The sequence below is a fragment of the Antechinus flavipes genome, chromosome 1 (genome assembly GCF_016432865.1).
Source record: "Antechinus flavipes isolate AdamAnt ecotype Samford, QLD, Australia chromosome 1, AdamAnt_v2, whole genome shotgun sequence".
NCBI classification, from domain to species: domain Eukaryota; kingdom Metazoa; phylum Chordata; class Mammalia; order Dasyuromorphia; family Dasyuridae; genus Antechinus; species Antechinus flavipes.
In genome coordinates, this window is record NC_067398.1 from 467,269,188 (window position 1) to 467,341,276 (window position 72,089).

Here is a 72,089-nt window from a genome sequence, read left to right on the forward strand (position 1 = left end):
TTGAATATGTACCCCAAAACCCCACAAAAATGTTTTGCTGGTTTTTCTGAGATCTCTTTGCCTCAGTCCTTATGTCTTCTCTTATCTCCTTGTATTCTTTATATTCATCATTTCTTGTGGAACAAAAATATTTCATTGCATCTATATGCTACAATTTGCATAACCATTCCCCAATAAAAAGGTTTCTACTTTGTTTTCAGTTTATTATTACAAAAATGATATACATATGTTGGTATATGTGCCCTCCTCCCCTTTTTTGCTACTTTTAATCTCCTCTGAGTATATATACCTAGCACTGAAGTCTCTGGGTCTTTCTCTAGCATAATTCTAAATTGCCTTTATTATCAACTTTGTTGGGGAGAGTATAAGCAGAAATTCCAGAATTACCTTGTGGGCAGAGAATCTAGTTTACCATTATTGGAAAGGCTTCTGAGGAAAGGACAGGGATAGAACCTGGCTGTATGCTTTATTGACCTGATAGCTAAGTTTAAAACAAAGACCTGGATTTGAGGATTCACAGGAAATTGGTAGTTGGGAAATTACTACAAAAATGAACTTTATTATGATGTGGCATAGTAAGCAAGGATGACAAAACAATATAAAGTATTTACACACACACACAAATAAATATAGCAGAGAGAGGCTGGATCCCATGGATGTGATGAAAAGAAACCCATCTGTCATCCCATCTCAATGAATGACAGATAGTACAAAGATCTGGTTATGTGGGAAGAACTCTCAAAGTAGAGGTCTGAGCAGAGAAACTCAGGGACATTTTAAACACTAAAAAATGGGCTTGGTAATTGATGTCAGATGTGGGAAGGGGGATTCCTAATCAAATCCAGATGCAGTAGAAAAATTCTCAATTACTTATCTGTACCATGTTCAGGTGGAGGAAGTTTCCTGATAGGAACCAGAAATTAGGTGAGGGTTTAAGTTGGCTTTCTGAGGAAGAAGGAAAGGAGTAGGCTTACAAGTCACTATAGTGGTCTTGAAGTCTTATCCAATGAGAAACTGTGATCATTAACTGTAGACATAGGATCAGAATTGGTCAGGAAAGTGAAAAAGTATAAACTGTATGTTATTGCTTTATACATGGGCATTAGAATCACTTGGTTTAAATAATTCCATTTTGGAATTCTGTTATATTATGATAACTACAACATCAAATAAGATAATTTTAAATTCACAATGATCATAGTAGGAAAAGCTCATCAGGGGTTCAGAAAGGTCTAAATATCCCATGCTAGGCAAGACTATGAACTCCCTGTGAAATGAATAGTATGGTTCCTCAAACTTGGTAGGGCATTGTAGGAAATAATCTGCTATTTTAGGTGTGTGATCCAACTACTCTGACCTCTAAAGGATGATGGAGGCAGGGTGTGATATGTATGGGTAGGTAAATGACCCACAAAAAGGGGTATTATTGGTTAAATAAGGGAAGTAAAAACTGGAAGGGTTAGTTGAGTACTAAAAAAATATTCTAGCTTGGAATGGACCACAAAAGGCAAAAGACGGTAGCCTAGAAAAATGCCACGATAAGGAAACATACCACCTCTATGTTGATATGCAGGGACAAAGTTCCAGTTACTTCATTCTAGTTACTGCTATGCCTCTGGGACCCAGAAATCTGTTCAATCTAACCACTTCAGCCTCTAGTAGTTTTCATTCTTGCTTATTCCCACAGGGATTACAAATAACAATGACTTTTGCCTGATTGTCCGGGAATGGTTCCATTAATTTTGCTCAGGCATGCTTCTAAACTAATTTCTGTTATTTATTTCATGAGTTGATGGCAATTCTTTTATTCTTTATATTTGAATGGACTGCATCCACGAAAAAAAGAAACACAAAAATACCCCTAAAGAAACAAAGGAAGTAAGTTCAAATGAATCCAAGAAAAAAAATGTTGACACTTTTGTTTGAAGGAAAATAAGTTTTGAATATTAATAGATGACTTTAAAAAATCAGGTTTGAATGACTGAAAAAGCATTTATTAAATGCCATTAATGTGTTAACTACTATGTTAAGCACTAAGGATAACAAACAGATAAACAGAAATATCCCTACTCTCAAAAAATTGTCATTCTAATTGGTTGACAAAATACACATACACACACGCATAATAGGTGTTCCAAAATCTTAAAGCTTAAACTGCACTAAGACTTTTGGAACAAACTTGCATATCAGATAAAAGGTTGATGACAAAGGCCCATGACAGATGCCATTTTCCATAGATTTATTTGCAGGGCATAGCTGAAAAGGAGTCAGAGGACCTCAGGACATGGAAGTAGCAGGACAGATAGTAAGGTCAAGTTGGCTTCCTTCTTATTGGAAAGATTGCAGTAACTCCCAACTGCTCCAAGTATTTTAAGCAGCAAAATCTACTTAGACAGAAATAACAAAGAGCTTGAATTCTGTGTTCTCCTTTGAATCTGTGACAGAAGAGGAGGGAAATGGATTTTGCAATGGTAGGAAGAAGAGATCCTGTCACCTATTCAAGATGTGGGATCACAATGGGAAAGCAAAAAGACTTACTCCTTATCTTTTCTCACCTGGCTTCCCCATGGTTATCCAAATGTCTGATCCTGACACTATGAGAGGTAGAAAAGTATAAAATAAGGTCTTTGCCTTTTTTCTTGGTTATCTAGTTGAAAAAGTCATTCTTTATCGATCAATTTTCTTCAAAATTACAAATCTAATTGGACACAGTGAGAGGTAGACAAGTATAAAATAAGGTCTTTGGCCTTTCTTGGTTATGTGGTGGAAAACTATTCTTTATTAATCAGTTTACTTCAGATTCATAAATCTAATCATTTTTGATGATTGCTTAAGACAAGTAGTTTTTAAGATTTTAACTATTAATTGGTTTACTGTATAACAAATTCTTTAGTAATTACATTTATATGTATAGGTCATATGAAAATTCCAAATTGTGGCAGATGGTATTAGGTCAGTGATGTTTCCTTGTATACATTATCTAAGGCAACAGCAAAGCAATATACATTTATTAAATGCTTACTATATGCCAGGACATAGTAAAGCAAAATTTTCAAATTAAAGTCTGCACTTTGTGAATATTTGTTGGATCGGATTCAAACATATTTTGATCTTTCATTCTTTCAATTCTCCTTTAATAGATGCAAACCTTCTCTGGGGTTTTTAAAATCTTTGTCATCTTCACTCTGTTATTTCTCTTAATTCTTTAATGTTTTTGTTTTAGTAAAATGTGTTTTTACAGTTTTATCTGTGCTGCCTTTCTAGTCTTTCTTACAGTGCTGGAGCTAGTGTGACTCTATCTTCTTTTTCATTATTGATGGGGTACAGTATTCAGTTTACCTTTTATAAACCCCAGGCAGACTTTACACTAATGGTTCAATATTTTTCTTTATGATTACTATTCAACAAGGCTTTTTGTTGATCTCATGCTACATATAATTTAGGATGGTTCAGTAGCATAGAATGTTTCATATTTCAAACTGTCTTCATTGCTTTATAGCTCCCTGAATTGTGTAACCATCCTTACTACATAACCTTTTCATTTAGAACTCCTTAAAAATCAGTCATGCTTGGTTGCAAAGCTTCCTCCCTACAAGTTGACATGAAAGACAGTGGCAATTTCCAAAGACCTGATGTTGTCAACACTATGGGGACTGCTCCCTCATATCTAATTTCTGTTAGTATTTCACCATCAGCACTATTTATTTTGTGGCTAGTTACAAGAGACACTAGGTATCAAGAAAATCAGCAAATTCTTGAATATCATTAGTTCCATAATAGTATGCAGATTTTGGAGATGTCTACAATTCAAGTAGAGAGGAGTTGGCTAGTCCAAGCCCACCTTTCATTGCCCTGCCTTTTTGACTGCTTATTGTTTAGGTTTCACTTTTATTTCCTGTTTTCTAAATAATTTCGAAAGTTTTTATGTCCAATCTGTCTGATATTTCTAATGATATCTGACTCCACTCATTAAGAATTGTCCAACACTTTATGAGATTTGGGGAGTCTTTCTTCTCTATCATCAGCTCAAGCCCCCCTCCAATTGTTTTGTCTTAATTTTATGAGGTTCAGTGCCTCACATCTTTTTTCTACTTAAGCATCAGCTTAGCCTTCATGACTAGATGTTTGCTTCAAAAATATGGCAACAACAAACATATAAATTTTCCTCCCAACACTTGGGAATATGATTCTCTTTCCCTCTGCCCCAGCACACACACACACACACACACACACACACACACACACACACACACACACACACATATTAGAAAGAGACAAACAGTTCTTATCTCTGGGAAGATATTAGATTCTTGGAAGAACAATGACAAAGATTTAAAAAATGGCTTCAGAGAAGGTTTGCTTCTGTTAAAGGAGAATTGGATGAAAGGCCAAAATGCGTTTGAATCCAATCCAATAAGTATTCATAAAGTGTAGACTATGTGAAAGACAATATATTGAAGAAATATAATATTTTTAATTTAAAATGTTTTTCTTTTACTATGACTCGGCATATAACTCACTTAATAAATGTATGTTGCTTTGTTGTTGCCTTAGATAATGCAGTGAACTGATAACATCTGGCACAATTTGGAATTTTCACATGACCTATACATGTAAATGTAATTACTGAAGAATTTGTTATTAAAATTTTGAAAATGACTTGTCTTAAGCAGTAGTCAACAACAATTAGGTTTATGAATATGAAGTAAATTGACCAGTAAAGAATAACTTTTCAACAAGATAACCAAGAAAGGCAAAGATTTCTCTTTTACCATTGTTCTAAGTCTGATTCTGGAAGTCATTTAACCCAAAGAGTGAGGAGGGAAATGAGATCCTCCTTTGGCCCTCACCCCTTACCACATGGTGTATGTGAAGTTTACTCTCAGTCAAGAATTCAGGAAAAGGCACTTTGAATTGCTGAGTCATGCCATTTAAAGATACTAACTTTTTCTAGTTCTTCATACAATAGAAAAGTTTGCTCCCAACCAAATGGGCTGTTACAGAACTTGTCCATGCATGCACTAGTCCTCCAGTCTTCCAGAAGTAGAACCTCAGATTCTTCTATGTGAATGACACCATTTTTATGTAATCTGTGCATGTGCCAAACCTTTTTCTTGACTGAGCTCTAATGCTTGCTATCTATGTGACATTAGGCAAATCTTTTAATGTCCCTGAATCTAAATGGGCATAGCATACATGGACAAAACATGAATTTCTCAGGATGAGCAGGCAGGAATCACTTTTTAAATTACATTACTGGGGATGACTCCCAAATCAATGAAACCACAGAGTCATTTGAGCTTTGAACTATGAGGAAAGCACTGATTTACCTATTAAGGAATACAAAGAAAGGAGCCAGTTTGGCCTGCTCTCAAAGTACTTAAAATCAAGTGTTTAAAATCCAACACTATTTATAATCTGATAATGAAAGAGTTGAGGAAGGTTACCATCCAATAGAGAACAAAGTGAAGTCTACCTATAAACAGTACCTTTCATCCATTAAGAATGAATTAAGATAAATTTTGCAGGCTCTGCTATAGGAATAGTCAGAATTTTAAAAATGTCACTACATTCTATGTCTAATCGTGACTAGAGCATGGGTCCTAAGTTTAATAGGACTAGTCTAATGCAGCTAGAGATTTATTCTCTACCTTTGAAAGGTTTCTACTGGATTCGAAATAATTGATTGCATTTCCTATTAGTCTAACCCATCCCAGAAGCTAATATATGAGCTTCACAAAGTGAGTCAGATTTCAATGGGGTTGGATGACAAAACTAATTTCTCCTGACCCTTTTATCACTGGAGCTCAGAGGTAGCAATTGAAAAGACTTTTTTTTTTTTTTTTTTTTTTTTCACCTCGACCTTCAGGCTTCCCAGGAGCTCCAGCCAAGGAAACTGGGCGACCCTTATTTAAAATGACACATTCTAATTCACCTTTTCTCAAAGCCTTAATGTGTTCTAGTTATTTGCCAACAGGAACATCGCGATTTAGGTCACGAATCATTTTGCGGAGGGGTGGGGGGAAGAATATTTTTAAGCAAAGCTCCAGCATATCCCTGCAAGAAATACTATGACTCATTCTCAACTCCAATACCCCCAATTCCCAGCTACTGAAAGTGCAGATCATTATCGCAGGGCTACAGAGCAATTAACACACTGGGGCAGGCATGCCACACCCCCATCTCCAAACAGGAGGCCGGCACGTTTCCAAACCGGAGCGCCAGCTCCGCCCGCTGCGCCCACCTCCCGCGCGTAACCCGGATACACACCCACTCCTCCCCTTTCACCTCTCTCTGCTGTTGGCTAGCGTGAAAGGGAAAGACCCTGCCGGGCGGTGGGAACTGGACCCGGCTGCAGCCCCTTCCTCCTCCCCCGACGTGTCGCTGAGACCTGGGATGGGAACCGGAGGCCGAAGAGGCCGCAGTGGCTGCAGACGCGGTTAGCAAGCTGTTCAGCTGGGAGTTAGGGGAAGGAAGGAACTGCCTTTATTGTGCCTGAGAGAAGAGAGAGCTCGGGGTAGGGTGGGGGGGAGGGGAGGAGAAAAGGGACCCCAGGAATTCCATGTGGGCCCCGGCTCCCGGGGGTTTCTAACTGCACGGGTCGGGAGCATTGCGGGCGCGATGGGACGCTGCTGATTGTCCCCGCGTTCCAAACCTCCCGGGCGGGAATCTCTTCGTTCCGGCTGCTTTAGGGAGGCAGTGGGGACTGGCCTCCTTCCCCGGGTCCAGCCATGGCTCCCATGGGCATTCGCCTCTCTCCGCTTGGCGTGGCCGTCTTCTGCCTGCTAGGGCTGGGCGTGCTCTACCATCTCTATTCCGGTTTCTTAGCCGGCCGCTTTGCCCTCTTCGTCTTGGGGGGAGACCGAGGAGGCGGTCCCGACGCGCCGGGCTCTCAGGCCGATGGGGGCACGGTGGACCTCCGCGAATTACTGGCCGTATCGGTTCTGGCCGCCGTCAGGGGAGGGGAGGAGGTGAAGAGGGTCCGCGAGAGCAATGCCCTCAACGAGAAGGCCAAAGGGAAAACCCGGGAAGGAGCCGAGGAGAAGATGACCAGCGGGGATGTGTTGTCCAACCGCAAAATGTTCTATCTTCTGAAAACCGCCTTCCCCAACGTGCAGGTGAGTGACCTAGCTGTAGCAAGTGTGGGGGCAGCATCTGGCTGGGCTGGATTCCTTCCTTCCTTCCTTCTTTTTTAAACAGCTAAGCCTAGAATACCAGATGGCTTGCTTGTGGTTTGACTTGAGTAAAGCAGAATAACCTTAGGATAAACATTAGCTGAATGTCTAAAGTAAAAGCTCTGAAATTGGAGTTAATTTCCCAACCCTTATGCCCGAGAGGTATCATAAGGGCATTGCTTATCTATCTTCTCCCGCAGAAGTTAGTACCATCTGCTGAATAGTTCTAGACTCCTCTGAAACCTTATTGATAGATAGTTGGAACAGTTGAGTTATGTTAACCCAATCATCTCATCTCTCTTTTACTTTTTCACCGCGGTTGAAAATATTATAAAGTTTCTGGAATGAAGTAAATGACCTTGGGAGTGTATCTCATCATGATCTAATTAATGAAATCTTACTATTCCTTCATCTCTTCCTCTCCTTACACTTATAGCACTTGATAATATTCCATATTTACCCTCTCCCCTCATATTTATTCATAGAATGAGAATCAGAGAGGAGGTGTATTATTTATCCAAAATATAGAACCCTTTCTCCTCGACAGATAGTTCCAAGCATTGGGCACCCAGGCAGGTTGATGGATCAACGGTTTAATTTTATCATTAACTACTTTAATGAATACTTTAGAATTACAAAGTCCTTTACTTGGATATCAGTTGAGGACGCTGTAATATAGTGCAAGTTTTATTAACCCCATTTTCTGTATGAGGATACTGAACCTCATAGAGAGACTAAATGACTGGTTCAGAGTGCTGGAGGAGATAGTCTTCCTCCAAGTCTAGGGCTGTTTTCAATAGTTTCCTTAGATCTCCTAGTGATATAGTTGGATGGTTTTTAGCAAATGTTGCCACTTTGAACAAACATTGTATTAATTAAATTAATTTAAAAAATTTATTCATTTTATTTAATTTCAATTTTATTAATTTACACAGCAAGAACTTAGGGTAGTTACTATGGCATTTCCTTTTGGAGGTTTATAACTCGAGATTTATTAACAATACATGTCATCTTTATAGTGTTTTCTGATTTACTAAAAGTATTTTCTATACCACAGCCCAGAGTTTAAAGTTGTGCAGAAATTTTGTTCATGTTACAGATGAGTTTGGGCCTCTCAGAAGTGGTAGGACTTTTTTATGTCACCCAGTTTTAAGTGCAGGGGACAAGATTTACATTCAGGTATTGACTGTTGACTGTTTAGCATCAATGGAAAATTATTTCCTGAGGAATTTAATAATTGAATGGAAAATGGATTGCAAATGAACTTAAAATGATAGTCATGATATCCTAGAAAGAACACTGGATTTGAAGAAAGAAGACCTGGATTAAAATTCAGTGCCTGTGTGATTGTGAGACAAAATTCTTTCACTTCTCTGCAACTTAGTTTCCTCATTTGTAAAGTAAAGGCTTCAATCAGAATGGTTTTTAAAGTGCTTTCTAGCCCTAGATCCTATGACCTCGAATCAAAAGACCTAGCTTCTGTGCCATATTCTTAGATGCTTAAGTAGAAGCAAAGAGTTTAAACTCCCAGACTTCAGTTTTCTTACCTATAAAATTGGATTAATTTTTAAATAGGAATCATACTTTTACTATTTTGTGGGAACTATTGTGAACTACTTTTGTAATGCATGTTCTTCCTTTCTTCTGGATAGAGGGGCGGAATATATATATATAAAAACAAGTTATTACGATATGGATTGCCAGTGTCTCAGAATAGTAAGAGATGACAAATAGCTCAAAGGATAACTAATAGCACTATATTTAATAATAACCTATGCAATAGGAAAAGATATATTATCATAAATTTGCAGAAGATTAGAGTGGCTATAAGATTTATTCATGGCTACACAAGTGATTAGTGGCTAAGCAAGGACATGTGTAAAAGTTCCTGAACCCTTGTGACTCAGATTTACTTTGTTACTCTCATTAGTAGCTATTGCCTTATTTTTTAAAACATAGGATTTTTTTTTCCTATGACTTACCACTATGACACTTATCACACAATACATTGATGACACTTAGAAATGATGAGGCAGAGAGGTAGTCCAGTGGACAGAACATTGGGCTTGGAATCAGGAAGACCTGACCCTATAACTTCTGTGTGAGCCTGAGCAAGTCACTTAAGGTCTTTGCTTTAGTCTCCTCAACTGTAAAGTGGGAATAAAAAAGCACTTATGTTGCCACCTTGTTGAGAAGTTTAAATGAGAAAATAATTGTAAAGTGCTTAGCACAGTGTCTAGTGCTAAGTGGGCTCTATAGAAATATTTCTCAGCTAGGCACTTTGTATAATTTAAAATAAACTGTGTGAGTGGCTACTGTTGTGGTTATCTGTGACTCAAGTACTGCCAACATTATAAATGTCTATCTAAAAGAAACTTCCTTTAAAAGTTAAAAAAAAAAAAAAAAAAGAAAAAAAAAAGTCCTCTTCTTTCCAGGTTAGTCAATTTCATGGTTATCATAGGCACTAATCTTGTATTTAGAAATAAAGTGTTTTAAGTAAGACCAAAGTGTTTTCACTATGTTTTTCCCTTTTACATCAAAATGCTCTTATAAAACTGCTGTCCTGGAAGTTTGTTTTTGTGATGCATTTGGAATTCTAGTAAAATTTACTAAAATCAATCTAATGTGTCATTTTCCTTCAGCATTTCCTAGTCCATATTTTTATATCTTTGGCAGTCTAAGAGCTCTAGCCTTGGAATCAGGTAAACCTGAATTTGGTCTGTGACCTTGAACAATAATAATTAATACTAATAAGAGCTAAACAGATTGAGATAATCTTTAACTGCCTCAGTGTCCTCAATTCTAAAATGGGGATAATATGTAATAGCCACCTTAAAGGATTAGCTTGAAGATCAAATTAGATACTATTTGTAAGGGTCTTAATCACAGTCCCTGGAACATAGTAGGTTCTTGCCGCTCCTCTCATAGGTACAATTTTAAAATTGAGAAAAAAAATATAAAATTTTGGAAACTTAAAAGTGACAGTTTCAAGAGGGATAATAAAATAATATTTAAGATAGTGGGAAAGATTGTTACTAAAATCTTTCAAAAAATAATAAGTTTTTTTCCCCCTTATGTTATTTCCATAACCATTTTGTTCTTTGGGTGATTTCCTAAGCTGCTACATTTGTTTTCTCACTTACTAGGGAATGCTAAGGCATTATTAGTTGCCAAGGATAATGATCTGCATTTATTCAAGCACAAACACTGAGCTTTTAAAATTGCAGAAATTGGACTCTCCCAGTTTGAGCACAAAATAACTTTTTTGTTCTCTTATGAATATGTGAATGTGTGCAACTAAAATGTTTACATTGGATGGGGGTTGAAACACTAGAGAAGGTAATGTTCGTTTTCACAGTCATAATAGGGTTTGTGTCTTGTTGAGCTATCTCCCTTCTTTTCTGCTTTTTTAGAATACAGGTCAAAAGTTTCAGCCCTCAACGAAAAAAAAAGAAATGGGGCCCTTCCCTCATTCTTCTGTCCTGGAGGACATGAGGACTGGGAAGCTTCAAATTCTATTCTGTTATCCAAATGCTTTTCCACTAGATGGACACAAATACTTCCTATGAACATTTGCAGTGGATTCTCTAACTTTGTGCATCTCATATTTCTTCTGAGCTAATTCAATTCTGCTTTGCCCACAGAGCATAATGCCTTCTCCAATGGGGTCACACTACTGGGTGATCCTGTGCCATTGTCTCCTGTGTTATACATTCTTAAAAGAGACCTTGAGAGGTCTTCCTTCTTCTCCTGCCTCTTGAGCAGTGGTATCATACTCAGATATAAACAGGGACTATGAAACTATACATGAGGATTTTTGTGGGTTGAGTATTTGTTTAGAAAATCATACATTTTCTATGCTTAATTGCATTTTTATTTATTTTGTTCGATGCTTAATTTTAATTTTAATCTGGTCTGGGCTGTCCATGTCTTGGATGCCTCTGCCCTAAATCAAAGATTCTTAACCTTGAGTTCATGAACGTTTTTCCTAAGTTGCAGACAGCTACATTCCAATATAATTATTTTTTCTTTGTAATCCTATATATTTTGTGTATTTAAAAACTTCTGAGATGGAATACCTTAGCTTTACCTGACTGCTAGAGGTCCATGACATAAAAACAGCTAAAAGCTCTGTTTCTAGACTACTGTCATGGGAGATACAGAGCTCCATACCCCTCTGCTAATAGTAGTCATGTAGTTTGGGGTCTTCCAGCAAAGGTTTGAAGCTTATGGCACTATACTTAAAAACTAAGGGAAGGCTAATGTAAGGCATTTCCTCACAGTTCTTTGTGGATATGATGCTGAGGTTCCCTGGATGGGCCATAATAACTTATTTTGAGGCTCATCTAGTTTTACCATTCTCTATCCACTTTCCATAGTACTTAAAGCTTTGCAAAGTGCTTTAATAACCTTTTAAATTAGGTTATCTGAGTATTTTAAGTATAGTTTTGCAGAGAGGAAACTGAGTTTCTCATGAACACATTAGTGAGTATCTAAGTTGTCGTTAATTATCAGGTCTCCTGATTCCCAAGTCCAGACTTAGAGTTACTATAAATTTCTAGTAGATTAGGAGATTAGCAGACTAGTAGATTTCTGTTCTGCCTGCTTTATCCTTTTATCTTCTTGTCTCTGAACTTAGAAATGATTTTTTTTAACATGGGAAAGAAATAGCATTGTGAATCCTTTCTATGCCAGTCTTCAATGATTCTTTCATAGGTAAGATGGTAAATTGTGAACTGAATGATAATATTGTTCAATAACACTGTTAGAGCCTAGAGTATCGATAATGATTTTTTGGCCTGGAGGAAAGTTTCTTTTGGAGTGCTGCAGGAATCTGTCTGTGAACCTGTCCTTTTCAATTGTTTATTTTTTAATCAATGACCTTGTAAATATTTAGGACATGGTCCAAAACTTATTACAGATAAGATAGCATTTAGAGGGATAACAACTCTTGATAACTGACAAGATTCAAAATGGTCTCAGACAAAAATGGGATAAATATCATATTTTGCTCTTAGGTTGGAAAAAAAAATTGAATACCAGAATTTACAGTTGATATAGAAATTTAAATTTGCTTCAAATATGCTGTTTCACTAACAGTATGATGAAGCTGATAATAATAAAAACAATAATAATAATTCAAATCAAGATTAAGCTGAATTAATAGAAATTTAATATTTCCTATGAGATGAAGTAATGCTTTCACACAAGGTGCTCTGTAATGGTCAAACAGCATTTCATTCATAGGGTTTCAAGGATAAAACAATACTCATGGTCCTCTAATCTAGCCTATCATTTTATAGATGACAAAATCAGGAACCTAGAGAGGTTATCTTTTTAGTGCCAGGCCTCTGTTGGTTTTTTGGGTACAGTTCAAGTAAGATGGAACACACAAAGCAAGTCACTGAACACCCTCTCTCCTCCTTTCTGCTCAAACATCCCAGTCCACATAAGTTCCTTTGAAGTAGTATACCAAGGATGAGTAAGCTCAGAGAAAATCGTGAAACCTCAATGACTGGGTTTACCACAAATTAATGTTAGGTAATTTCAATTAGGTAATCCTTTTATATTGTTATGGATCTTTATCTCACATGTCTTCCTTCACTATTCTCTCTTTCACTTCTACTCATTTTGGATTCCAGCCTCATCATTTCAAGTGAAACTACACTTTCCAAAGAGATTCCAAATGAGTTCTTAATTGAGAAATCCAATGTTTTTTTTTTTTTTTTCAGGCATTGTCATTAACTTGTCTGTAGCCTCTGACACTACAGATCATTCTCTTCTAGTTTATTCTTTCTAAGTTTTTAGGAGATTATTTTCTTGTGATTTTGTTTGTTTGTTTTGTTTTGTTTTCCTACCTGACAGTTTGTTTAGCTCCTTCCATGAATGGTTGTCCTCCAAGAGAGTTAGAAATCAAACAAGTTTAATTTCAACATAAGGAAAAAGGCTTGCAAATGAAGTCCTCCAGAAAAGGAAGGTTTTTAATCACCCAAACCTCAACATAGTCATTCTTTTTTTTTTTTTTTTCCTATTTTTTCCCGAATACATGCAAAGGTAGTTTTCATCATTCACCTTTGCAAAAATTGTGTTTCAAATTTTTCTCCTTCCGCATTCCGTCCCATAGAAAGCTAGCAATGCAATATGGGTTAATCTTGTGCAATTCTTCTAAACATTTCCATATTCTTCATGCTGCAGAAGAAAAATCAGATCAAAAGGTGAAAGAATAATAACAACAAAGATAAAAATACTATACTTTGATCCACATTCAGTCTCTGTAGTCCTCTCTCTGAATGCAGGTGGCACTTTCCATCACCTCACTCCAAAATACAATCATTCTTAACTCTTAAGTAAACAGTTCTTGTGTGCAGGCATTTTAGGAATAATAATATGGGAACAGTCTGTAAGTTGGAATTGTTGATCCCTGTGATTGTCTCAAATCTTTAGGGATTTGAACTTTGGGATTGTTCAGTGGGATACATAACCAGAGTTAGTATGATGGGCACAGGAGTGCTGTACCTGGTTTGGTTCACTTAGCATGTTAAGAGATGTGACTGATCACTTTTGTCAGCTGTGGTACCAGCTCCCCTCAGATCCCCTGGAAAATAGGGATCAAAGCAATACAAAAATTATGTTGTCAGAATGTGAATTCAAGGGTTTGTTGTTATGCCAAGCTCAGGGCACAGCTTGGTTGCTGGGCTTCAGATTTGGAAAACAAGGTGTCTCTTAATATTTTAACATTTCCCTCTTTTGGTGAAAGAGAAAGGATCTGAAAGAACTCCTATTCTTATGGCCAATAAAAGAGAGGCAGTTATAAGCCAAGATGCCAGGAGAGAAAGTTCCTTGAGGGGATCTATTGGGGGAAGTTTTGTCCCAAGTAACATTTTTAACTGCTGTTTGCTTGCAAGCAGAAAAGGATGAGGGGGTCGGAGGGCGAAGAATGTAGAGGGAGAAAAAGAAATTAGGACAGTATACTCAGCCCTTGTCCAGAATGTTGGGGATAGTGATCTCATTTGGATGTTAGCTGCTTTTGGGTCCATACTAGAAGAACCTTGAGGTCTCTATTGGGCTTTGCAATCTCTTCAGGAGCAGGATTTTCTTCAGATGATCCAGGAGTGCACACATATAAGGTTGGCAACTGTGGGAATAGCCAGACCCCTTAGAGAAAACTCTTTGAAAAATCTTTGAATATGAGTTTCTGGTCAGCAACCTTAGTTATAAGTCTCTAAACAACATATAGAGATGATTCACTTTCCCAGGCACCCAGAGATAGGCTCAAACAATGTAATAACATTTTTCCCATAATTCTTATAATTCATTAAGTCACATCGAGATCATATTACTTAGCAGTCTCATAATGGACTAGTTCTGAGAAGGGAAATTTGATTGTCACCAAGGTAACCAAGAAAACAAATATAAATAATCTGGAAACAAAAGATCAAAGTAACACATTGGTTTTCGCCAATATTGATTAATGTCAAATCTTTCTATCCCAGTAACCCATTCTCAATATCCATTTAGCTGGTACATTTTGAGTTCCAGAAATCTCATATAGTTATTTGTTCCCTGGATGCCTTTTCTGGGACAATATTCTTATTTTCAGCACAGCTTTAAATGGGGGCCTGCTCCTCCAGTTCCAAATCTAGAATTTTCTTAGATAATTCTGCTAGGAATGCCATATACATTTGGTTCTTCAATTTTGAAACTTCAGAGAATTTCAGTTTATTATGTAACATTTGCTGTTTCTGATATAAGAATCTTCTTAAAAATTATGAGCTATTTTTCTCTTTTCCAGCCACCACCACATAGTTTTGATAATTACTGCTTTATTATGTAGTTTAAGATCTAATATTGATAAATTTCCTTTCTTTATTTTTTTAACAAATAATTCCTTTGCTATGCCTTATTTGTTCTTCATTTTTATTACATTGGTTTTATCTATTCATCAATATTTTATATTTCTCTAATTATTTAAATCTGATACAATTTCTGGATTTGTTTTGGCAAATGTACTTCCAGATTTTTATATTATATAGATTTATTTTAAATGAGATATATCTTAACAATTTCTTCTTAGTGAGTTTTATTTTAGGATATATAGGAATGCTTGTGTATCATCTGCAAAAAGATAGTTTTATTACCTTATTACCTATTTTGATTCCTTCTATTTATTTTTCTTATGGCTATGATTTCCAATACAACATTGAATGATATTGGTGATATCTTTGTTTCATACCTGATCTTACTAGGAAGACTTCTAGTTAACCCTGCTACAATAATGCTTAGGGATGGTTTTAGATAAACATGCTTTTTATCAATACAAAGGGAAAAAAAATTTATACATCTACACAATCCTTTTATATTTTTCAAATAGAAATGAGTGTTGTACTTTATCAAAAGCTTTTTTCTGCATCTATTGTTATAGCATTTTCTTCATGTATAATTGATTTGATCAATTGTTAATAGTTTTCCTTATGTTAAACCATTCCTTCATTCCTGATGTAGATCCCACTTGCATAGATTACAAATAATCTTGTAATATGTTGTTGCAGTCTTTTAGCTAGTACTTTAGAATTTTTCTATCCATAGTCATTAGTGAAAAGTGGTCTATAATATTCTTTTTGGTTTTTACTCTTCCTAATTTATATTTGTTTCATAAAAGGAGTTTGTCAGGATCTTTCCTTTGCCTATTATTCCAGATAATTTATTTAATATAGGAATTAGTTGGTCTTTAAATGTTTGATAGAATTCACTTGTAAAGCTATCTGGTTCTAATGCTTTTTTGGGGGTGGGGAGCTCATTTATGACTTGTTCTGCTTTTTAAAATTATCAGATAGATACTTTAAAAATAATTTTACTTTCTTAAATATTATCAGTGCAATTTATGTGCAACTTCCTTAATCAATAAATCTGTAATCCAATTTTGAGAACTTATTACTAAAATATATTCAAAGTCTGCATTTCCATGAAAGATAAATTTTAGAAGCTAAACATATACATCTGTATATAATTTTTTAGAGAAAACAGTCTCATCTTGTTGCTTTCTCAAATTTAGTATTTCATTTAATCAGATAACTTTTACATTACTCTTTGTCTTATTACTCACTTCAATCATTTACCCCATAGAAAGATATCCTTATATTATAATATGTCCCCCATTATAGGTTAAAATGGTAAGATGTTCATACTTGCATCTTATTACAGTAACTCACAGATGTTCCAGTATTTTACTTTGATTCTAAGCATAAGTCATATCTGACACTCAATCATGTAGTCACAGTGTAATCAAAAGCAAGGCCCAGGATCAATCAGTTGGAAATTTTTCTATCAGAAAGGAAAGGGTGCAAAGGAGAAATAGAATCAGAAAGCTTTGCCCAACTTGTTTCCAGACTTTTGCCAGGCATAGATAGACATCCAACTTTAGGGGTTTCTAGACTGTTTGTAGCATATGCCATTTTCTACTATTGGCTTAATGATAATTCAGATAACTATCCCTATAATCATAGTTCAGAATAGTAATACAATAGTAAATTATAGTCCCAAGAAATTTTTATCTTAAATAGTGCAATTTCACTCACCACAACTTGAAGAGTTTGAATATCATTCCTGATGTTTACCTAACAGCTAACTTTTCATTATCCTTTTTTAAAATAAACTAAAACTACCTGTATTCCAGTGTTTCAGACATTACAGCAAATAACTGATTCATTATTAACATCTTGAAGTGAGACCTTTAAGCTATCCTATACAGTTTCATAATATCCAAAAATTTCAAATGAAAATTTGGTATTATAGTAAAAATTATTATCATCATCTGTTTTATAATAAAATATACCTCATTACATATTTAAGTTTTCAAATATCTATTTATCACATCTTTTTAAAAGTCCAATTTATGAATAACAGCATCCAGATTTAAAAGTTGTTCTAACAGCATTTCTCTTACATTGATTTTTCAAATTCCATTATAAGAGAATTTTGAAATACAGTAATAACACAAACAACATCATGTATTTAAAATAGGAAACAGAACTTCAGATGACATCAATTGTATTTCCAAATTATCACACACAAAAATTATTAATATTATTACCTTTTGTATTTTAAAGCCACTGTAGAATTATTAAGTATATAAAAATTGCATTCATTTAAAGAAATAATAAGAGTGCTTAGTATATACCAGTGAGTGTATTAAGCACTTTACAATCATTATATTATTTTGAATCTTATAACAACCCTGGGGAATGGGTATCATTGTTATTTTTTCTCTTTACAGATTAGGAAACTGGAGCAAACAGAGATAAATAAGATAATGTGCCTAAGATTATATAGCTAATAAGTTCTTGTAGTGGAACAGAGAAGGGTGGGCTTATCAGGAGCAGAAGCTGATTGGCTCTCTTCCATCTTGTATTGCCACATTAGGCACTGCCAGGTGCAGTGGGACCTTCATAAGCAGCAGGTGGACTGGAATTGTAGAGGGCTGGGCTTGCCTTGGAGACACAGAAAGGGCTTTGAGGGGGCAGTACATCAGGGAGCGTTAGCTATAGAATGAGAATGCCAGGACCTTCCATAGTTTCTGGTAGCAGGGTAAAGCAGATTCTTTTCATGGGGCCTGGCCTTCCCTGACAAATGCAGTGGGGCTGGGATTGGGGCCATTTGTGGCTACTGGGGAAAGGTTGGCAGGATGTACTGCACCTGGGTAATGCCTGCAGCCTTGCCTATAGGGGCAGACCACAGGATGTTCAGAGATACAGGACCAGTGGAGCTCCTGCTGCAGCTTCTCTCCCCTTTCCCCATCAGGTGAGGCAGAATGTAATTCAGATTTCCTTATATTTTCACAACACTTTTTTTTTTTTTTTTTTTTTAACCTTTGTTTGGGAATCTTCTCTGAGATAAGAGCAGTTAACTGGGAGAGGGTCTGACTTGGGGGAGTCTCCGTAATCTCTTTGGTTTAAATAACCTTTTCTCTTTTCATGGTCATAAATGTGAAAAAGAGTTAAGAAGTTGCTATAAGACACAATGCATTTACTTTTTCTTTCTTCATTCTAGGATTATTTCTAAACTAGCTGCCGCCTTTCATTGTCCCCAACAATGAGCCTATTTATTAAACTTGCCATTTATTTTTCAAAACTTTTATAAAACTTAATTCTTATTTTTTACTTAAAACAAATTCTACAGAGTGACACCCCAAAACATATTAAAATATTTTAGAAAGGATTGAGTTTCTGGAATTATCACAAAATCCTAGTAGTTCTTTTCTGCAATCTTAAAAATGATAAATTTTCAGATTCCTTAATGATTAATCTCTGAATCTCCAATATCTGCTAAGATGTTTTTAGTAGTTCTACAGACTCCCCCCCCCCCCCCCCCCCCCCCGTAATTCCAACATAGTAAAAGCTGAAGATACAGGAAGAAAAGTGTCTTGCAAGGTTTTTTCTTTCTTTCTCTTTTTCTTAAAACCAGGTCTCCCAAAGAAATTCTAAAGTGGAAGTTAATCCTGCCTCCTGGGACAGTTGCTTCAACTATGAAAGTTCATTAAGCTTTCCCAGTATTCTGAATTCTGTAGCTACAATCTTTAGAAGTTTTCCCGAGAGAGGCTGTATTTTTGATATTTCAGTGTAACAGAATCTAACTCACAACACAAACTTAACACAAACATTTTACAAAGACAGAAATAGACAAAATGCAGAGACACATCTACACAGAACTGATTCATCTGAAGCATATAGTTTACTGAGGTGTGTGATTAGGCACACAGTTGCAGTTGTAGAAAAACATGCAGAGAGACCACAGTTTTAAAAAACAGAGGTGCACAGATAGACCAGTTAACAGAAGTGTGCAGTTTGAGAAAGGATATCAAATTGATCCAGAGTGAACTGAGTCAAGGGAGGATCATGGAGTTTTTCTTACAAAGAATTTCAAGTTTAATCAAGATGGAACTCAGAGAAATGGAGCAGAACAAAGGCCGAGGACTCACCTTATAAGAGGGGATTGCACTCTGGAGAAATAAATCTCCAGCGGTACCTAGTCTCTTCCCAACTATACCAGAGTTCATTGTCCTGGTTCTGTGTCCAATCCCACTTCTGACACCAATTTAAATATCAACCAGACCAGAAATGGTCTCTAACCTGAGGGTGGCTGGAGTCCAACAAAGCAGGGGATGCCTTGCTTTAGAGATCCCTTGTATTCTGGTGACAATTCTAACCTCCCTGATGACTTCTAGCTCCACATCTGCAATTGCTTATTGTATATTTTGAAATACGTATCAGAAACTATTTACAAGAAATCTTAAAACTCAACATATCCAAAATGAAAAATATTATTTCTACTCCCCTTCCATCTTCTCTTCTCTAAATTATTTACTGCTATTGAGGGTACCACATATCCAGGCTTGTAACCTAGGTATCATCCTTTACAGCTTGGTTTCTTTTATCCATCTTCCCCCCAAATCTAATCTGTTACCTCTGTTCCCAAGTCCTGTTAGTTTTCACCTTTGTAAACATGCCTTGAATGCATCCCCTTCTCTCCTCTATTACTGCTACTATTCATGTTGCAGGCCCCTTATTACATCACACCTAGACTATTTCTTCTATTTGATCTCCCTGCCCTAAATCTCTCCCCATCCCAATCTGTCTTCCACTGGACTCTGAAATTGATTTGATCTTGAATTCCCTCTTCCTTGCCAATTCAGTAAGTTTCTAGAGCTTTCTATTACTTCTAAGATCAAGTATAACATCTCATTTGCATTTTAAAATCATTTACTGTAATATGGAAGTGAGGAAGACAAAGTTTGTTTTTGTTAAAAAAGTGGACACCAACTTTAATTTGTTACCCTAAGAAAGTCTTTTTACTCTTGATCTGTCAGCTTTTGCAAGGGACTTTTCCAGAAATTTTGGAATGGACTTTTAGAGCAGAGAGATAATCTTATTGTTTCTAGTGAAACTGAGAAATTTTTTAATGTGCTTCCTCATTCCATAAATCTGGATATTTTCCAAGGTGGTTCCTTTACTGCATTCTTTCCTTTTGTCAGTTCATCTCTTCCTAATTACCTTGGTGCAGATTCTTTCTCAAATAAATATTTCCCAGCCTAACTTCTATCCTGAGTTCTCATTCTATGTTTTCAACTGTCTGCTTGATGCCACTTTAAAACATCAAAATAACAAGTCCAAACTGAACTCATCATCTTCCCATTACAAGATGCTTCTTTAACTTTCTCATTTTTTCCTGTGGCACCACATTATTCTCCTTGCTTGGCATCTTGGATCCATTCTTAACTCTTCATTCTCTCTGACTAATAAATGGTCAGGTCTTTTTGATTCGACTCTCAAGTGTTTCTCACTTTATCTCACATTATCTCCCTTCTTTCCACTTATACTGTCACTACTCTGACTCAGACCGTTATTTTCTCTTGACTAGATTATTCTAATAATCTCCTAATTGGTCTCCCAGCTTTAATTTGTTCCACTTTCTAATTCTTCCTTCCCATTGTACCAGAATTATATCCCTAAAGCAAAGGTCTAATCATATTCCTCTGCTTAAGAAAACAAATAAGCAACTCTTTAGTGATTCTCATTGCTTAAAATGTCAGTTATTCTGACATTCAAGGTACCCTATATTCTTTTATTATTTATTTATTTATTTGCTGAGGCTTTTGGGGTTAAATGAACTGCCCAGGGTCACATAGCTAGGAAGTATTAAATGTTTGAGGTCAGATTTGAACTCTGGTCCTCCTGACTTCAGGGCTGGTACTCTGTTTGCCATCTTGCTACCCCAAGATACCCTACTTAAAAGCCATCTTCCAGCTTTGTAGAATACTTAAATGCTCAGTGTATTCTTTTTATTAGATTTAAATCTAACCTGGTTCTTCGTTCTGAGCTGCTGTTTTCCGTCTCTATCTTTGCTATCACTCATATTTCCTCATGATTTCCCCACATCACTTCCTATTGAAATTTGTACCTTCTTTCAAGACCCAACTCAGCTGCTCTGTCCTTCACAGATTTCCTCCTGCCTCTTGTGTTTGACTGCTAGGTGGATAATTCCAAGCTTCCTGGAGTCAGGAACACTCATCTTCTTGAGTTCAAATCCAACCTCAGACACATTGTAGCTGTGTGACTCAAATCAAGTTACATAACCCCATTTGCCTCATCTGTAAAAAGAGCTGGAGAAGGAAATGGCAAACTATTCCAGTATTATTTCCAAGAAAACCCCAGATAAATAATTGGTTTAACAACAACCTTTTAAAGTTTTTTTCTATAATGAATGATCTTTTCCTTTTTGAATTTCTCATCTCCTAGTTTCTCCATTTTTTTTGGTTGAATGTTATAGTGAATAGGGTACATCATTGCAGCAGCATGCTGTAATAAATAGGATGCTACACTTGGAATCAGGAAGGGTCTAGGTTTGAGGTTTGTATCATACACAAGCTGTGTTATCTTGAGCATTTTTTTATGACTATATAACACATTTTAGGAATACTTTTGGCCCCAATAGGAAGAAGATTATGGTTAGATATTTAGATCTGGGAATAATAAGTGTAGCAATTGATGGTGTCACTGACAGTGTAGAAAGAGAAAATTCTGTTCCTTCTTCTGGAAGCACTAATTCATGAACTGGGAAGGAAGAGGACATGCAGTTAATGGGTAAGGGCAGCGTTCTTCTGAAGGGCTTGGTTAGATGATAAGTAGCTTAAGAAGTACATAGCATCTTTGGTTGTATTATATGCATCCTGGAGCCTGAAGTAAGAAGAAAAGCTTACAGAACAAATCCTGGGAAGCAGATTGAGGTTATTATCCTTTTTCAGAAGAAGCAGCCAAAATCATACAAAGCAATAATCCCAAGGCAGGAATTGTTTGAACTTGGGGTCTTTACTTAGTGCCTTTTGGTGGATTTCCTGAGATTCTTCAAAAAGACTTTTAAAAGCTTATTTATTAATTTTTTTTTGCTGCTGACCTTGTATCCAACTGTTCAGTTGTAGAATGTCCTAAGTGTACATTCTATAACTCTTCTAATTTCTCCTCATTCTTTATTTCATCATAACCAAATTTGTTCTTTTAATAACTTGATTTTCACCTGCTTGTCTAGTCATTTGGGCCTATAAGAATAGTTTCCCAAGGCCAAGCAACAGCTTTGTGATAGTTTGTTACTGTTTTTAATGACACTTAAGTAGCTATATTTACAGCTTCAAGACTGGTATTTGGTGGCAGTAATTCCTAGAGAAAGCAATTGCCTTAGCAGTCTGTGAGAGGCGGTACCATTTTCATTGTGATGAACACAGAGAACCATGCCTTTTTTTGAGCATGTGCTGAATCCTCTGTTGTGAGAACAAGAAACTAATATAAAGGCAAAGATGTCTGATGCATGAGCGGTTAACATTACCCAAATGGGATTTTGTCCTCTCCCCTGATGAAATCTGTTGACACAATTTATAATAATCCCAGTAGAGAAGTTAGGAGATAAAAACAAATGAAGTCCAGATAGTAAAAGTATTACCAGCTAGCTCTTTAGGGTCACCAGAGCCAACACATCCAATTCACTTAGTAGAGAATCCCACTATAGAAGTCAGAGAGAAATGTCATGCTGAATAATTTATAATAATTAATGGTATGCAAACTAGGGGCATTTTTAGTGAGCAATACTGTGTAATTGAAAATAATGACAATGAGTCTAATCACTTTGTCTGTGCTTAGGTGGGGTTGAAGAATCTTTGCTTCCTGGCTGGAACTTGTTCTTTGGTTTGTAACTATAGTTGTTTGTAGAGGCTGGTACTGGTCCTGATTTTCCCGTTGGGCCTTGGACCTCTGGAGGCCTTTGTTTGATTAGAGCTTATCTCATTCCTAAGATTCATTTTATGGCCTATCTGAAGCTTTCTTTTGTCCACAGCTGTGTTACACTGTTGGAAGTTTTGTTTCTGAGCATTCATAAAGTGTTTTTTTTTTTTTTTTCCCTTTCTAATCCGTTTTATTCCATTTTGACTCAGCATTCAAAAGCCAGAGTAATCTAAAGCCTGTGGTCTTGATACCACAAACTTATCTTTTCATGGTAGGGGTGACTCAACTGGGATGAGCATCATTATGATGCTGGTACCTTGATTCTGATTTAAAACTTCTTTGCTGCGGATTGTTTCCCTTTTTATATTTGGGGAGTTCTTGCCCCTACCCAAGATGAGTCTGATGCTACTGCTTCAGAAACCAGATTGGCTGTGTACTTCTAGCCACACCAAAGTATGGACTAAAAGGAATTTCTGCACTTACTCAAGTTTAGTTCCCTTTTTTCTTGCTGCTTTGTTAGATGGTTGGGATACAGCAATAAAAATGGAACAGTCTTTGGCTTCAAAGAGCTAATAGAAATTGAGGGAAGAAAGGGACATAACGAAAGGATGAGCAATTGCAAAATACATGCAAAGTAATTTTGATGGGGGGAAGATACTAACAACTACAGGCTTTATGTAGAATGTGGTACTTGAAATGCAGAATTCCAAAAAATACACTGGAGAATTTAATATTATACGGGCCAGCCAGATGACACTGAATAAAGTGCTTCATTTTGAATTGGAAAGAGATAAGTTCAAATAGGGCCCCAGACATTTACTAGTTGTGTGACCTTGCATAAGTCATTTATCCTTCATTTCTCTCAGTTTTCTCATCTCATCATCTCATTATCAAGGATAATAGTATCTATACCCTACAGTTGTTATGGGCATCAAATGAGATAATTGTAAATGTGCTTGGCACATAGTAAGCATTATATAAATGTTAGCAATTAATATGATGTTCTATATCACATATATTTCATATACTGGCATGCCTTGGAGATATTATTGGTTTGGTTTCAGACCATCACAATAAAATGAATGTCACAGTAAAGCAAGCTACATATTTGGTTTTCCAGTATGTATAAAAGTTATGTTTACATAATATGGTAATCTAGTGTGTGCTATAATATTATGTCTAAAAAAGCAATGTGCATAATTTAATTAAAAACACTTTATTGCTAAAAAAAAATGCTAACCATAATCTGAACCTCACTGAACTGAAATTTTGTATATCCTTCACACTCTAGATTTTTGTGTATTAAATTTTGATGTGAAGGAAAAAAAGTTGAAATATAGACATTTTATTTATATAGCAAATGGTAGTGTGATATGATTGGGATAAAGTGACACAGCTAATAAATGTGTGAAGTAGGATTAGAGACAGTAACTATAATTTGCCCATGAGCACAGAGATAGGAAGAAATCAGAGAGATTTGAATCAGATCTTTCTGTTTTACAGATTTAGATTTTTATTTACTGTCATGTTATTTCTCTCTTTGTAGAACACATCTGATTTTAAAGTTTTATGGATGTGTCTTGTTTGTACCTTACAGATATTTACATTTACATTACTTAGTGAAAGATATTTTGTACAAAGTAAACAGTTGAGTAAAATTAATAACAGGACTTATATCTGAAGCTCTTTTAATGTTAAAGAAAATATTCCTTCTATCATCCACCTCACTGCGGGGAGGATAGAAAAGTGGAATACATTTTTCTTTCTTTTTTCCAGATTTTTAAAAATTGTTATATCTCTTTATTTCTAGGTCTTTTTGAAATCATCCTGTTGGTCATTTCTTATGGAACAATAATATTCCATAACATTCATATGCCATAATTTATTCAGCCATTCTCCAATTGATGGGCATCCATTCAGTTGGAATACATTTTTTATAACAGATTTTCATATATATAAGCAAAACAAATTGCCTCATTGGCTATATGTGGAAATATATTCTACAACCTGATTCCATCACCTCTTTGTCATAGTACATTTCATCATTGGTCCTCTGGAATCATGAATTGTCATTATATCTATCATAGTTCTTACAGCTTTCAGTTTTGTTTGTTTTGTTTTGGTTTGGTTTGGTTTGGTTTTTTACTATTGCTATTATATAAATTGTTCCCTTTTTTGTTCGTTTTTCATCAATTTTAAACTGTTTTCACAGGTATTCATTTTTATAATATTATAGTATAAAGTTTTTCTGCCTCTGCTTGTTTTTCATTGAAGCAGTTCATATAAATGTTTCTGTTGCCTGTGATGTTTATTTCTTTATTTTCTTCCTAAAGAGCACTACGAGGGACACAAGCTTCTGTGATAAAGTCTAACCTTCTTGATTGTGCTATATCACTGTTAAAATTGTCTTTTTATATTTATTCACAGACTTCAATACTCCTGAGGGTTCCTGAACCAATTCAAATGAAACTAGGAAATATTTAATAAAATAAATAAAAATACAATAGAACATTGATAATGTGAATGTGTACTTTTTAAAGTCACTGTATATCTAGCAGAGGTGATTTAATAGCACCCATTTTTATTTGTCTTGACACTACTGCTCTTAAGTGCCTCCAAACAGACAACCAAGCCTGGTCATCTCAAACTTATTAGGTTGATAAGGGAGTCACCAGATCAAATCTCACTTCTAGCTTTAGAAATTTTATTTTTTTCATCATAAAGTATCTTGACAGAACACATACACAATAGCCTGGAAATTTAAATTTATAAAATGTAGAAACTGCAACTTAGATACTTATCCAAAATCCTTGAACTTAATTGGCCATCCTAACAAGATTTGGCTGTACTGCTTTAGTCTTCCCCAGGCTTCTGGAGGGAAAGGACTTTACTGAATATGCTGTTAGCTGTTGTAGTCCTTGAAAGAATTCACTATTTCTCTGCGCTAGCTTGCTGCCAGACTGCCCTCTCTTTCCCTGCAGTCTTTATGGGCTCTGAGTTCTTACTCTGCACTACTGAAACCACAGTATTGCACTGAGTATTCTTATGACATCTTACACCATATTAGCATGATATTTCTGATAATCTAAAATAAAATTTCAAAACTTCGCTCCACGGTTTTACTTATTTGTTTATAAAGACATACAAATATATAGCTCCACTTCTAAAATTCCCCAAAGTAAGGGAGGGGAAAAAATTTGTTTTTTTTTTTTCACCCATGCCAGGGTAATTTTTTACAGCATTATCCCATGCGCTCACTTCTATTCCGATTTTTCCCCTCTCTCCCTCTACCCCTCCCCGAGGTGGCAAGCAGTCCTTTACATATTAAATAGGTTACAGTATATCCTAGCTACAATATATGTGTGCAGAACCGAACAGTTCACTTGTTGCACAGGGAGAATTGGATTTAGAAGGTATAAATAACCCAGGAAGAAAAACGAAAATGCAAGCAGTTTATATTCATGTCCCAGTGTTCTTTCTTTGGATATAGTTGCTTCTGTCCATCCTTGATCAATTGAAACTGAATTAGCTCTCTTTATCGAAGAGATCGACTTACATCAGAATACATCCTCATACAGTATCGTTGAGATATATAATGATCTCCTAGTTCTGCTCATTTCACTTAGCATCAGTTCATGTAAGTCTTGCCAGTCCTCTCTGTATTCATCCTGCTGGTCATTCCTTACAGAACAATAACATTCCATAATGTTCATATACCACAATTTACTCAACCATTCTCCATCTGATGGGCATCCATTCATTTTCCAGTTTCTAGCCACTACAAACAGGAATGCCAAACATTTTTGGCACATACAGGTCCCTTTCCCTTCTTTAGTATCTCTTTGGGGTATAAGCCCATTAGAAACACTGCTGGATCAAAGGGTATGCACAGTTTGATAACTTTTTGAGCATAGTTCCAAATTGCTCTCCAGAATGGCTAGATGTGTTCACAATTCCACCAACAATGTATTGGTGTCCCTGTTTTCCCACATCCCCTCCAACATCCACATTATCTTTCCCTGTCATTCTAGCCAATCTGACAGTTTATCTCAGAGTTGTCTTAATTTGCATTTCTCTGATTAATAATGATTTGGAGCATATTTTTATATGTCTATAAATAGTTTTAATTTCTTCATCTGAGAATTGTCTGTTCATATCCTTTGACCATTTATCAATGGGAGAATGGCTCGATTTCTTATAAATTAGAGTCAATTCTCTATATATTTTGGAAATGAGGCCTTTATCAGAACCTTTGACTGTCAAAATGTTTTCCCAGTTTATTGTTTCCCTTCTAATCTTGTCTGCATTTGTTTTGTTTGTACAAAAACTTTTCAATTTGACATAATCAAAAATTTCTATTTTGTAGTCAATAGTGAAATCTAGTTCTTCTTTGGTTATAAATTCCTCCCTCTTCCACAGGTCTGAGAGGTAAACTATCCTATGCTCTTCCACTTTATTTATAATCTCATTCTTTATGCCTAGGTCATGAACCTATTTTGGTTCATGGTGTACGGTGTTAAGTGTGGGTCAATGCCTAGTTTCTGCCATACTAATTTCCAATTTTCCCAGCAATTTGTCAAATAATGCATTCTTATCCCAAAAACTGGGGTCTTTGGGTTTGTCAAACACTAGATTATTAAAGTTATTGGCTGTTTTGTCCTTTGAACCTAACCTATTCCATTGATCAACTAGTCTATTTCTTAGCCAATACCAGATGGTTTTAGTAACTGCTGCTTTATAATATAATTTTAGCTCTGGTACAGCTAGGCCACCTTCATTTGATTTTTTTTTTTTCATTAATTCCCTTGAAATACTTGACCTTTTGTTTTTCCATATGAACTTTGTTGTTATTTTTTCTAGGTCATCAAAATAGTTTTGGGAGTCTGATTGGTATAGCGCTAAATAAATAGATTAGTTTAAGTAATATTGTCATCTTTATTATATTTGTTCGCCCAATCCAAGAGCATTTAATATTTTTGCAGTTGGTTAGATCAGACTTAATTTGTCTGGAAAATGTTTTGTAGTTTTGCTCATAAAGTTTCTGATTTTCCCTTGGCAGATAGATACCTAAATATTTTATACAATCAGTAGTTACTTTAAATGGAATTTCTCTTTGTAACTCTAACTCTAACTCTCTTTGTAACTCTAAAAGGTTTGGGTTTTGTTAGTGATATATAAGAATGCTGATGATTTATGTGGGTTTATTTTGTATCCTGCAACTTTGCTAAAGGTGTGGATTGTTTCTAATAACTTTTTAGTAGAGTCTCTGAGGTTCTCTAAGTATACCATCATGATTCAACTATTCTGAAGAGCAATTGGGAACTATGCCCAGAGAGCTATAAAATTGTGCATATCTTTTGAACCAGCACTACCAAGGCTAGTTTTATAGTCCAGAAAGAGCCAAAAAAATGGAAAAGGACTCATTTGTACAAAAATATTTATAACAGCTCTTTTTGTGGTAGCTAAGCATCAGAAATTGAAGGAATATCTGTCAGTTGGATGACTGAATAAGCTTTGGTATGTGATTTTAATGGAATATTATTGTGTTATAAAAAATGACAAGCAGGATGATTTCAGAAGAAAACTGAAAAGACATATGAACTGATGCATACTGAAGTGAATAGAATCAGAAGAATTGTGAATGACTTAGATCTTCTCAGTAATACAATAATCCAAGATAATCCCAAAAGACTAATGATGAAGCATACTATCTGCCTCTAGAAGAAAAAAAAATAATATTGTTTGAATACAAACTGAAGAATGCTACTTTTCACTTCTTTTTTTCATTTTTTCTTTTATTCAAGTCTTCTTGAACAAAATGACAAATATGGAAATGTTTGACTTAATTGCAAAAAAAAAAAAGAAAGAAAAGATAGATTTATTAAAAAAGGTACTCTTACATATATTTTTTTTTCCTTTTTTAAGTTAAAAAATGTTTTATATTTTTATAATTTTTACTTTATTTTTAATACACATTGCTTTATGAATCATGTTAGGACAGAAAAATCAGAACAAAAGGGAAAAACCATGGAGAGAAAAAAAAAAAAAACAGAAAAAAGAAATGAAGATAGCATGTGTTGATTTACGTTCAGTCTCCCTAGTTCTTTTTCTGCATGCAGATGACATTTTCTGGCCAAAGTTTATGGGGATTGCTTTGGATTTATATCTTTTTTCTCTTTAGCAAATGACACATAATAAGCACTTTGAACTATTTATTTAATGAATGAGTAAGAAAAATTAATGAGAGATTTTTTTCAAGATGGGAAATTATGAAAGTGCTTAACAAGTGGGAGGAGTCAAAGGAGAAGAAGAGATTAAAGATGTTCAGAGATGGTGGGGAGGGAAGTAGAAAATACACACACACACACACATACACACACACACACACACACACACATATTCTCTAATAAAGGCTACTGACCTAGAACTTGAGTTGAAAAACCAACTTAGTTTTTTTTCTTTTACTACTCAGGGGAAATTGTTCACAATACTTGTTTTTTAACTGAAGCATGAAGAATGTAATTTATTTATTTATTTAAAGCTATCTATAGCCACACTGATAAGGTCCTGCATAGCCAGGTGGGCCTTATCAGAGAAAACCTGAATCTCTGTAAATAATCTTGGAGTCTAGCTACTTCTTGAGCCAAGCAGAGATCTGTAGATATTTGCTAATTCTTTTTTATGGTACTGTATCCCTTTTTAGGGTTAGCCTGCCATGGTATACTCCTACCTCATGGCATCTCCCCCTTAATGGCGTTTCCTGATTATTGTTAGATAACTTGTCTTCCTCCTTATTAATTGTCAAAAAAGTTTTCTCCTTGCTAGATACTGTTATGTATTTAGCCTGCTCTCAGAAATATAATAAAATTTTTGCCCCTTGATTTGAAGAATGTCTCAGCTTACAAATTCTTTTGAGAAAACTCACAACACGGTCTCATAACTCCTATGCTTTTGGGATATCAGCCTATAGTGCCTAATTCCATTGTTCTGGTGACAAGCAAAAAGTGAAAATACTATGCTTTGATCCATATTCATATTTCTTTCACTGGATAGGATTTTCCATCCCAAGTTTATTATCCCAAGGAATTTCCTTGAATCCCCCTCATTGTTTAAAAGAGCTATGTCCATCATAGTTGATTATCATAATCTTGTTTTTATTGTATACAATGTTCTTGGGGTTCTGCTTGCTTCACTTGACATTAGTTCTTGAAAGTCTTTCCCAGGCTTTCTGAAATCAATCTGCTCATCATTTCTTATAAACAATAATATTACATTACATTCATAACTTATTCAGCCATTCCCCATTTGATGACCATCTACTTGGTTTTTAGTTCCTTACCACTACAAAAGGACTGCTACAAATAATTTTGCCCTTGTGAGTTCTTTTCTCTCTTTTATGATCTGTTTGGAATACAGACCCAGTAGTAACACTTCTGGATCAAAGAGTATCCATAGTTTGATAGCCTTTTGGGCATAAATCCAAATTGCTCTCTAGAATAATTGAATTATTTCAAACTTCACCAACAATTCATTAGTATCTTACATCATTTATCATTATCTTTCTTCTACATCTTAGCCAATCAGAGATGTGTGTAATGTTGACTCTCAGTTGTCTTAATTTGCAAAAAGAAAATATTAACAATTAATATATCTATTGCACCTTTTATATACCATGTATTGTATTACTACATCAGAAACATGTCATTTGATTTGGACACAATCCCGTGAAATAGATGTCATTATAACCCAACTTTACAGTTGAGGAAAATGAGGTAGATGGAAAGTGAGATAGAAGAAAGTTGAATGACTTGTCAGGAGTCCTACAATTAATTGAGATTGGATTTGAACTCAAGTCTTGCTCATTTCAAGTCTGACTCTCTTATCTACTGTAGCACCTAGCCGCAATCAGCCATTTAAAAATATTTGTGTGTGTGTGTATATATATATATATATTTTTTTTTTCCAAGTGATATCTTTTATGTTGCTTTGCCTTTATAATTACTTGTTTGCATGATGTTGTAGTCTTCTACCTTTTTGCCTACCTTTTGCCTCTCAGTTACTTTTTGATTGTTCCCAAACAACAACTATAATGTTCTATGATTTGGAGACATAATTGCTGGAAGAATATCAATATTATAGAGAAAGAAAAAAAGAGAGAGAGAGAGAGAGAGAGAGAGAGAGAGAGAGAGATGCCTTTGTTTCAAGGACAAGCTTGGGGCCATTGAAATGACTTCGTCATTTCCCCAGAGGCAATCCAGCATGCCCTCTTCTCCTTCTAGTCAATTCTGTACTCTGTTTGTCATGTATTTGCAAATTGAGATGGCCATTGTAGCCACAGAGTAAAAATATCAGCACTGGACTCTACAATCAGAACAATCCATCCTTGAATTTGGGGGTGAGATATTAGAACCCTGGACTCAATATATTTTAGAGAAGGAATGAATGTAGTGGCATAGCAAGGTCATTTAAGATAAGCAGAATAGGATTGGCAGAATATGTGAAATGTATTTAAGATTAGTTATTAGAGTATTTTTCCCCTGAGGTTAGAAGAAATTATAATAAATGTATAATACATAATGTTTTGAGTTTTAAAATAAATTAACAAGCATTTATTAAGTGCTTTCCAAGGCCCAGGCTCAGTACTAAATATTCAAAATATAAATAAAGACAAAAACAAATAAATCCTGCTAACTCTGACTAGACCTGTTTTCCCAAAACTTTAACCTTTTATGATAACTGTGTTTGTTCTTTAATCCCCACCTGCACCCTGGGCTAACGTGTGTATGTACAGTCATGGGCTGGGTCAGCTAAGGGAGGTCAGGCCTTGGGCTCTGATAGCTACAGATAAAGATGTAATCTTTTTTGAAGATAATTTTACCACAAGGACTTACCTTTAAATTATATTTTAATGACTTAGTTCAAAATATTTTTTTCTAGAAATTGCTTAGCATTTATATCCTAAAGAAATCTTAAAGAAGGGAAAGGGACCTGTATGTGCACAGATGTTTTGTGGCAGGTCTCTTTGTAGTGGCCAGAAACTGAAAACTAAGTGGATGCCCATCAATTGGAGAATGGTTGGGTAAATTGTGGTATATGAATATTATGGAATATTATTATTTGGTAAGAAATGACCAGCAGGAGGATTTCAGAAAGGTCTGGAGAGATTTACATGAACTGAAGCTGAGTGAAATGAGTAGGACCAGGAGATCATTATATACTTCAACAACAATACTATATGATGATCAATTCTGATAGATGTGGCCCTCTTCAATGACATGAACCAAATCAGTTCCAATAGAGCAGTAATGAACTGAACCAGCTATGCCCAGTGAAAGAACTTTGGGAAATGACTAAAAACCATTACATTGAATTCCCAATCCCTCTATTATTGTCCGCCTGCATTTTTGATTTCCTTCACAGGCTAATAGTACACTATTTCAAACTCCGATTCTTTTTGTACAGCAAAATAACTATTAGGACATATATGCTTTAACATGCTTAACATGTATTGGTCAACCTGCCATCAGGGGGAGGGAATGGGGGAGAAGGAGGGGAAAAATTGGAACAAAAGGTTTGGCAATTGTCAATGCTGTAAAATTACCTATGCATATAACTTCTAAATATAAAGCTATAATAAAAAATTTTAAAAAATAAAAAGCAATTTGTTTAGAATTTTAAAAAAGAAATAAAAAGAAAAAAAGATTTAAAACAGCATTTAAAAACTACATACTTGAAAAAAATGAATTTTTATTTTTAGTGATTTTTTTACTTTTTTAAATCTAAAAATATAATACTCTTTGTTATTCCTTTTAAAAACAATTTTAAGAATTATAATGTTAGGTTTTCAGGAAAAGGATATGGTATTTTTACTAACTTTCCTGATTTCCAAAACTAAAAATACTATTATAGTTTGTTTTGGCCTGGAAGCAATATTACAGTACTAAAGAATTGTTTTTTTCAAAGTTAGTACAATGTGGTAACTTTAGTTTACAAACATAAAATTAATGTATCCACTGACTTTCGGACATTTTTAAAACTTGTTCCTGGTTATATTGATATTATTACATCTGAGTTTGTTGTGTTTTGTGTTAACAAGTAACTCACTCAATCATTCTTTGAGAGCCCTTCCTTTCCAATCCTTCTTGCATCATCTCCCATTAGGAAAGATTCTTATCTGTGTCTCAGCAAATTGCTCAGTCTAGTTTGGAAAGTATAAGTTTAAGAAGTAATGCAATTATTTTTTGATGAAATTTAATTTTGTCACTTTTTAGTTTTTCCATTTCCAAGGAAAATATTGGAAATTTTGACAGCTTTGTTATGGAAAAGAAAACAACTTAATATTAGAAAGTCATTTTCAGTTACTTGTGTTCTTATAGTAAGCCTTAAAAAACTTGTCTTCCTCCATTCTCTTTGTCTAGAAATTTCACCCCTCAATTATTGTTTCTAACAATGTTTACCAAAGATGGTATTAATTGTAATTCCTTATTTGAAATAAATATCAATGAAATATTTTAAACTTTTAAGTGGTGAGCTGTGGTCAGTAAGAATATTTCTCTCTATAGGTCTTTCTAGTGTGTTTATATAATAGCTTTTGCATTGTTCTTTCACTGTGATCATCTTGAAACAAAGCAAATATTGATTTTTTAAAAACTCTACTTTCTTCACATGCTCCTATAGGAAGGAGCCATCCATTCATATGTTACCTATAGAAATTTAACACATTTTCATATTCTTTCCCACCTCTTGCCTATTGAATGACTTTAGACAGCAAATATTAAGGACCCATAGGATGTATGAACATCACATTACTAGGCCATATGTGTAGTATTGGGCATATACTTATCTTTATTCCTTCACTGATGTGTTTTTTTGGTTGGTTGGTTTGTGTTTTTTGGTGGATATTCTCTTAAACAAAGCAAATTGTGACTTCTCTAGTAGATGGTCTTCTAGTTCTATAGGTAGGGTCATAAATGCATTAAGGTGCTCTACCTTCTCATGATAAACCTTCCCAGATTAGATAGGCTGGCCCCCAAACAACAGTTTTGTAATTCTTTGCCAGATCTGTACTCAAAGCCTTTTCAGAATGGGTAAGTTCCATCAAAACTTGTGGGTCTTCTAAGAAAACTATGAGAACCCAGTATTATCTTATACCATGGCATGCAGGATATGACTATATTGTTGTTTAGACGTTATTAGGTCAAGCAAAATGGACAAACTTTTTAACTGAAAGAAATTTAAGATGGTATTCCAGGCAGTATTCCAAAAGTTCATTTGTAAGTTGTTTGGAGCTTGAGACAGCCTTTTTTACAAAACCATTGTTTTAAATTGTCATTATTGGCATTCCCTGACAATTTTCAAACACTACTTCTTGTAGTATGGACATCTTCTTCATAAACCTCTGCTCTCCCCTTGGGATCTTAGATCTTTTCTTGCCTGGGAAAATGTTACTCCAGCCTTTTCCAAAGCATGCTCGTGTGTGTCTCCTTTTCTTAGTGACCCTTCCATTCCATTAGAATAAAAGGTTTACTACAAACTGTTTGTTTTCTTGCCTATATTTGTATCCCTAATGCTTAGCTTTGTAATTGGCACTTTGTTGTTCAGTCATTTCAGCCATGTCCAACTCTTCTTGGCTCCATTTGAAGTTTTCTTGGCAAAGATATCGTAATGGTTTGTCATTTTGTTCTCTAGTTCATTTTAAAGATGAGGGACTGAGGCAAACAGAGTTAGGTGAATTGTTCTGGGTTACACGGTTAGTTAAGTACCTGTGGCTGAATTTAAGTGACACCTGTGACACCTAAATATGCCAACTAGAAACCTAGTAAATACTTAATAAATGCTTTTTTCATTCATTCTTATTCCATCCATCCATAATATAATTTTTGACTCTCTCATTATGTCATAACAACATAGTTGTTGTTATGTATTTTATGTATGTCATAACATAGTTATAACATAGTTGTTGTAATATATTTTATGTATGTCATAACTTGACATAATGAGAGAATCAAAAAAATTATACAATACATGGTCCTTCTTAGGGAATTTACAGTCTAATTGGAGAAGAAAACTTAATGTGATAAGAGATAGTAAAAGGAGATTTAATCTATAAATTCTGTATTGTTAATAACATTTTCAGTGAGCACTCAGATAATAATTTTTTTGGAAGGCACAATGTCTCTTTAACGTTTTATCTTCCATATGCTTGGTAGTTTTTTGGATTTACATGCTCTTGGTAGTATGGGAAGTTGCATGGTTGTGTTTTTGAAATAGACTCAAATATTTGGAGCTCTTGATCAGCATGATTTTCTGGGGTTTTCCAGGTCAAGTAAGTATGCTGCCACTTTTAATGGTTGTCTGGGAAGTTAATATAATTCAAAGAGCAGAGATCTCTGGAAGACTTGATCTTTCCTAGGAATTCTTGATGGTTTTTTTTAACTGTTTCCTACTCTGAAATTCACTTATATGATAAATTGGTAAGATTTTCATGTATATGCATATGCATTGTATGTGTTTGTGTGTATATGTATGTTTAAATCACAGAATCTTAAAGTTTGAAGAGACATTAGATTATCTTATTGAACCCATGCAAATGGTCTTACATTAATGTCAAAGCACCTATTATTCTTTGAAGTAATTCATTCCATTTTTAGTCATTTTTAGTAGTTCAGAAATTAATCCCTACCTCTTTACATTGAGGCAAAATTTACCTTTCTGCAACCTCTGCCCAGTTTTTAGTCTTGTGCTTGGATCACCAAAAGTTGGGAAGACAATGTCAAAAAAGACAATATTTTTCATCTGTAATCTTGGCTCTCTTTGATTCTTGGACCATGGATTTAGCCTTTAGTTTCAGCCTTAGTTTCCCCATGTATAAAACTAAGCTAATGACATGGTAGCCTAAATGCCCAGGACTTGAAAGAGTGAATTAGATGTTTAAAAGATTATTGGGCATGGGAATTAGGGGAGCTAATAATGTATTTCACTAGTGCCTTTTATCTAGACATCTAATAATGGTGACATCTTTGCAGCACCTGCACAGAGAAGTCCAGCGAGAATGCATACTTACTGTGCCCATTTTTGCATGTAGAAGCTTAGAGTAATATTGTGATTTTTCCAATGTTACTCATCAATCACAATGCTGAAAAAAAGAGTTGTAGATTCAAAATCAGAGGAATAAAGTTCAGATCTTGTCTGTAATTACTTCCTTTGTGTGTTTAATTAAATTTCTTTCCCCTCTCTGGGCTTCAATTTTCCTCATATATGAAATGTAGAAGTTAGATGATTTTTAAGATCTCTTTGTAAATTTGATTTTCCCTTATTTCTTGATATCAAATAAATATATTTGTGTAATTTTCAGATTTAAAAGAATGCAGTGTTCCATACCATTGAAAAGTTGAGATTTCTCTGAAAGTAAATACTTAAAAACAAACAAACAAACAAACAAAAAACTTTTTTGCTGTATTAAAGTGGTTGTAGCCAGTTTTAGAATTTGTCCATCATCACAAATGACAGTACTGTAGGTCAAATTAGTGTGAGTATATTTATAGCAATAAAATTTTGATTTGCTTTAATAAAACATCTCTGCTTTTTTTCATGTCATGCCTGTTGTACTGCCTTCAGCCCCAAATCAAACATTCTGGCTTTCAACAGGATTGATCAGAATTAGTCATTGGTAACCCCACCCAGAACTACCATGCTGTTGGCCAGAATCTTTACATAAGGTTGCTGAGTTAATCTTATTGTTCTTCCTCTTTCCCCCATAGACACTTTTTACCACCTCTGGTGGTAAATTAAATTTTACATTTACAAATAGGGAAACTAAGGGAATTAAGTTAAGTGACTTGCCCAGAATCATACAGCTAGCAAAAATCTGAGTCTGGATTTGAAATTAAGTTTTCCTGACAACCTAGTCCAGTGCTCTTATTCACTTAGTTACCTAGCTGCTTGTGGTTTAAATAACCATTTATTAAGGACCTGGAGAGTAGAGACGTTACCATATATATATATATATGTATATATATATTAACTTTCCACAGGGAGAATTATCTGCCACTTCCATCCTTCAGGACAGTGCTTCAGTAGATTGAATAGATATTGATGGGGGCATGTCCCTTAGCTGTGTAGATAATAACTCATTCCTAAAACCTACTATGAAAATAGATTTGACAAATCGCTCTAAGAAGGACTTGATGGGTATTTTTGACCACATCAGTGATGTGGATCTCTGATTGATTTCTGGAAATTTTGCTTGTTTAACCTTCATTTCCCTTTTTTGGTGGATGTGGTTTTTAATGCAATTTTTAAGTTTTTGAAGCACTCACATATCTTTACAATCTCTTCCTCAGTGTATTCTGATGGAAGTGGATCTCTTCGATAAAGAGAGCTAATTCAGTTTCAATTGATCAAAGATCGGCAGATGCAGCTACACCCAAAGAAAGAACACTGGGAGATGAATATAAACTGCTTGCATTTTTGTTTTTCTTCCCGGATTATTTATACCTTCTGAATCCAATTCTCCCTGTGCAACAAGAAAACTGTTCAGTTCTGCACACATATATTGTATCCAGGATATACTGTAACCTATTCAACATGTAAAGGACTGCTTGCCATCTGGGAGAAGGGGTGGAGGGAGGGAGGGGAAAAATCAGAACAGAAGTGAATGCAAGGGATAATGTTGTAAAAAATTACCCTGGTATAAGTTCTATCAATAAAAAGTTATTTAAAAAAAAAACAAAACAATCTCTTCCTCAGAGCCCTCATTCATCAGTAGTTTGTCATTGATCTTTTCTATGAAAAGCAGAAGAGCCCTCATTACTTTTTCAGAGCAGAAACAACAAAAGATTATCTAATTTTTTTCTCTCTTAATGATTGTGGCATTACTCTCATTTTGTCTTTCTAAAGATTACATAGGAAAGGATTGTGAAATTAATTACCATGAAAGGTTGTTTGAAACTCCAAGTAAGGAATGCCCAGTAAGAAGAATAAGAGTTGTTAGTGATGTTATAATTTTTGATTTTGAAGCAAATTGCTTCCCCCCCCCCCATAAAGATAAATATTGTGGACTTTTTTTTTTTTTTTAGAGCTAGCTAATAAGCATTATAAATGTCTTCTATGTGCCAGGAACAGTATTAAGCACTGAAAACACAAAGAAAGCAAGGAAGAAAAGTCTAATAGTGGAGACAGCATGCAGAAGTGCAAAATAACTTTTTACAAATGGGATAAATTAGAGATAATAAGGGGAAAAGGTACCAGTATTAAGGGACTTTGGGGAAAGCGTTTGGTAGATGGTAGAATTTCATTTGAGACCTGAAGGAAGCCAGGGAAACCATGAGTCAGAGATAAGGAGAAAATTCCAGCCCTGATTCCCTATCACATACTCTTTGATCCAGTGGTGGCTATTCTAAAAATAAGACATCCCATCTCTTGCTCTGGGCATTCTTTTTGGCTGCCTATTATACCTGGAGCTCTTTCCCTTCTTTGTTTTATTGATTTCTCTGGCTTCTTTTTAATTCCCTACTAAAATAGTATGTTTATAGTACATTTTCTCTCACTCCTCTTAGTTTCAATGCTTTATTACTTCTTATTTATCCTGTATGTAGCTTATTTTATATATAGTTATTTACATGTTGTCTCTACAGTTAGATTGTAAGCTCCTTGAAGATGGGGACTGTCTTTTGCCTCTTTATGTATTACCAGCACTTGATACAGTGCCTGGTACATAGTAAATGCTTAGTTATTGATTGAGAAATTGAAATCTGGGGAACAGCCCATGGAAAATACATAGTCAGAAGGTAGAGTATCAGTTTAAATACCAAATATTTATTGAATTGCTCTTAGGGGCCAAGCAAGGGGTTTAGGTGAACAATTTGTTCCTATGCTGCTGACTTCTGTAAGTTATTATTTTTCAAGACTTAAGACATATATTTGATAATGTTTTCTCTCTCCCTAGTTCTTCCTATGATACTGACACTGATGTAAGAGTATGTTTGTTGAAATTGTTAAAATGTAGTTGTGACCTCTGTCTCATTTCTGCCATGTAGATTGGTGACGACCAGTCCCTGGTGTGTCCCCCATTTCTGCCCTGATTTCTGTATTGCAGGGATATGACATCTGATCATGGAACCACAAGCTGAAAGTTGGTACTGGACTGGCCTAGCCATAAAGAAGCATTGTTAGAAAGGAGAGAACAAAGAGATCTGTCATATTCAGAATACTGATCTTTTACTGAAGAGTTCTCATGCCCTTGCCTTCCACATTTCTGGGGGTGGCAAAAGTCTTTCATTTTGCTTGAAAATGCTTTTATAGAGTCAGTGACTTAACTTTATAATTTTATCTTGTTTCTGTGCAAGGAGGTACAATATGAGTATGCATATACTCATATATAACAAAATTTTATATATGTAACAAAATGATTCCTTGAAGTATCTTTTGTAAAACTGATCTATATAAATTAATTCACATTTTAAATGTGTTAAAGAAACTTTCTGTCAAAGGAATTATATACGGTGAAAAAAGACTATTATCCTAAATTTGCAGACGAGGCAACATCCATGAAAGGTGGAGTGTCTTGCTTGAAGGTCATATAGCTATTTAAGTATCTCAAGTGGGCTTTGAACATAGGTCTTTGTGACTCCTAGAAGAGCACTATAATATCCACTCTTCCATGCTTCCTCTCTTATCAGAGATTTAGTTCGGATATCTACTATAATTCTTTCTAAGATACTGTAGCATGTTTTTCTCAAGCCCCCATTCCTACTGGTTTTCTCCAATTTGGTTTTCTCATTTTTTATTCCTAAATAGCTTATTGTGTTCATCGAGCCAAAGTCCAAATGCTACTCTCAGATTTTTGATCAGTTCCTTTTTTTTTTTTTTTTTTTTTGGTCAGGAAATATTAGATCTTATACAGCTTTGCTTTAAATTGGCACCTCAACTTTCTGGTTCTTAAAGTTGTCCCCTATTTTACTTAAGTGACACTTTCAACCTACCTGTGTAGGTTGTCTGAAAAAAGTCAGATGTGAAGTTGAAATTCTCTTTAATGATGGTCTCTTTCTATTTTGCATTGAGAAAAGTAAATATGTCTGTAGCATATACTCTATTTAGTTCTTTGTTGCTTTAGGAATGTAGTGTAATCTTTCTGAGCTTCAATTTTCATACCTTTAAAATATGCCTATCTCTACCCCATGTCATAAGAATGTTTAGAATTTATTTAGAAGAATTTCTTAAAACTATGATAAATTCTACACAAATTTACAATATTATTGTTATCTTAATAATAATTATGATACCTGAAATGTTTCTCTCCTTCTTGTTCTTTATTGTATTTTTTAAGTGTGTGTTTGTTTTTTTCTCAGATTAATACCGAAGAACATGTGGATGCAGCTGATCAGGAAGTTATCTTGTGGGATCATAATATCCCTGAAGATATCTTGAGGGAAATAACCAAACCCAAAGAGGTGCCAGCAGAAAGTGTTACTGTCTGGATTGATCCACTTGATGCTACCCAAGAATATACAGGTAATTTTGGATTAGATAACCATTGTAAAATGGAAAATTAAAACAATAATCATGTTTGATCTAGTGTCAGTCAAAGAGGAACCTTTTTTTGCAATAAAACAGAAAAATTTACAGAGTGGAAGATAGCACTAGGGAGTTAGACTAAATCAACTCTGGGGCCTTTTGCAGTTTTAAAATTCTCTTATTCTAATGTCTCATACCTACAGTTTTTAAAAGTAACATATTTGTTAGGAGAAAAAATTAATCTTTATTTTCTTTGATTAAGTTGTATTGTACTTGAATGTCTTGTGCAAAGGAGTGATGCTATTTTCTATCCAAAGAGAAAACTGACTGATGTTTTTGTTACATTTATACTGTGGTACAGTTGAAAAAGGAGGCAGCTTAGTGGATAGAATGCTGTTCCTGGAATCAGGAATTTTTGAGTTCAAATTCAGCTTCAGATATTATCTCTGTATCTCTGGATAAATCATTTAACTCTGTTTGCTTTAGTTTCCTCATCTGTAAAATGAGTTGAAGAATGGTAAACTACTCCAATATCTTTGCCAACAATAAAAACAAAAACAAATGGAATCATGAAGATTTAAACACAACTGAAATGATGAAGAATAACAACAAAAAAAGTAAATTTTGAGTCATGCAATTTTTTAGATGAAAATTAACATTAACATGAAGTAATGTAACCTTATTACTTTATAGGTAAAGAAATAAAATTCCTGGCTAATTAGGTGATATACCTGTGTTCACACATCGAATTAGTGACAATTAGACTAGAACTTAACCAGTATCTAGCTAGAATCAACTCACTACTACTTCCTTTTTTCTTTCTTTTTTTCCTTTTTTGGAGGCAATCAGGACTAAGTGACTTGGCTAGAGTCAAGGTCACACAGCTAGTAAGTGTCTATGCTGCATTTGAACTCAGATTTTTCTCATGGCTGATGCTGTATCCATGCTCCACCAAACTGCCTCTACTTCCTTTTGCAACAACACACTGCCTTCTGAGATGGTTTAATTATTTAATCTTTAAATAATTTTAAATTTAGAGATAAAAGTTAATTGACCTGAGGATAAAGCCTTTTTAATAAATAAAAGGATTATATTCTAACTTTTGTGGTCAAAATCCATTCTCCAGAGTTAATCGTTTCTCTAATAAAAATGATTTAGTTATTTTCAACACCTAGATTCACAAATACTCTGAGCTGGAAGCAACCTTATGGATTGTCCAGTCCAACTTGTGTCAGAACCAGATTCTCCTTCAAAACATCCATAACAAGTAGCTGTATACTTCATACTTGAAGGCTTGAAATGACAAATGACTCCTTAAATTTTTATATAGTCTTAATTGTTCTGAAGTTTTTCCTTCTTCTAGTACCTTGTGAACCAATATGTTCTATTTTTGGACAGATTGAATAGTTAGACAGTTTTTCTTTATGCTAAAATAAAATATGCCTCTTCATACTTTTATCCATGGTTCCTAAAATTATACTTTCTGTGGCTAAGAAGAAATTTCATAACTCTTCAGCATGGTTGTAAGGCAGTTCCTGTAAGTCTTTTTTTTTTTTTTTTTTCTCATAAAATCCCTCCTATACCTTTAAAAAAGAGAAAAAGAGAGAGAGAGAGATAAGACACATCATGGCATAATGTATGGCTGAACTTGAAGTCAAGAAGACTTGGCCTCAAATTTCCCTCCTTTAACTAGAAGAATATGTTCAAATGCCTCCTTTCTCCATTCTATATTTTATAACTAATTTTTAAAAAAACTCAAATCAAGAGCTTTATGTTTTTCTTTTATTAAATTTTATTCTATCAGATTTATTCATAGTAGCCTCCTGAGATCTTTATGGTTCCTGATTTTACCTTTCAATTTCACTTATATATCATCTGCATATTTAATAAATATAATCTGTGCCTTTGTGTAGTTCAGCACTTTTACATATACAAAAAATGAAATGAATTTTAATTTAAAATGACTTTTTGAAGAATTCATACTGTCTTTCAGTTATTAGTGCTTGTTATGGGCCAGAACTTGAAACAAGGTGTTGACTCACAGGAACTAATGGAAGCAATGCTTGTGTACTTGTGTTTACACCTTTGAGAGTTCACACGTTGGCTTACATGTTGGAGTTCACAAGTTGAGAGAGATCCAGATTTACACCTCCCATAATCCCACTCTCGGAGGAGGAGTCAACCTTTGAGTTTACACTTCTAAAAGAGCATAAAAAGAACTGAGTTAGTGAAGTGAGTTCAGTTCAGAAGATTGGAGTTGAGCTAGAGGCAGAAGCTGGCAAAGGCAAAAGACTAGCAATGAGAACTCTCAGAATCAAAGAAAGCTAACTGGGCTATTCTGGAAGAGACAATAAAAGATTGGATTTTAACTCCTGGCTGCATTTGGAGTGATTATTACTTGGAACTGAAACTAAGGCTACCTCCAGAAAACCTCTCCAAGAAACCTGCACCCACAGAGAATGATTATATTTTAGAAAAAGAACACTACAAGTGCTTTCCTTTATAATTGCTCTAAGCTTACCTATTAATATTATCTTTGACAGTTTCCTCTTAGCTAAACTCACGTATGCTCGCCTTTTATTTGAAAAAATCAGATTTCTTCTCATATTAAAAAAAAAAAAGTTAGGACATCATATTTACCCTCTTCCATCCTAACATATACCTTTCTTATTTTCTATAAGTTTTTTTTTTTCAAAAATCCTGTGGCATAGCAAAAAAAAATCTGAATATTTTCTGTGCATTATAATAGAGTACATCTAGATCTGGTGAGTTGTCAACTTTTTGTGGGCTGGTACGTTTTCTAAGCATGTTTTGCTTATAGGGGTTTTCTTCTTACTGCTTACTATTTTTGTTTTATCCTTTTCAGTGTGAAGATATTATATTCTTTAATTGTTTACTCATATCTTACTCTTCATGACTTCATTTTGGTTTTCTTGGCAAAGATACTGGAAGGTTTGCCATTTCCTTCTTTGACACATTTTACAAATGAGAAAAATGAGGCAGACAGTAAATTTCCTCAGGGTCACACAGCTAGTGAATGTCTGAGGCCAGATTTGAATTCAGGAAGAGGAGTTTTTCTGACTTTAGCTCTGGTACTCTGTGCCATTTAGCTGCCTTGTTGAGGCTCTAGCCATAAGATAAATGGACCATGGGATACAGTTTATTAACTATCCTAATTTATAAGATATATATAGGATATATAACTGTATCCTAACTGTATTAACACATGGCAATATGATATGTTGGAATGGAGGACTGGATGTTGAAACAGGAAAACTAGATTCAATTCCTGACTCTTGGGTCATAGGCCTTTTAGTCAGACTTTGGGTCTGACCTTTTAAAGCATAGTCTTCTGCCCCAAGAGAAAAGATAATATCATTTTGATTATCTGCTTCACAGAGTTGTTAAAACTAATTGTTTTCACAAACAATGAAAAGTGTTATAGAAATTTGAGTTATTAATTATAATGTATATCAAATTGTCTGCCTTCTAGAAGGCAGTGGGGAAGAGGAAGAAAAGAATTAGGAACTCAAATTTTAGAAATCAAATGTTAAAGGAAAAGAAATGTGAATTATTGCTTAGATAGATAGAGGAGTTGATTCACATAAATGAACTGGAAAGTTAAAAAACCAGGGATGGATGCCCTGGCATTTGAAATCAGAATATCTTATAGTATAATTTAAGATCTTGGCATTACTAAATTAACTTTACATTTTTTTCATTAGTTTCTTTGAAAAAATTTTTTGGGTAATTTAATTAAGATAATATTAAATATAAAAATTATTCTTTTATATATTGGCCCTGCCTATTTCATCAACAATTGGTATATCTTCTATTAGTTAAAACTGATTTTATTTGTATAAAAATGTATTTATTCATTCATTTATTTTTACAGTTTTGTTTATATAGTTCTAGGTTTGTTTTGGCAGGTGTTCCCCCCTCCCCTCCCAGGTATTTTATATTGCCTAGAGTTGTTTTAAATGTGGTATCTTTTACTATCTTTTGCAGCGTTTTCCTTGTGATATATAAGAATGCTGATGATTTTTGTGAATTTACTTTATATCCTGCTACTTTACTAAAATTATTGTTTCAACTAATAGTGGACTCTTTGGGATTTTCCAAGTATATTATCATTTTGTCTGCAAAAAGATGTAGTTTTGTTACCTCAATTACCTCATTCTCTATTCTTATTACTTCTATTTCTTTTTCTTCTCTTATTGCTATTGCTGGGGTTTCCAATACGATATTGAACATTTAAAAAACAATTTAACAAATTATCCTCTTTGGATAAATTATATCCTCTAATAGTGAATTCCCATTGTGAGGCACCCATTTTGATTAATATTTACTAAGTAAATGTTATTTTTTGTAGGATAACCTTTATTACAAAACACAACTAAATATACCTTCAGTTGTGCTCATTTTTCAGGGGAAAGAGACTAATCTGAGGAAAACAAATTTCTAGGGATTGACCAAAATTAGATTCATTCTAATCTCAAGGAACTATTACAACTCCAGTATATCCACGACAGTAAGCTCTGATACTCAGAATTTGGAAGATTGACCCTGATGTGATGGTTCTGCTATTTACCTTAATGTCCTGGGCAGAACACATTCTTTCCTCTAGCCTAAGGGTCCTCTCTGTCAGGTGAAAGGTTTGATCTCTTAGAGATAATCTCTAAGCTCTCTTCTAACTGTAAGGCTGCAACACTCTGAATCATACAAAAGATTAAGTGAGATTTAAAATGTTTATTTAATATTATCTTTCTTGATACACTGATCTATTGTTTTTAATATCTTTTAAAAAGGGCAAAAGTGTACTGATTATGTACACCTTAGATTCTATTGTTTTTTGATTTGACAAGGGAATTCAATTAAATACATTTACTATACATTTCCTATACATCCAGAATTTATTTCACATACCTTCATGATCCTAAAGATTCACAGAATGATTCAAGGGAGAAGTTTTGAAAAATTTGATGTGCCAATCTCTTTGAAAGGCAAGATAGTTGATACAGGAAAAGAACATACTCATTTGGATAAAATACATTGGAAATAGACAATGTGTAACAATATTCCATAGGAGTGGATTTATGAAAAATATAATTTCCTTTATATTTGCAAAGAGTTTATCTTGGGGTAGATATGCATCATGGCTGTATTTAGGGCAGACTTGCTCCACAGAACTATTTCTAATCATTTTTTAAAATTAAAGCATAAAGGAACTTTTGTTATAAAAGCTAATCAGAATTCTGGATTTATATTTTGATACTTTAACCTTTTTTTTTTTTTTCCTTCTATTCTCTCTAGAGGATCTTCGGAAATACGTTACTACAATGGTGTGCGTAGCTGTCAATGGTAAACCAGTACTAGGAGTAATACATAAGCCATTCTCTGCATACACAGGTACTTTTTTTTTTTTTTTTTTTTTTGCCTTTCTTCATTGTTTCATTTTCTTTATCATATCAAGGAAGCTAATGTTTGTAGCAATACGTTCATATGAAAATGCCACTGAATACTTGGTAAATATTGAACGTGGTTTGTTGCTTAAAAGATCCTATTTTCCAGATTGGTTTGTTTGTGGCTACTGACAGAGAAGCCAAGAGTAGGATTAAGAGTGCCTGAGAATGATATGTATTAAACTGTATATCCTGCTATTTCAAAGCCAACTCAGAAATTATATTTTAATAGCTTCTGTGTCTCTTTCTGTTTGTTACAAATACTTTAAATTTGCCTATGGTTGATGAGGAGCTAGATATAATATATAAATAGTTAGAATGATTCATTTGAGTTTTACCACATTATGCCCTGCACTATTCATTTTCTTTTCTTTTCATTTTTTTAAAACCAGATAGGTGATTTCATTGGTACAAAGGATACTCCCAGGATCCTTTATTAGTATAGATTTCACCAATTTAAATCATGAATTGTTCTAGTAATTATACAGCCTTATTAAGGCATACATACAGCTTTATTAAGGTATACGTGTGTGTGTGTGTATGTGTGTGTATGTGTGTGTGCGCGTGCACGTGTGTCAGAGTCAGAACTGAATCTAGAACTTCCTGACTAAGAGACTACTGTACCATACTGTCAATCATGCAATATAAAAGAAGATTAGATAAGAGATAAAGAGATAGATTTTGTTGTTGTTGACTCATTTCAGTCATGTCTCACTCTTTGATCTCATTTGGAATTTTCTTGGCAAAGATATTGGAGTGATTTGACATTTCTTTTTCCAGCTCATTTTATAGATAGGAACTGTAGATGAGCAAACAGGGTTAAGTAACTTGGCCATATAGTGTAATAATATCTGAGACTGGATTTAAACTCAGGAAGAGGAGTCTTTCTGACTCCAAGCCCAAGTGCTATATCTGCTATGCAACCTAATTGCCATGGTAAAATAGATAGATAAAGATATTTCTGTATATTTCAGAGAATCCAGCTAACTTAGAGGTACCTAGCTTTTATTCTTCCTTCAGAATGTCAACCTTCCTTTTAGGTTGTAATGTATATATTTCATTCACTATCTCCTACTAACAATAATGTTCTTAAAATAATACTTACAGTTTGCAAGGCACATTTACATATTAAATATTTAAGAACCCTGTGAGAGTAGAAGGTCTCAACCTAGATAGATAGATAGATAGGTTAAATACTTTATCCAAAGACATGATGTATTCTAATATGACTAGCAGATTCTTCTCTTATACTTTTGGTCTCCCCTGTTTAAAATGTAGCTCTTTGGGGATAAACATTTTTTCATTCTTTATGTTTATATATCAATGCCTAGCACTGGTACCTTGGGATATAAATAGATGCTTATTAAATAGTAATATTTAGATTTCAAATCTAGGGTACTCTCATTTCACTATTGTTAAGGGACAGATCAGTTCTCTGAGAGCCTCCACAGCTGTGGATCATAACATCTGAAGAAGTTGCAGGGCAACCTTTGCTAACACAGGTGTTGCAGACTGGGAATGAGATAAATTGGAGGCAGAGAAGAGAGGTCAGACAATGCAATGGCCTGTCAGTCAGAGAGGCCAGAGAACAGCAACTGCCTCTCAGTCTCCTTGTATCATTCTCTCACAAGAGGAGATCCATTTTGGGTTGGATCTCCAGCAGCCACTGTCAGGTGGCTCCATGTATTCCAGCAGCTCCTGTGTATTCCAACATACTACACTATCTTTTTCTTTATATTATTTATATGATTTCTCAGACGTCTGAAAGGTTTTATTATTCTAAGTTTTTTATAAGCTAAGACATAATGAGAATGAGAGTATGTTTAGAACTTCCCTATATATAATATTTTCTTCAAAATGATTGAATAATGGATACATGGGGGACAAATTACAACATAGTTACAGGCATCATTACTGAAAATTGTTTGAAATTCAGGAATCATGATTGACTTAGTCCATGCTATTTTAAGTTATGTGCTCTGCACAAGGTCTCACACATAAAATAAAACTGAAATAACTTGCACTAGTGGAGGAGAAAATTCATTTGTTTTACTGCTTTCAAAAAACAATGTCCATACTTTCAAATAGTTATCCTTCCCTTAATGAGATATTTGTCATTAATCATATTTTTTATTGACTTCTTATAAAATGTCTTCTGGATTTAATAATGTAGTTTAAAGTATAATCTACCGTTCATTCTGACTCAACAGATACTTAGTTCTTACTAAATGCAAAGCAATATAGTAGTACCAAGTATGATTACAGAAACAAAAAGGGAACCCTACTCTTAATAAAATTACATTCTATAAGGTAGATATATCATATGGAGATATAAGTAACATCTTAATTTGAGGAGCGAGACTTGACTGTCTTTGCACTAGATATTGGAATGGGAGAATACTGAAAGATTTTATGGAAAAGATGGCATAAGAAGTATCAGAGAAAATTAAGAACTAAGGATGCTTCCAGGAGTGAGTATCTGGATGCTTATAAGAATTGTAATCTTTCCACAGAAATAGGGATATTGGGAAGAGGTATGATTTTTAAAGGAAAATCCAATGAGTTCTATTTCAGACAAAATGACATCTAGTTGGAGATGCTGGCAGGAAGGGAGGAAAAGAAGAGAAATGAAAGGAGAAAAATAGGGAAGGAGGAAGGATTAAATGCATACTATGTGCTAAGTATTTTACAAATAGTTCATTTGATCTTTACGACAACCTTGGGAGTTAGGTGCTATCATTACTTCCATTTTACTCAGAAGTTAAGTGGCTTGATTAGAATTACAAACTGAGGAAATGTTTGTGGCTGGATTTGAACTCGGGCTTTATTTACTCTATTACTGGTGCTCTATCCATTGTTCCACTTAGCTGCTGCAATGTAGGAAATGATGTAGAATTGGTGCCCAGAAGAGAATCTAAGGCTAGATGTATATATCTGGGAGTCATGTGTAGACTTTTACAATAGACTTTACATAGAAGCTAAGGAGATCCCTGAAAGAGAAGTAAAGAAAGTGAGCGATGGAGCTTTAGGGTCTATATCACAATTAGGGAGTGGGGCATGGATAATAATTCAGTAAAATTTACTGAGAAGACAGATTACAAATAACATCAGTGTTAAGCTGTAAAGAGTTCAATTAAGGTCAATACTGAGAAAAGGCAGATGGAGTTAGTAATGAAAAGATATGAATAACTTTGGAGAGAACAGTCGAAATCAGGGGGTAGAGTTGGAAGTCAGATTGCAACAAAATGAGAAATTAATGGATTGAAAGGGAGAAAGGGAAATGGTACCTTTTTTCCCTTTCCAGTCCTTTGGCTCTAGAAAGGATAATATATTGAGGTGATGATGACATAATCAAGTGAAGTTTTTGTTGTGCATTTTTTTTCTCCTTTAGGATGAGAAGAGATCTCAGTAAGTTTGTAAGTAATAATGGAATTAGATAGGGATGCTTTGAAGAAGGAGGGAGGGCAGCTGATGAGATACCAACTTCCTGAAGAAACAGTGTTAATCAGCCCACGAATAGGAACAGAGAAGGTAGATTGTAGGAATAACTCAGGATTTAGCAAGACATGACTGGCAATAGCATAAGCATTTTAATATAACCTTAGGTCAGGATCTGCCAAATCCTAGTGAAAGGAAACATGTAGTTTACAGTAAGACAGTGAAGGAAGGCTTTATCAATGGTAGATGTTCACAAAATGCAGGACAATTGGGAGAATGGTGGAAATATGTCCCATAGGCCACATTGGACTAGTTGAACAGCTTTCCCCTCCCTAGAGTCCAAGGGACAATGAATGTACTATATCTTGATTTCAAAATTGAATCCAGTTTTCTGGTGGTCTCATAAGTGACATTCTTGATTACAAAAATATAGATTTAGAGTTGGAAGAGAATTTTTGAGTTCTTCAAGTTCAAACCCTGAGTTTAGTGGGGTTTTTAAGACTATGGAAAACAGGAATAATAAAAATTCAAAATGACCCAGAAAATTATTTTTAAAAATAATATTACAAAATCAAATGCAATAAGACACAAGTGGTAATATATTTAAATATTAGAAAAAGTGTATATTAAGTACACAAAATTCATTTCCATAATACATGAATAAGCAGCAGTACTTTAAATAAATATTGAGAAGAAGAGGCCTTGTAAGGTCCCAGGTGATCACAAGCTAAATGTCACAAAGATTTCATTGATACATAAAAATTAAACTAGTCCTTTTACTGACACATAAAATCAGTTAACTTGGATTGTATAATTTGTTTATTTCATTCTTTCTGTTTATTTCATTTTTGTTTATTTCTACAATGTGATTGTGTCCTTATGTGTACCAGCCTTGTAGCTATGGGCAAGTTATGCGATCTGTTAGTGCTGTAGAGATCTCTCCCAGACACTAAGTTAATAGATTTGGCTGCTCTGCATGAGGGTTGTTTGGATGGGGAGGGGAGAAGACTTTTTCAAACCAGGATGAAGTCATAATTATTTATACCCTCCCACCCCCAATCAGAGATCCTGATTGAGTCTTTTAGAATTGTAAGCCTTATTCAACAACTGAATATCTATACTCTCTTCATCAAGAAACTGTTTTTTGTTAAGTATCTCCAAGGGCATAAACTACAAAATATTCCCATTTCAGCACTTAACTGGCTTGAGAAGTAAACCAAACAAAGAAGGTAAAAGATAGAACTATATCCTGCTTTAACTGAAGCCCTTTCCTTCTGGTTCAGGACCCCTCCATATCCATTAACTCATTTATTCATGAAACATTTGTAGCTGTTTTTCCTTTTTTAGATAATACTATACTGGAGTGAAACTTTAGTGAATTAAGATTCTACCAAGAATTTGAGATTATTTGGATCTGTTCTACTTTTATAACCTCTGAAAAAAGGATTAGCTGAGATAGACTATGAAAAAAAAATGATGCAGAGGGAATGTAGGATATATATGGAATGGCCCTTAAATTAATCAGGGAACTTTGATAATCTTAAATTGTATAAATTAAAATTGTTATTACAGTTGTCATTATTATTAAGTCCTCTGTGTTAGGTCCTAAGTTTGAACTGCTTAGCATTTCTGTCACAAAAGCTTAGCAGTGTATTTAAAGAAAGCTCCTTGTAGAATTCTCTCCCCATCAGTGCTAAATACTCTTAACTTTTGTTTCTAAGTTCTGTTTTCTTACTCTTTAGTTATTTTTACCACCTTCTGAATTTTGTCTCTGGAACTTTGTTAAAACTTGGGGACCAAAACAGATCACAGTACTATAGTAAGAGTCAGAAAATACAGTATTTGGCAAATGAATATATAAACTTTTCTTTGATGTACTATTATAGGTACTTAAAAAGATATATAAATGCAATGCAGTTCCATATAACACCAAAATCCATGCTTGAGGTGTGTTGAGGTTCCAATTTACATAACAAAATGTCTTTTTTTTTCCTCCTGCAAGGCTCTTTTCATGGACCCATAGAGTTAAAAGTTTGTTTTATAGCTCCTGTTTTCATCACCATTATACCATAATTATTTTTTAAGTGGCCACTGGGTGGTGGTCATACTGTACTTTTTACGATTTTGAACAATTCTGCTTATATAACATAGCTAATTTAAAAAAACCCAACAACACAAATATACATATATTTATTTAAATATGCAGTTTTCATAAAATGAAGGTAACAGATTTATGATTTGAAATATTACTATTCCTGTGTAGAATATTTAGTAGCAAAATAGATAAACATTTCCTTTCCCTTACACAACACTGACCTCTAGAGAGACTAGTTTGCAAATTCTTTTCTTAGTAAATAAAACATGCCCTAAATGAAGGATATTTTCTAAAAACCTTAAAGTTTTTGATTTGTTTTGATTGTTGTTAGTTTTCTGTTCCTTCCTCAAGATATAATTACTGTATGTGCAAATGTTTACTGGTAGGTTTTTGTTTTAAATTTCTTCATGTTTGGAATGTTCCTGTGTAATTCTTTTAATTCTCTTCAGTTAGGGAATTGTTGCACAGTCTCCAACTTTTTATCCAGGAATAATATAGGAAATGAATTTCTTCTTCCCATAATTATAATTGTTATTTGATTAGGCTACTGGAGAACAGTTCAAATTAATATATGCATTGCAATTTAATTATTTTGGAAATACTGGTATAAAGAAAAAGCAAGCTTGGGACAAATTGTGCAAATGTTTACTGGTAGATTTTTGTTTTAAATTTCTTCATGTTTGGAATGTTCCTACGTAATTCTTTTAATTCTCTTCAGTTAGGGAATTGTTGCACAGTCTCCAATTTTTTATCCAGGAATAACATAGGAAATGGATTTCTTCTTTCCATAATTATAATTGTTACTTGATTAGGCTACTGGAGCACAGTTCAAATTAATATACTCAGTTGCAATTTAATTATTTTGGAAATACTGTTATAAAGAAAAAGCAAGCTTGGGACAAATTGAGTCACTTAGATTACTGAACAGTTTAAAAAAGGAGTTTTACTTAACTGTAGTGTTGAAAAGATATTCAAAAAAGACACATTAGGATTTCATTGCAATAGTTCCCACATGCACACATTTACTTCTATATGGAAATGTATCTACTTAGCAACACATAGTATAATGGCTAGTCATATATTAGGATATTGGGTCAAACCCAATATGAAGGTAGGTGGATTTTTTTTTCCCTTTACATGACCAGGAAGCCATGTCATTGTGACCATTGATACTCCAGGGAACAAATGGGGTCCTGGGATGGCTGTGTTGCATTTTAGGGAAAACTAGCATAACCCATATTTCGGATAATAATAGAATTAGAGGTAGGCAGAGGAGGTGGGGCCATGGTAGATATTAGTTATATCATAGCCTCCAGAAAAAGACTTCTAGAGATCCCTGTTTAAATTTTTTTTTAATATTTATTTCCAAAAATGGAAAACAAAAACAAAATACTATCCAGGTTATTACTCTTTGATTATGCTGATATAATTAAAATCAAGTTGAGAATTATGCTGTTTTGCCACAGATTGTGCTTTAGGATTGCCATTTTGCCCAATTAGATGCATTTCAGAGGGAAAGAAACATGTAGCACCCATAAACATATGCATGTATATACATGTAACCTCCAAATATGTATTTGTACACATTATTTGAATTATCTTTTGGGTGGAAATAATTTCACATGTACATTTTAAAATTTATCTTTTGACAGTCCTTGGGAATGGGGGAGAATATTTTCTGAAATTAGAGAAATTCAAATACAAATTCTGAAATTATGGCAAAATTTAGCTATAATAGCAAATATAAATCTGGAATAAAGAGAAATAGCAATTTTGTAAATTAATCATCTACAATTATTTTTGCTTCATTTAATTAAATGTCATCGTAGAGAATTCTTTGGAAGTTTGATATTTTTTTTCATTTTTAAAAATATCTGTGAAACTAAAGAATAACTCCTAGTTTCAGTGATCAATCATCTTCCCAATTATTAATGGAGGATAAATTTCCTTTATAGCTTGGGCCATGGTGGATGGTGGTTCTAATGTGAAAGCTCGTACTTCCTACAATGAAAAGACCCCAAGGATCATTGTGTCTCGCTCCCATTCAGGCACAGTTAAACAAGTGGCTCTTCAGACATTTGGAAACCAGACCACAATTATACCCGCAGGTGGTGCAGGTATGTTACTATTGTCTACTTTAATTGTAACCTGACTCAATTACAAATAGGGATTTATTGCAATCAGAAGGATTTTCATAGCATATTTAGTCCAGTCCAAATCTGAACAGGAATCTCTTCTCCAGTAGCTTGGAAATGGCCATCCAGTCTTGGCTTGAAGACTTGTTGTGAGGAAGTAAGCTACCTTCTATCACTGTGAAGTGTTTTTAATTATTGAGAAGATTTTCTTTTCACTGAGCCAAAATCTTAAAGTCTGTCACTTTGAAATATGGGAATAAGTTTATGTGTGAATCTTGTTTTCTCAATTAGATTGGAGTTCTTCAAGGTCAAAACTTCATCTTAGATTTTTCCTATCTCCTCATACCACCTTGCATATAGTAGATGATTCAAGAATATATAGTAGATGGTTCTACTATATATAGAATATGGAATATATACACACACACACATATATGTATATATATACATATATATTTATATTCTCTATATATTGTGAATATATATATATTCTACTATATATATAGAATAGTAGAATTTATATATTCTATATATATGTTATATATAGAATATATAGTAGTTGGTTCAACAATATCTGCTTTTTAAAGTTTGCCTATATCCTTAAGGGAAATTCACTGCATCCAAGGAACAGTGAGTTTTGTCTATAAAATAAATTAAAAACTTGGATTAAATGTTTTATGATTATAACTTGAATCCATTAAATAAAGTTACTTTTTAACATATTGATATACAGTGGTGTTCATGAAGCAAATCATTGCAGTTCTGGTCAGACTTATATTAAGAGAGCAACCTAGTCTTTTTCTTGTATTTGGAAAGAGCATTAAAGATGAATATTCTTCTCTCCTTTTTAAGGTGACCAGTGCAACAAGATCCCAATTAGTACAAATTATAAAATCCTTGAAGTGACTGAAATTTACTCAGAATTACACTTAACATTTCTTTTGGATTTCAGCCAGTTATCATTTAGTAAATAATTATGACTCCGAATAATGTTAATGTGAATACATGTCACCACTTTTGGGATTTTTTATTCACACTAATAGGGACTTAGCTATGCTTCTAAAAATTTTCCTATATCCTTAAGTGAGGATTAGAGAGTAGAGAAGAGGATATAGAAAAGAAAAAGTGTGATTTACTTCTTGAATTATTGGTATACTGGATTTTCTTCTTTAAACTTGATTTCTTAAATATATACCACAATGTTTGTTTGTAGATTAAATTTCTGATTATATTGATGTATTGCTAACAATCTAAAATTCACAATCTTTTTTTGCAGTGGCTAAACAGATGAGTCAACTTGGTTTATTGGAATGACAAAGAAATTTGGAGTCATGGGACTTGAATTTTGATTGACTTTGATATAACCTCTTAGACCATTAGAACTTCTGTCCAGTCAGTGACTTCATCTAAAAAATGAGAAATGGGTTTTAAATTCTCAGTTCAGTTATTTTTCATTTGTGTCCAACTTTAGAATTGGACCCATTTAGAGTCCAACCCAATTAGAGTTTTCTTGGCAAAGATATTAGAGTGGTTTGCCTCTTCCTTCTCCAGTTCATTTTACAGATGAAACTAAGGCAAAAAGAGTTAAGTGACGCGATCATGGTTACACAGCTAATTAAAGATGTGAGGCCAGATTTGAACCCTATCTCAGTCTTCCTGACTCTCAGTTTAAGCACTCTATCAATGTCCCATCTAAGGATTTTAAATAGAGGATCACTAATGTGCCTTGTAGCTCTCAATTTGTAATTTGCAGTTACATAGCATTTTACATAATCTGTTTTGATTGTTATGTCAATCTTGTGAGATTAACCTCTTTTTTGAGTGTAGGGCAACAGGCACAGAAATAATACTCACTAAAGTTACATACATATTATGTGGCAGAACTCAGATTCTTTGACAAAGCCTAAGGGGAGAAAAGTATTGGGAAAGGAGACTGTGGAGTGCAGAAATGTGAATCAGTGATAAATAAAAAAATTTGCTTGGCTCGTCAGCATGAGGAACCAGCTGAGACTGGTTACAAAGGATACCTCTATAATTGAGAGAATGCAATTGAGAGGTTTTCAAGACTTTCAAGGATTACAGACTAGGAGAATCAGGAGGTCAAGATATGGATTAAAAAACAAAAGCCAAAACACATTTTTTCAACTTTAACTTTCAAGTAAAATTTTCCAAAGTTTTTGAATGAAAAACATGGGTAGTAATTTACTTAGTTCTTATGTCCATATGAACCTACCATTCCATATAGTTCATAAAAAAAAATCATTCCATTAAAAAAACTGCAAGGAAAAAAAAATCTTAAACCAGAATACAGGGATCTGGTCACAATTTAGACTCCAAACATCACCAAGCATAATTATTAATATTTAAAGTGATAGTAATAACTGATATTAATAGTATAATAATATGTAATTGAGGTCACACTTTCAAAATACAAGCTACTTAAAATAAGCACTAACCTAAGTTCTATGTTTTATTCTTTAGGTTACAAAGTTTTATCCCTTTTGGATGTGCCTGATGAGAACCAAGAAAAAGCTGATATCTATATCCACGTGACATATATTAAAAAATGGGATATTTGTGCTGGCAATGCCCTCCTCAAAGCTCTTGGGGGCCATATGACTACCTTGAATGGTGAAGAGATAAGTTACACTGGCTCTGATGGCAATGAAGGAGGACTCCTAGCCAGCATCAACATGAACCATCAGGCACTAGTCAAAAAACTCCCAGAACTTGAGAAGACATCCCACAAATGAGCATAAGGTCTGCAAGGATACACCTCTCCTTCCCAGAGCTGTGAAGAGTCCGCCTGAAGGGCCCTGGGCTATCTGTGGAAGACTATGCATGATCAAGGCCATCCAGTCTTCTTGAGATGATAGAAAGCAACAGGGACTCTCCCCACCTCCTATTCCCTCCCCTTGCAAGATTGAGGAGAATGTGTAGTTTTTTATCTCATTCACCATCTTTAATTTGGGGACTGTTTTCATACAGCTGCCATACTCAAGGTGCATATATGTAGATAGATTGTGGGTTGAAATCTAGATTTGAACAGATCATATTTGAGTGATTTGTCACAACAGCATCATTAAACTTTTAGTACTTTTCACAATCAGGCAGAACCAAGGATTAATTTTGAAAGCTCATTTGGTATTACTTTATAATATACTTTGTTGAAAATGAATTCCCATCAAGAATTTCTCCCTAATTCCATTTGAATGGAAAGCACAAGGAGCCAAACACCTATCTATATGCAAGAAATAAATAACTATTCATCTGTGACAGAAGAACATTTCTGACTGATTAAAAATAACAGAACACTTTGAGTTTGCTTTTTTCCAGAACTTTTAAAAGTTGGTCATCCAGCTGGTAGAAAATAATGAATTTTTGATGATTTGTAAATCATGGTAATTGTTATTTCTGTATATTTTAAAAGAAAATTGTGTTTCTTTACATAGCTTTAATGTCTTGCCGTTGATTTTCACCTTCTCTGTGAAAGATGCATGACTCATTGGGTGCTCCCCCAACCCCTTTCCCAGTCCTAATTATTGATTCTTCTACTTGTAAGTTTAATTTTCAAGTTTCAGAATTGGCCCTAAGGATTTTACTAAACTGTTCCACAATCTATTTTTAATGAAAAGATTGTTGAGGGAATTAGGTTCAGAAAAGGGGATCATAAAATTTTAAATGAATTGTTGATAGCTGAAAATTGATCTAATATCAGAATTGGGCTAGCCTTTCTCATCCACCCCCTAAAAATAATCAAATTAACTAGTTTTTTAAAAAAAAATTGTTTTATCTTGTTTGCATTTAATTGATTTGAACTTCATCATAAGGAGTTACTGCTGCTCTTACTGTCTCTGAGTATTTTTCCCCAAACTACAAGTGGTTTGGGGGCATCACATAAATAAATACACTGCAGGGTAAAACACCGAGGCTTAGAATTCATTCTGATGAGAGTTTTCTTCTGAGTACACTTCAGACTCTAGTTCAAACAGGAAGAATGAAACATTTGCCTCATGTCCTGTTGTGTTTTGGCTATAACCAGGGCCTATCTCTGAGCTTTCATCCAGAAGTCTGGTTTCTTTCTGGGTGATTATATACCTGAACACTAAAAGGACACCAACCAGCGCCATTCTTTTTTTTATCCCTTTTGTAGTCCATTGTCCTATGGAACAATGGCAAAGAAGGGATTCTGTTGAGAGAAAGAGAGAGATTCTGTTGGACTTAAATCTTTTAAACTTAATTCTTTATGGTTTTTTTCTAGTAACGTGACTTAATGTTTCTGAATGATGAATTATGGTATTTAGCATTACTGTGGACTATACAGCTCTCTTGACTTCATAATCTGGTGAAGAAAGCTTGTTTCATATAATACAGATTATGTTGAGGACATCATTTCTAAGTCTTTTCTTGAGGAAAATGAGTAACATTGCCACACAACCACTTGAAGTGTGCCCAAAGGCTGTTGATATTACCTCAGTGACCAGAGCCACTATCAATGTCCTACTCTGCCTAAAAATGATATGCATAAGATGTGATGATTTGCGAGAATTCTATAGTGAGGAAAAAAGTCCAGACTCCCTATAGGCAAGATTATATTGTGTCATCCATCCACTTACTTTTACCTAGTCCTCAACTCTGAAAGTATAGCTGACAAGATGGTAAATGGGAGTATGTGGTCTTGAACAAAGATACACCTTGGCTTATCTTTATGAAATAGGTTATTTCTGTACTCATGACCATTTAATATTTCTTTTGTTGAATGAGGCATATTTTTTGGTTATTCTAATAGTTAAAAATTTTTTTTTATTTATGCAGTTAGCTAGGAATTCTGTATACAATGTTGAGAGTTTAAAAATCCTTAGCCATTTGGTTAGCACTTTGATTAAAAAAGACTTCTTATTGTCATTATAAAAATGGCAGGAGAGGTAGATCATTGCTAACTCAACTTGCTCCTCTAGCAGTGTATATGGAAAAGACATTTGTTTTAATTCTATAAATCAGTTTTTATTAAAGACCTGCTTTGTGCAAACCACTATTTTGAGTGTTGAGAGGGATGCAAAGATATGTGAGGGAATGTCTTAACCAGCACATTTTTAGCTGGCATTCACCAATAAGTATATACCAGCAAACAATTGATTTGTACCAGCAAAGTTGGTGAGTCACGTATTGCCAATTTGGACCTCTATACTAAGACTAAATATTTTAGAAGGAGAAATTCAGCTGACAGTCTATTTTGATTACATATGGCATATGACTTTAGGTTTGAAAATTCCAATTCAGCTTGGACAAGGTACCTCCCTTGACCTTATTATTAAAAAGTTTTATTTTTCACACATCTGCATGATCACTGAGTCCATTCAGCAATGAACAGACATTAGTTGGTAGTCATATATGATTTCATTGATGTGATAATGAATTGTGTATTTGGTATTTTGGGTTTTAGGTTGGCATTGTGCTTTACCCCTAGTATTGCATAATTATGTCTTCAAATGTTTTTCTTATCTTCTAAGATAATTTAAAATAAATTATTTTGAAATGGTCAAAGCTGCTAATTTTTGTTATTTTTTATTTATTCTTCCTTTAGAAGATTGGCAAATATATTTTAAGGGGGAAAAGTACTTATCCTAACTGTAAATGTCCACATTTTGTGGAAATTGGAAGGATATTTGAAAGAAGAGAGGAAACTAAATTAGATTTGTTGATCTGAAGTAGAAGCTTTTTCCTAATTAGCAGAAAAAGCCTTCAAAGAATAATTTGCCATTTGATTTTAATAGTTAGGACTTTGTGAGATACCTGTGTGTACACAAAAATTAAGATACTGGCTAGCAATTAAACATTTCTATAATTTGTTTGGCATAGTTGGTTGAGACTTACTTGCATGGCTGATTTCTTTTGGAAGTACTTATATAGCATATTAATTATTTTTAAAGGTTTTCTAATTATCTTCAAAAGCTAGTATGCATTGTTTCCCAATGAATGAAAAATGACTGTTTTGTTATTTGATTGGAGACAATATTTTTACTTTTTTAAATAAGAAAACCCATTTTATTTCCCTTTCAGTAAGCAGAAACAGTTGTATCACATTAAAAGAGCTTAAATATATGGAAGTATGAAATATAATTTCCCTAGATTACTGAAGTAATGAAATTTAAAAAAAAATTCATGCCTGATTTGGGACAAAAGGAGGAATTTGGCAAAGTCACATTTTGGCACATCCTGCTGTTATCCTTTCATTCTTCTATTTTCAGAGAAAGTATTACAAAATATTTGATTCCCCTCCTCCCTCTCCCCCCCACACCCCCGAATTAGTGACAACTGGTCTGTTACTTTATTCCAAACAGTCACTGTTGGACATTCTGCCAAATTCCATGAATCTCAACATAACAAGCCATTTCAGTACCACTGACATGAGTCCCTTTTCCCCTTACATATCTTCTGCCGTAATTTCACTTTCTCTCTGCTACCTTTCCATCTCTATCATTTTCTCCCCCTTCTTTTTCTTGCTGCCTTTATATATTATCTTTTTTTTAATACTGTTCTCTCCTTTATCCATTTATTGCTTCTGAAACTTGGAGCATTGTTATTAGACTACCAGATATTTCTGGTCTTTCTAACTCCAAATCACATCTCTTAATAGTGATGGGTGGCTCTTTGTTAAAGAAACCTCAGGGAAAAACAAATTAAAGTCTGTCCTGAAAATTTTCAAATTAAATGTGTTTTCACCATATTTTCTTTAGAAATTAAAGAGAAAAATTAATCTAATGCTTTTATTTCTTCAAAATATTTGTTCCTCTTTCACACATAAGTCAGGTATAAATATAGGAGAACATAAAACTTTGGGGAAATTGGCTTTAATCATTTTCAAATCTGTGCCCAGTTTTAGAATATAATGGATCTTCACCATTTCTGTGGTCTTTGTGTACAATTTTATTTAAAAAATTATACACTTCTCAAAGTCACTCAAAAGTGACTTAAAATTGTGGCAACAAAATTATGTGAACATGGACACACACACATACTCTTTCATACACACACATACTCTTTCATTCACACACTGTTTCAGAATGTCTAAATATTCCCTTCTGTATTTGAAAAAAATGAAGGATGGGAAAGAAGAAGGGGAGCAGTGGCAAAGGGAAAGAAGACTTAGAAAAAATGAGATCCATCTTTAAGAGTAATAATTTTGTGTGATAGTGGGGATATGGGAGAAAATATGAAGAAAAAACAACTTTCCTTACAGTGGGTAGCAAGAACAGTTGAAGGCATATATGATCTCCCATTAGAGTTCAATTTCTCTTAGAGCCTTCCTGTTTTCTTTGAAGCCTATTTACATAGGATAAATAAATGCTAATTGGAGAAAGCTAGAGGAGGCTTCCTTCTTCCTTCCTTAGCTGTGGGGCCCACTATTCTTGTTTTGCTTAAAAGTAATTAATTTAGGGAATTTCAAGCCCAATTGAAGTGAAGAGGATGTAATGAAAAATCAGTAGATTATTAGGGAAGTCAGCACTTTTTGGGTCTTTGGTATTCAATACAGGGTAAGCCCATTTATTTTGAGTTTTGAGACATGTGCAATCTGAAAATTGCTTTTAGTGTATACCTAACAACAAATTTTGAGTCTTCTTATTTAATTATTTAGTTTAGCAAATCTGTGCCTTACTGCTACTAGGGCATTGTATGTTCATAGAGGGGGAAGACTTTCTAGTGGAATGGGGAAAATAGTTACTCAATGGGAAAATAAATTATTTCAGTGTTTTTAATGTTAATTTTGGGAGATAATTCATTAAAGTGAATGACAAAATATTTTTGCATACTCTACAAGTATAGTACACTTTTATATGAAGCTGGTTATCTCAATGTTTATAGGTCTGAAATGTTACTTCATCTTTTGATTTTTAATTTAGCTTTATTGTTAACATTGTAAACTTGTGGGAGGTAGGATACATTTTAAAATGATGTTTTAGACAACCCTGTTTTAAATGAATTACTTTAGCATGGAGTTAAAACTGTTGTAATTCCCATAGAATCAGTTGCTATAAATTAGCTGTTCCTTTTCATTGCTGTTATAAATTAGCTATGTATGTATGTATGAATCATATCAAATGATGATAATGTTAAAAATTGCTTGTGTCCATGGGTTTATAGATAGTTTTGATTATTTGTAAATAATTCACAAAGGGGATGATTTGAATTTTGTACTTTCAAAAAAAAACTTTTGGTTTATGGGATAATGGTGTATAAAGATTTTTCTTTCAGAAATGAGAAAAAAATTCTGGTCAAACCTGGCAGGTATATGCATTTCTAATTTGCCACTAGTGAAGGTTTATAAATATTAAAACAGTTGACAGGGAAGCTTTTTAGAAGTTGGGTGGTGAATTAATCATGTGTGGGAAAATGAGATTTATAAGTAGTTTTCCATTTGGGATGAAAATCAGAAATATAAGCCAAGTTGGCTTCATGTCTTGTTAAAAGAAAAAGGTGATGAATTACATTAAAACAACTCATTCTATATCGTATGCTTAGAAGGGTTCCCCAAAGTATTTGTACCATAAACGTCATCTGTGTAGCTTGGCAAAGCAAAAATGAGTGTTCATTTAGCTGTGTTTTTCATTAAAGTTCTGTGTGTGGTTTGTATGCATTGCACACATGGTACATTTTCCATCAGAAGAGAAATGCTCAGCATATGTCTTGATATTATGGGATTTGGTAGGGAAAGTAGAGATGAAGTCCACTCTGGCTATAACTGCATCAGTCATTAGGGGGATCAGTTAAACATTCAAGAAGAGTTTACTACTCCTTCCTCTATACCAGCATCATTTAGTCTTTCCAACCAGCCCTGAATGAAAGACACAAAGGATCAGGTGGTATGTTTTGTCTCAGTAGCAGGCTTCAGTCCCAAGGCTCTTCTGAAAGCCTCTCTCCTGATCAACCATTATAAAAAAAAAAACGCTATTTCCTTCATCTGTTAGGTATCTTTCCTTAGGTACCAGCCACAGACTCAGAAGACTCAATCCATACAAAACCTTTGTACATCAGCATTTTATCTTATCAGCCTTCCTCTCTAATTTTCTGAAGTCCCTTTTGCAATCCTTTCCAAAAGAGTATATAGTCCAGTATTGTAGAGGCTACAGATGATCTCCTAACTTTTATAGGCCAACTTACTCATCTTGCCCAGTGGAAAAGAAATGAAGGCAGGAGCATGTGGCAAAGAGGCCATGATACTCTGGAAATTCAATTCCCTCCATCAACATATTCATAAGATTAGCCCTTAGCATTTCTTAGCTTTTACTTTCTTTGTAGAGATATTTGACCATCTAAAAATACACAAATTATGTTCCATGGTTTCTTCTAAATCCTCTAAGTTGATGACTGTCTTCTACTTTAATTTATTTTTTCCCTAAAAAAAAAAAAAATAAGGAAATTGTCTTTTTTTTCACTCCACCCCTTCTGAGTACTGCTCAGAAATCAATGAGTGCTAGTAAATTTGAGAATATCTCATTTGAAATAATCTGTTGTCTGGCCCCAACAATTTGTGTGTGACTTGTCTCTGGCTGATACTTTGCCAAACTAAATCTAAATTCTCAAAATAAACTACAGTGATGTATGAAGACTGAAGTGTGACAATTTGATTTGGGAAAGGAAATTGGGGATAATGGAGTGGTGGAAAAAGGGTAAAAATTTTTTTTGTTTGTTTTATAAATACTTGGTTTTTTTTCTTTTTTTTTAATAGCTTTTTATTTACAAGTTATATGTATGGGTAATTTTACAGCATTGACAATTGCCAAATCTTTTGTTTCAATTTTTTCCCCTCATACCTCCCATCTCCTCCCCCAGATGGCAGGATGACCAGTAGATGTTAAATATATTAAAGTATAAATTAGATACACAATAAATATACATGACCAAACCATTATTTTGTTGTACAAAAAGAATCGGATTCTGAAATATTGTGCAATTAGCCTGTGGAGGAAATCCAAAATCCAGGCAGGCAAAAATATAGGGATTGGAAATTCAATGTAATAGTTCTTAGTCATCTCCCAGAGTTCTTTCTCTGGTTGTAGCTGGTTCAGTTCATTACTGCTCCATTGGAACTGATTTGGTTCATTTCATTGCTGAAGATGGCCAGGTCCATCAGAATTGATCATCATATATTATTGTTGTTGTGTATAATGATCTCCTGGCCCTGCTCGTTTCACTCAGCATCAGTTCATGTAAGTATCTCCAGGCCTTTCTGAAATCATCCTGTTGGTCATTTTTTACTGAACAATAATATTCCATAATATTCATATGCCACAATTTATTCAGCCATTCTCTAATTAATGGGCATCCACTCAGTTTCCAATTTCTGGCCACTACAAACAGGGCTGCCGCAAACATTCTTGCACATGTGGGTCCCTTTCCCTTCTTTAGTATCTCTTTGGGGTATAAGCCCAGTAGCAAAACTGCTGGATCAAAGGATATGCAGAGTTTGATAACTTTTTGAGCATAGTTCCAAATTGCTCTCCAGAATGGTTGGATATATTCACAATTCCACCAACAATGTATTAGTGTCCCTGTTTTCAAAGGGTAAAATTTTTAAAGAGATGTCAGATGTTTGAATTAAGGAATGATAAGTTGGGGGGGATAGTGGTATGGAAATGGAGAAAATGTGGATTAAGAAATGGTGGTAAATAGCTCACAGTAATGAAAATGTCATTTCATTACTAGATGAAAATATTTAAAAATTAGAATTAGGGATTTAATTTCCTGTCAGATCCATTGATATCTCAGTTACAATTAAAAGTGTCCTCAGATCGATCATATATCACAGAGGTCTACCATGTCTTCTTTTCAACTCCAATTAAGAATTTTGTCTCCTTTATCACTTAACTTGATTGTAATAATTTTATAGATTAAACTTTTGAACACCATAATCTCTTCGAAGTTATAAATAGAAGCATCCTTGCCTAGGGCAATGTTCCTATCTTAGTTAATTATTTGATGATATTTTTCTTAAAATCTTAAATGACCAAAAGCTTCATTAAAATACCTCCAGACTTGACAGAAAACTTGGTCATTTGGAATTAGACCAGAACTAGATTAGAAGATGCTCACCTGAAGAATCCTTATAGTTATTCTTAGAAAGGGTGACTGATAGGGAGTTGCTAAGAGGAATTTTGTCTTTCCAACATGTAGGAACAGACAGAGGGGACAAAGGCAAATTCTGACTCGGGGAAGAAACTTGTCAAGAAACCCAAATCATTAGTGATTTCATTATCTCTTTTGCCTTAGACCTTATATAACACTTTGCTTTTCTCTGATGCATTTACCACATGTTATTTTCTAACATAATTCTAACAATTTCTTTGGAGGTTTGTGAAAAATCTTCTTTCCTCCTTTCTATTTACTCTTTTATAGACTTTACTCAGCTCCAGGATTGAAAGTACTCCAAGTTGGTTCTTTCTCCCTCCCATGGGAAATATCTTTCTCCTAGATCCAGTAAATCACCAAGATATTTTTCTTAGTAAATCATACAGTTTAATTAAATTAAGAGATGTGAAGTAGCATCAAGTAATACAGGCACAGACAGCAAAAAAAAAAAAAAAAAAATGCATCAAATACAATCATTTTCAAAAGCACCATCTATCATGTCTTATTTCCCAGGATTGGAGAAATATAAACTCCACCCAGATCAGTAACATACTACAGGTAACATGGGACCTGGGTAATATTGGAGAAAGCTTTGTGGTTTCTCCTCAGCATAGCAATTGAATAACAAGGACATGAAGACCTTCACTCTGGCATTTCTTTTGGCTAAAGCCTTCCTTCTTGGTCATCTAACCTTCACCATCCTGCCCTCTCCCCTCACATTCTCCCCAGGATCTCTTCTTTGTTTCTAATAGGTAATAGAAACAGCCTCATAGGAATACATTAGAATGATGAGTCTGGTATAGCAAGTAGAAAAAGATGTCAATAATTACTATACTCCTTAGCCACATGAAAGAAGGCTCCCAGGACTTCTAAGGCAAGGTGGCCATTCTTTTTTGTCTTTCCAGAACTTCTTCCCAGAACTCTTTTGAAATTTCCTTCCAGAAATGACATCATATTTTACATAAAAGTCATTTAGGAGATAAAGTCTAGAAAGGCCCTTATATTGTTATTTTTATATCTATATCTCCCTATTAGGCTTAACTTCATAAAAGCATGATTTATAATTTGGCTAAATTTCATATCTTCCCCATTATCTACAATATCTTCCCCATTGTCTTTGTACCCAGGAGGCATTTGAAAATTTGTTGAATTGAGTAAAAAAGAGCTAATATTTGTTCCTCTACTAGGCTTGATTGCTCTGATGATAGAAAGGAGTAACATAACCAGGTTGAGGAGAAACTCCTTTTCCTTAAAAAAGGTTTAAAATAATAAGATGTAGTTTAAGATAAAAGACTATCAACAAAATTTTAATTTATAAACTAACTCTTCTACCTCAAAACTGGTCATTGACTAGTGAGTGTAGTAATTTTGTTTGGGATATTTCCATTTGTAGATCATATTTTCAGAATTAAAAGGGACTTCAAAAATAATTTAGACCAGAAAAGAGGGAAACTCCTCCAAAACATGCCCTAATGAGTTATCAAGTCTTCAAAGGAGGCCTTCTAATGATAGGGAACTCATTACTTCCTAAGAAAGCCCATTTCATTTTTTTTAGCTCTGATTGTAGGAAGGTTTTTCCTTATATAAAACTTTACAAAATCTGCATCTCTGTAACTTTGAATGGAAGCTTTTATTTGAAGACAGGTAATAACTTCAATCTTTTTACATAGAAGTCCTTCAAATACTATATTTAAAGACAACTCTGTGTGCTTAAATTATGTATTATAAATTCCTCCCCCCCTCCCCACCCCCACCAAGTCTTTTCTCCAGGTTAAATATTCCCAGTTTTTTCAGCAAGTTCTTGCATATGGTGACTGAGTCATCTTAACATTCTGGTCACCCTTTCTGAAATATATTCAAAGTGGTCAATTTTCCTTACTAAAATGAGAGTCCATAACTGAATAAAATATTCCAAATGTGTCTGAGAAGGAAAGATTGACACAGCATTCTACACTCTCCAATTTTGCATTCTTAGTTATGTAGGTAGACTTTTTGATTGCATCAATGGGAGTATTTCTCTATTAGATTATTGTTTCATCATGTGTTTTCATCCTTTACAATTCTTGGCCATACCTATTCAAAGATTTTCTAAACTATTCATTCAATGTTCTAGAAATTTCCTGCTAGTTCTCTTAATAGATATGAGTTTTTAAGGCTGACCACATGCTTTCTTTCAGTTTTGATTCATAATTAGCCAAACTTCTTCTCTGTCATAAGTGTCCTTGATGATGGCTTTTGCTGTAATACAAGAGATATTATTAGAAAATTTCAAACCTTTTGGGAAATACCATATTGTAGCAAAAGACCTAAATGGATAGAATACTGAACATGGAGTTTGGCAAAAAATATTTAAATTCAGCTTAAGACATTATGTAACTTTGGGCAAATTAATTAACCTCTGACTGAGTTTCCTCAGCTGTTGAAAATAGATAATAATAGCACTAACCTATCATAGTTGTGCAGATCAAATGAGATATTTGTAAAGAATTTTTTAACTCTTACTGTACCACATAAATGCTTATTATTATGTTTTTCCATTTCCCTTTGAGTGCAGGGTGTAAATTATTCTGAATCACCATAAGGTGTGGGAGATAGTGAGGGAGATCTCACCCTTTGGGTGAGATGTGATTTTGATTATTTAGAGAATGTGTTATTCTGTAACTTATAATCACATAGATCACTGTTTATTGGAGTTAGAGATAGGCTTTTCTGTCTGCAAGTGGTTTTATATCATTAAAAGTACTGTTCAATTTCTTGAATTATATCCAAACCATTCCTCTCTTACTCTTTATTTCATACCCTTTTAAACCCAACTTTTTGTTTGCAACATATATATTTGTGTATTTATGTATGTATGTGTGTGTGAAAAGTAAACATGAACACAAATGACCACTCAATATTTGCATGAAAGGAATCTACCAATCTCCCAAGGAAGCTCATTCCACTTTGGAGAAATGTGAATGTTAGGAAGATTTTTTTCTTTTAAGCCTAAATTTGCTTCCTTGAGACCCCTTACATTTTTCCTGCTTATGCCCCCATGACCAAAAAAGACAAATTGAATTCCTGTGATACACAGCAGTTCATATATTTAAATGTAACAAAGACATCCCCTCCCCAGCATCTACGCCTCCTTTTCCCTAGGCTAAAACCTTCAATTTCTTCAGCTGATCCTCATATAGTAAACACTTAGGGTCCTTCACCATCCATATTGACCTGTTTTGGACACTCTCCAACTAAACAAATCCTTCTAAAAGGCACTGACCAGAACTGAAAATAATAATTCAGATGTGTTCTTTCAAAGCAGAGAGACCTCTTACTTGCTGGAAGCAACATATCCTTTCATGTAGTCCAAGGTCACATTAGCATTTGTACCTATCTTATTGCATTATTGATGCCTATTGAATTTATAATTTATTAAATCCCTCTGGTTCTTTTTTTGTTTGTTTTGTTTTGTTTTTACAAGTGAACTCGTCTTACCATGCCTTTTCTGCCTTTGCAAGTAGAATCTGATTTTTAAAAATTCAGCTTCAGACTTTACATTTGTCCCTATTATTTTCATCTCACATATTCTTAGATCCTAATCAGTGTTCTAATCCATCTAGATCTTTTAAATCTCTTATATTGTAAGCTTCATAAGGACATCTCTGGTATTAATTCATAAAATTTCAGTCTTGCCCAATACTGTTTTGTTTTGTTTTTTATCTTGTGGATTTTATTCTAATTATTCTACATCAAAAGCCTAATTTCTTTTGTTTAGATGTTGGAATTTTGAAGACTTTTAACAGAGAGTAAAAGGCTGCTATTTTGCTGATCACCAAACTGGAATCACTTAAATTCAACATTTACAAAAAACTTACTATACTCTAATCATTGCATTATTTATTGAAGATACAAAGATGAATATCTCTTAGTTCTTGCCTAAATGTAAAATGTTTTGTTAAAAAAAAGTTGATGTTTATATTTGTCAATGATTACTACACTGTGCTCTTCTATGTTCCCATGAATATTATTGCTGCCACAGTCCTTATCTGAATCACTTTTTGCATGACCAGGAACATTTAAACTATAGGAAAACTATTTTGGCTAATTTAAAGCTCAGCTAATAATAAAGCTAATTATTTTTGACCACAAGAGGGCAACATAGTTTTCAGAAAAGCCAGAAAAGTTCTATGATAGTCTCAAAACTGATTTTGTCAACTCAACATGAGCTTCATCTAGGAGTTTAGAAGTAGTTTGAAAGTGCATTTATTAATTGTGTTTTGTTTTATATCTGTAAGGATCTTCAAGGCACTTCGGATAAGATTGAGATATAGAAGATTTCAAAGAGCCCTGGAAAAAGAAGGGGACTGGGATGACAACAAAGCTGACTAACTAGAATTTAGAGGAAACCAGGAAAATTTTAGGGAATAGAATGGAGAATCAGGGTTGAGCTAGAAAGCTGCAAGGTGTAAATTATTCAGAATCACCATAAGGTGTGGGAGATAGGGAGATCAACAGGTAAAGTCCATAAGGAAAAAATAAAATAAAATGAACAAAAGACAACAAAAACAACAAAAAAAAGTAGTTGAGAGCAGAATGTAGAGAAACAAGAAATCATGTGTTAGGAGATAGTTAATATGCCAAAGGGACTTCAGTTTTATTTACTGTTGCAGTAAGCAGGCCTTGCTTTAATGAGCCAGTTGACCTACTTCAATTCATTTCAATAAACATTCATAACATTTATTTGTCATCTACAAGATTCTATATTAAATGCCCCCAATCTCTTTGTCTAGGATTTATGGTTAGGTACAGAAAACACCAAGGGAAATTTAACTTGAGCAACCTTTGAGGGTTATTCTCAGAAAGCTTCTCAAATAACTATGCTCTCTATGAAAGGAATCAGTTTCCTTTTAAATTTTTTAAAAAAGAAATCTATTTCCCTCAGTGTCATGTAATCAAAGCTTTCTCTATAAAACAAGCAAATATACAAAGAAACAAATGAATATATAAATGAATTAATCAATCATTATATCCTTTGCTTTTACATTACGTTTATTTTGGGTTATGTCTTCTCCCACTCTCCACTATCCCATTGAGCTCTTCTTTATTAGGAAGAAAACCAATTAAATTCAATTAATTTATGCAATGGGCAGCTAGGAAGCACAGTGGATGGAATACTGGATTTGAAGTCAGGAAGACTTCCTAAATGAAAATCTGGCTTCCAGATAATTACTATCTGTGTGACTCTGGGCAAATCACATAAAACAGTTTGCTTGAATTCCTCATTTGTAAAATGAACAGAAGATAGAAAAGGCCAACCACACTACCATCTTTATAAAAAACAACAACAACAGCAACAACAACACCACAAATAGGGTGATGAAAAATTGGACACAACTGAAAAAAATTGAGCAATTTATTCAATAGTTAAGCCTGACAATGATCTGTATCAGAAAGCATAGTCCCTCACCCCTTTACTCTTCCCTCCTCAAAGCTCCCTAGCACTCTCTTGGGTAAGGAATTTGCCTCTTACTGAGAAAATTGAGACAAGTCTACATTCTCTTCTTTCATTCTCTTAATTTCAAACTCTCTCTTTTTTCTCTTTAACTGTTTGATAGAGAGGCAGTTTTTTCCTGGCTAAGACCAGATCCTCTCCTCTTTTGTTTTCTTGATCTGTATGTTGTCACTGCACAAATGGCTCTGGAGCACAAAGTGAGGCTGGTGACTTTGCACAGCCCATTTTCACTTATTCACATTCACATTTCATATTCACTTGTATGTTATGGCATCATCTCCTTGATGTCATGGCCATCTTCAAGAACAAAGAATAACAGAAGCACCTCCAATCATCTCCAGTTTAAAATCTTCAGTCTTCCCCTATTGACTGGTTCCTTCTCTACTGCTATCAAAAATGTCCAAGTCTTCCCTAACCTAAACCCCTCACCAAACAACCTTTCACTAGACTATACCATCTCCTTAAACTATTATCTTTTTTCCCTTTTTTCAGATAGGATCCTTGAAAAAGTTGTCTTTGATCTCTGCCTCCACTTCTCATTCACTCCTCTATACTTTGTAATCTGACTTCCATTTTCATCACTCAACTGAAACTGCTCTCTCTAAATTTACCAATGATCTTTTAATTGGCAACTCTCATGTTCTTTTCTCAAATCTAATCCTTTTTGACCTAGCTATTGCCTTTACCACTATCAAACACTCAAGTTTTTTATTGTATTTTCCTGGTTCATCTTCTGTATGTCAGAATTCTTAGTCTCCTTTAATCTCTCATTGTGCCTCTTAATTGGTGTTTTCCAAAGTTCTACTCTAGGTCTTCTTTTCTTCTTCCTCCACATTCTTTTATATTTTATATTCTTTCTAGATTGACATATCTAGCCCCATTCTCTCCTTTGAACTTCAGTAACACAGTAATTTTCCAATTGATATTGCAAACTCAAAAGGATTACAAATAACTCATTATATTCCTCCCCCTCAAAACTTTTTCCTCTTTCCAAATTTCTTTATTTTTATAAAAGGAGTCATTACACTTCCAATCTCCTTGACACATAACCTGGGCATTATTTGGAATGCCTTATTCTTCTTCATCCCACATACCTAATCTAATACCAATTCAGATATTAAGTTCAGATAAGTAAAATCTCTTATATAGACCATGGCCATAGCCTTCTAATTGCTTTTCCTGAGGCACATCTCTCACCATTATAATTTGTCCTACTTACTATCAAATCAATTTTCCTCAAATATACATACACTCACACACACGTTTATGTGACTTCCCTGTTCAAGTAATTCCTTTGACTTTTTAATGCATCTAGAATAAAACATAAATTTATCTCTATTTTTTAAAAATTATTTTATTTTTAATTTATGGAATAAAACAAACATTTACATAACATGCTATAACAGAAAAAGAAGATTGCATATGAAGCTGCAAATCTACTTTGTATAATTAAAATATACAACAAAGTCATCAAGTAAATTTTTTTTCTCCCCCCTCCACCTTAGATAGTCACATATAGGGATTTTAGATGTAAAATTATTCTATATACCTATTTATAAGTTTTTTCTTGGGATGTGTATAGCATCTTTATTCATATCCTTTATAGTTAATTGGGTATTGATAATAGTAAAAATAATTTATTCTCTCAGTCATTCTTTAAGCAATATTATTGTTACTATAAAAATGTTCTCTTAGTTCTATTCATTTCACTCTTCATTATTTCATGCAAATCTTTCCATATTTTCCTATGGTCATTGAGCTCATCATTTTTTAAAAATTTAATTTATTTTTAAACCTTCTTTAATAAAATCCCAACCTGTCTTTTCAGTCTTATTGGCATCACTCCCTAATGCATTGAGATATAGTCAAATTGATCTTTTCAGTA

General features: G+C 34.2%; 1 protein-coding gene across 1 annotated transcript; it reads left to right on the forward strand.

Annotated features, from left to right (window-relative positions):
• Positions 1–6,315: 6,315 nt before the first annotated feature.
• BPNT2 (3'(2'), 5'-bisphosphate nucleotidase 2) lies at positions 6,316–59,127 on the forward strand. The gene is made up of 5 exons (XM_051970168.1): positions 6,316–7,118; positions 40,288–40,450; positions 45,767–45,862; positions 53,404–53,565; positions 56,065–59,127. The coding sequence occupies exons 1-5, from the start codon at positions 6,732–6,734 to the stop codon at positions 56,334–56,336; spliced, it is 1,080 nt and encodes a 359-aa protein (XP_051826128.1). The 5' UTR covers positions 6,316–6,731; the 3' UTR covers positions 56,337–59,127.
• The last annotated feature ends 12,962 nt before the right edge of the window (positions 59,128–72,089 follow it).

What these genes read in the sequence shown, in the direction of transcription:
- BPNT2 (XM_051970168.1), top strand. Translation starts at nt 6,732, where the DNA reads ATGGCTCCCATGGGCATTCGCCTCTCTCCGCTTGGCGTGGCCGTCTTC. An exon ending in TGCTACCCAAGAATATACAG is followed by an intron (nt 40,451 to 45,766) that starts GTAATTTTGGAT and finishes TATTCTCTCTAG; the next exon opens with AGGATCTTCGGAAATACGTT. An exon ending in GCCATTCTCTGCATACACAG is followed by an intron (nt 45,863 to 53,403) that starts GTACTTTTTTTT and finishes TTTCCTTTATAG; the next exon opens with CTTGGGCCATGGTGGATGGT.